General features: G+C 37.5%; 3 protein-coding genes across 9 annotated transcripts; 2 read left to right on the top strand and 1 right to left on the bottom strand.

The window, feature by feature from the left end:
* Positions 1-4,017: 4,017 nt before the first annotated feature.
* Positions 4,018-8,208, top strand: LOC146628748 (cystatin). Its single transcript, XM_085358052.1, has 4 exons — positions 4,018-4,105; positions 7,574-7,725; positions 7,823-7,924; positions 8,113-8,208. The coding sequence occupies exons 1-4, from the start codon at positions 4,018-4,020 to the stop codon at positions 8,206-8,208; spliced, it is 438 nt and encodes a 145-aa protein (XP_085214178.1).
* A 3,658-nt stretch (positions 8,209-11,866) lies between these two features.
* rassf6 (Ras association domain family member 6) lies at positions 11,867-24,389 on the bottom strand. Of its 4 annotated transcripts, none has more exons than XM_085358050.1 (12): positions 24,256-24,389; positions 19,047-19,631; positions 18,687-18,761; positions 18,430-18,508; positions 16,059-16,219; positions 15,529-15,620; positions 15,076-15,275; positions 14,890-14,991; positions 13,192-13,243; positions 12,984-13,102; positions 12,743-12,840; positions 11,867-12,348 (listed from the first exon to the last, which is right to left on the bottom strand). In XM_085358050.1, exons 3-12 carry the CDS (start codon positions 18,743-18,745, stop codon positions 12,273-12,275), a joined length of 1,038 nt encoding a protein of 345 aa, XP_085214176.1. In that variant the 5' UTR covers positions 18,746-18,761; positions 19,047-19,631; positions 24,256-24,389; the 3' UTR covers positions 11,867-12,272. The 4 variants fall into 4 exon arrangements, with proteins under 4 accessions (XP_085214176.1, XP_085214174.1, XP_085214177.1 ...); XM_085358048.1 differs by having other exon boundaries at positions 19,505-19,631; XM_085358051.1 differs by lacking the exon at positions 19,047-19,631.
* A 2,514-nt stretch (positions 24,390-26,903) lies between these two features.
* Positions 26,904-57,990, top strand: musk (muscle, skeletal, receptor tyrosine kinase). Of its 4 annotated transcripts, none has more exons than XM_085359681.1 (16): positions 26,904-27,147; positions 32,774-32,900; positions 33,057-33,208; positions 33,360-33,487; positions 33,791-33,932; positions 34,014-34,138; positions 37,709-37,875; positions 40,125-40,388; positions 43,509-43,702; positions 45,230-45,253; positions 45,409-45,497; positions 49,720-49,894; positions 50,110-50,293; positions 50,390-50,584; positions 52,630-52,778; positions 56,298-57,990. In XM_085359681.1, exons 1-16 carry the CDS (start codon positions 27,033-27,035, stop codon positions 57,002-57,004), a joined length of 2,937 nt encoding a protein of 978 aa, XP_085215807.1. In that variant the 5' UTR covers positions 26,904-27,032; the 3' UTR covers positions 57,005-57,990. The 4 variants fall into 4 exon arrangements, with proteins under 4 accessions (XP_085215807.1, XP_085215806.1, XP_085215809.1 ...); XM_085359680.1 differs by having other exon boundaries at positions 50,107-50,293; XM_085359683.1 differs by lacking the exons at positions 26,904-27,147; positions 32,774-32,900; positions 33,057-33,208; ... (2 more) ...; positions 34,014-34,138; positions 37,709-37,875 and adding an exon at positions 37,896-38,398.
* The last annotated feature ends 4,596 nt before the right edge of the window (positions 57,991-62,586 follow it).

Raw genomic sequence — 62,586 nt, 5'->3', positions numbered from 1 at the left:
CTCTTTTAATTTCTAATGAAATTTTTTCCATGGTTTACCTGTTTATTTCTTATGCACATAGCATAAAATAGGTATAGGTAGTCGGAATAGGTATTGCAATATAAACAATAAAAGCACAACACTTTTCAATGGCAAAGTAATGCTGCATACAGGCAGGTTTTGATTACAGATTTCACCAAACTGACAAAAGATTTTCACTGGATATATTAATTTTATTTAAGGTGATTTATTTTTAAGACATAATATTGTTACGTTAGTTCTGTTTTTATTTTATTTTATTTAGCTAAATGTTTTGTTTAGACATGAATAAGCTCTTATGTGTCAAAGTAATTGAACATGTCTATAACGATGGAAGCAAAACAGCTTTTTACAGGTTTCCAGCTAAAATGTTGATCCCGTCTCATGAAGTGCACCACTGATTTACTTATTTCTTTTTATATTTGGCTTACCTGTTTGTTAATGAGTAAATAACACATTAAACCAATTAATGGTTCCAGTGCTCTGGGCTTCAGCAGCAATAAATGACATAACAGTAACAGCTAATTATTGGAAATAATTCCCTTTTCGCCTCCCCCATGAATGGTAGAGGTGGAAAAACACATCTGTTGGTCTAATGCAGTATATTAAAAAACCACTGCTTGTCACAGGGACAGATTTACCACATGACAAAACAGCTTTCTGACATAACAAATTCTCGTGCAAAGTCTGTTTTACACTCTTTTTTCCTGTAAACTAACTTTGACCTCTCACCTAGATCTCCTCCACAGAGAATAAAACAGCCACTTGTGCAGCTTTTCGTTCAGTTTTATGATTAACAGTCAAGAACAATTAGAGTGCAAACTGTGGCAGTTGGATTCCAGTCCGCTCATCAGGCATACAAGGGTGACATCAATTATTCCATTGAAAAGGGGATTTCCAATTTCCAAAAGCTCAGCCAGCCCCCCTTACTGACCCTGACCTTTTTAGCTGCAGCTTGGAAGAGTTACATTTTAACATCTCATTAGGAGCAGAAGAGCAGTGATTGCCAAGCATGCGTAAAAGAGATATGAAAGAGTCTGGTTGTCCATCTTAATTTATCAGCTTATCCAGTGTTTACATATTTGAAATGAGATTTTTTTTTCTCCTACAGAGTGTACCTGCTTAATGTTTGTCCTAGAACAGTGGTCTCCAACCCCCGGGCCTCGGACCGGTACCGGTCCGTGAGTCTTTTGGTACCGGGCCGCGAGAGTTGAGGCTCTGGTGTGAAATGTATGGTTTTCAGGGTTTTTATCAGTTTTCAGCGTTATTTTGTTATTGTTTTGATCGTTAACTCGGTTTTCCTGGGTCTTTTCACGTGTGTCATGAATAAATCTTATTTTTTTTGGTACAGGTACTAGTTTTATTTTGTTGTATTTATTCGTGACACCTTAAAGGCCGGTCCGTGAAAATATTGTCGGGCATAAACCGGTCCATGGCGCAAAAAAGGTTGGAGACCGCTGTCCTAGAACACTTGTGGAGTGAATTCTCCATCACTACAAGCTTTACAAAAATACCGCTTTCCTGAAAATGAGCATTCACTGTTTGTTTGCTTGTTTAAATTGTGTTTGTTAATTAAAATCTTTCATACTTTTGAAAGAGCAGTTTGTGGCATTGTTGGAGTGTACTACCTTTGCCTTCTGCTGACCTATCCATCTGTGTGGTTTGTATCTTCCAGTCTATTATCTTGCCTGGCATCTGTCTTACTACTGCTGGACGAAATGTACCTGTCACTCTGTTCCCATCTGCCTTATCTTTTGTCTCATTGGTTTGTATGTGTCCGTCCTTCATCTGGGTCTTTTTTCCGTAGCTCATTTAGCCATCTGTTGTGACACTTCTGTATTTTCATGCATCCAAAAACTAGGCTTCAAGTTAGCAATTAAATATCTGTTTCTATGATAAACATATTCAAATTTAGATTGAAATTAAGCTAGTGTCTTCTCTTTAATTTTGTTACAGTAATGCACCTTGTAATACAAACTTTAAAGTAAGTGTAGACTTTAAATCTATTATGCAGGCTATTATTTGTTGACGACGACCAATAATCTATATTCAGTTTCTCAAACTCAAATTCTTACATAGAGCTTACAGTTAAGCACTCAGGACTCATAATGTGAGATAGCACTAGAGCATCTCAATGAAGTGAATGTTAAAGAAAGAAAACTTTACCTTATTTCTCTACAGTTATATAAAAAAAAAAGTCAACCACTTGTTGCTTTATGTTCTGTGGTATTGCTTCCCTCTGCTGGGCCTTTTAACTCATTACAGAGTTCAATAAGTTTAAAATAAGAACAGGATCAGTCCTATAGACTGTGTACATCATCCACATTTTGTATACCACAGTTTACCACACTTTAACACAAATACTCAAGCAAGCCAGTGTAAATCCACCAGTGCTGACCTGCTCGCTGTCTCTCAGTAAGATTACATTAAACCTCAGTTCATATGCAGCCAGTTATTAGATTTTAGCAACACATATTTTACAACCAAGTCTTTACCTCATTGTGTTTTTGAGCTCTACCACCAGTGCACAGTTGTAACTTGTGCATACCACTACCAAAAGTAATCGCAAGATTACTGTCAGTACACCCTATGCTTTTAGGCATTTTAACCTGGTGGTGGTGCAAAAGGAAAAGCAAGACAATCCCTTAGCACAGATGCAATATACCATAGGGGCTCCACACACACCCTTCCAGTTTTCTCTAAGGGTATATTTACTCATCATACTACATGTTTATATATAACACGCTGTCAGAGTGATGAGCTCAGAACTGTAATTATTCTATTGTTGCAATAAATCATTTAAAGTTGTGAGTTGTTTGATTGAACCATCTTAAATATTTGTTAATATTTCAGCCTGGGTCAAGGTTTTTGTCAAACTGAGCCTCCCATAAGTGATGAGGATTATAAATACTGTGATTTCCCATTTGTATAATTAAAATTTAATGCACTTTCTGAATTTTCTCTAATGTCTGACCTGAGGCTGGTAAAAGCAACACTATTTGATATCCAATGAAAATCACTGGATATTGTTTATAATCGTCTTGAACAACAAAACAAGATGTCACTCTTTCCTTCTTTCTTTTACTTTTTTTTTTTTACTTGGTGTTGCTCACTAAGTGAGTAATCTTAGCATATTCCACTTGCTTATATTGGCAAATCTATTCAAAACTTTCAGAACAGTTTGTTCCATGATAAGAGATATTTTGGACCTGCTGTGGTTTTGCTGTGTGCCATGGTTTTCACTGTTACTCACTGTATGCCGACTGATGTCATCATCTGGCTTGTGTTGGATCTCCACAAAGTGGCTTATCCAGTGCTTTAAAACAAGATGAGAAGATGGAAATGTGCAAATCTAAATAGACACAGACTACACACCCACATGATGCATTCAAAGAGAAACAACAGAGCGCGCACATACACACAACAATGCCCGTCAGACACTTATCTGAACTGACTCTTCCACTTGAATATTTCTTTTCTGGCATTCACACCCTAGGTTAAATCTATGCATGCAGTCATATGTGGTATTAGCTGGGTGTGGTCTTCACTGGCTTGTTATACAGGCCACAGCTGAAAGGCTGAATAGTCACAGGCATTCACTGACGCCACCCTCTCCCTCTTTCACTCTCCTGCCTCACATTTCTCTGTTTCACCCTCTGTTGCTCCAGCACTCACCAGTATTCAACTTCTTTAACAAAAAGGTATTTATATTTCCACTTTCTTTGTAGCATAAACTATACGGATGGATAATCTATATGGATTATATATAGTACTTTGTACTTTTTTCCTTTCAGCTATATTATTTAAAGTTTCATTTCTAGAGTAAATCCTCTTTATCTCTGTCCTCATTTAAGTGCTCTCTTTGTGGACTTGGACAGACCAAATCGAGTGGGACATCTGCAAGTTGGTTGACAAGTAAATTATTCTGCTCATCTGAAGTGTTTTTCTGGAAACCAGTCTTTCTCTTGTGAGGAGCACAGCAGAGTTTGGTGTATAAAGATGTCTCTTCCATTGTCACTGCTGATATGCCTATCAGTTATCCAGCTGGGCTTGGGAGATCAGCTTGTGGAGAAAGTCGTCATAGCCGGTAAGTAATTATATCGATAAGAAATATAAGAAGCAAAAGCAAATGTGGAGTAATGTCACAGGCAAGCGAGCCAGAAAAAATAGCTTCTGAAATTTTGGGGGCAATACTGCAGAAATACTATCTAATACACGCACATTATTTCTTTTTAAATGTGAAGTTTCATGACAACTGAAGTGGCTGTATTTATTAATGTGCTTCAAAAGAGCCTTACACTGGATATATAAATTCATGAAAAAATATCACTTTCCAACAGGGACATTTGCAAAAATGTTAAGAAGCTGTGTAAAATTAATATGTGAAATATTTGCAGATCACATAAATATCTAGTTAAAAAATATTTCATTGTTTCCTTATTTTAAAACCAACACCAGCAACATGCTTTGTGAAAGAGCTGGGATCTGCAGATGTTTAACCCTATGTTGTAACATCTGTCCTTTTAACAAAACTGTATGAGATCAGCTGGAATTTTGTTGAAATCATGTTTGTCTATTTTTGTCAGATGATGGATGTCATTTGTCCTGAGTAACAATGGGTTCTGGCCAGTTTAGCAACAGGACTGTTTTATTACACAGTTAGTTATGCTGTTGTAAATCATGCAGTGATTAGTTGAAAAACAAAATCTTGTCTGGTTGGCAGCATCATGTTGCTCCAAAACCAGTTTGTGTTGCCCAGCGTACATAGTGTCAGCATGTACAATCAAGCAACCCAATAAAGATATACTGTCCATGATTTCCAACCATAGGACACATTTCCTTTCAAGTCCATTTTAAATGCACTTGATCCTAGAAAAGGTTGTTTTTCTTTTCCCTGTCTGATCCCAATTCAGTGCCCATTTAGACCCAACAGATCATGCATGCAGTGTTGGCTGGTTGTTGTGATTTGGGGCTATATAAATAAAACTCAGTTGAACAGAACTGAATTAGTCTTGCTCTTTAGATGCAAATCCTACATGGATAAAAACAGCCACCAGTATATTATTATGTTAATTTAAACTTCATCTAAATACATTATGAGAGGCATCCATCTATTTCAACAAATTAGTTTAAATGGGTCGACAGAATCTGTCTCTTGGATTCTGATTAGTACCTCAACATGTGGTGACAGTAAAGTAGAAACAACATTGGGCTTGAAATGGGAGCCATTCTTATAAAGTACAATGGAGGTATATAACAATGACTGCACTGGAGCGTAGACATCTGTGTCAGAACCATGACTAACAGTCTAGAAATGAGTCAGACAAAACATTTGCAATTCAGCTACTTTGACTTTGTGTATTCATATGACATTTAGCCACAATGAAAAACATGTATTAGTAAATTGCCTACTATCGCAGCATTAAAGAAAGGATGAGATGAAATGTGCATATACACATCTGTATTTTTTTATACAAATGATGAAGAAAAAATACAATAACAAAATGCAGATACCAACCCAGGGTAATAACAAGACAAAATACAGAAAAATACGAATGCTAATAGTGAAAAAGATATGATAGTCATTAAATATTTTTTGTGGCATGACGAGAGAGGCTAGATGTGATCTTCTGTTGTGCCCCTTGGATGTCGTGTTTGTTGGAGTTTAAGGGAATTGTGTTTGCTATTATGGTAGCGTAGCTGTTATACGCTTGTTTCTTCCAATGCTACTGTGTTCTTTAATGGCTTACAGTTGTTGTTGTGGAAATGAGATGTTGCACCACGAGTGAAGTTATGCACTGGGCTAACAAAGTGTTAGAATGTGTGCAAATGCTGAATAAAATAGCAGTTGTAGTGACAGCTGAAGCTTCAGTGTCTCTGTGTCAGTTCTTGCATTACAGATTTCTCAGCATGGCATAATATGGTCAGAATAGTTTGGATGGTAATAAATAACATTGTTTAAAACCATTCATACAGTCAGGGAGCTTACATTTTGCCTCTTAGTAAGTCTTTGAATGTCAAAACGGCACCAAAATGGCGCCATATTTGATGACTCTGTACTGCAGTCTGGTTGGCTACAGTGAGTCATGTTTATCTTAGTGAGAACACAGATACGGCCGCTTATCGGGGCCTGGAGCCTGGGGCTCGCTCGGGCCACTTCGGAGGTGGGGTGCCCCCGGCCTCTCGGCCTGGGGCTCGGTCACTCAGGCACAGCTGGCTGCCGGCGGAGCTTTTTTTTTTTTTTTTTTTTCTTCTTCCCCCCCTTCTCACCGTCTCTTCTCCCCTTTGGTTTTCTTTCTCTCCCTCTCTTTCTTTCATTCTTTCTCCCTGTCCTGTCCCCCAGTCATGTCTGTCCCGTTTGTAGCAACTGAAAATAAAATAAATTCATAATTATAATAAAGGTCAATCAAATGGACCAATATGGCAAGGCCATGATGATCCACTTGGTAAAATAAATCCGCTTGGCATCTTTCTTGGCCTTAAGACAACAATTCTGATGGCTAAAGATCCAAACGGGACACAAAAAAAAAAAAAAAAGAAAAAAAAAGAGAACACAGATACAGATGTTCTTGTTCAAGTGCTGTTTAATTTGGCATGGTGGAGTTGTAGCTGCAGAGTGTTAAGGAATAAAAATAATAAACGAGTAATCCATCAGGAAAACTCAGTACCAGTACTTAGTATGTAAGGAAGATTATATATAGTCCAGTAAAATCTGCAGCATGGATGCAATTTACGCAGAATTTGGAATGCAATGTGATTTATCATTTTCATAACTTTGGAGTGTTTGTTTTCAGACATACATCTGACAAAATTGCATTTTTCCTTGCGTATAACTTTAACTTGTGTTTTAAGGGCAACTCCTTGCTAAATCTGTTAAGATGAAAACCATTGTTTTACTCACCGAGTACTCAAATAGATGTACGTTAAGGGGAAAAATAATGGGGGAAGGATTAAAAGAAAGTCAGCCTCGAGAAATTAGTTTCAGGAGTGATTTGAAACAAAACACTGATTCAGCTGATCTGACAGGCCAAAGAAGAATATTCCAAAGTTTAATCTCCACAACATCAGAAGCTCACTTCTTATTTAAAGTAAGAGGGTGGAGCAGTGAAAAGATGAGAAGTCGGCTGCATCTGCATATAATACCTCAGTCGCGCTGATATATATGTAGGCAGGAGCCATGTAGGGCTTTACAGCAGATTCTGATGAGCAATGCTTGGTTTGGCCTAGAAGTCAGTGTAGTTTGGCAGTATAAGACCAGCTCAGTGCAGGGTTTTGTGGTTTCTGGACTAAAATATGGAGTTCGGCATAGTGTATGACTTTGCAAATGAAAGCAGATCCAAGTTAATATTAGGATATAAGAGGATTACTAAGGTAAGCACTTTTAATAATTTCCTAAATTGGCAGATGCATTAAGTGGCACACGGTTTAGTGCAATAAGGAAATGCATCCTCATAATAATATCCATTCATCATTTTTTTAATCATTGATGTGATATCTTGATGAAATTGTGTAAATTAAATGTTTGTGTGTTTTCGTGTGTTTAATTTCATCAAAGAAAACAAGCCTCTTCTGGGTGGCTGGGTTAAAAGGAATCCAGATTCAGCCGAGGTTCAGGAGGCAGCTCAACATGCTGTGAAGATGTTCAATGAAAAGCCCAAGGGCAAGAAAATGTTCAAATTGATTGAAGTGACTGATGCTCAGAGTCAGGTTAGAATCAGCTTTCACAAACAAAATGAATCAGCGTTTTACTATTGCAATCCCACTACAGCGTAAAATATACATTTATGTATGCTGATGTTTGTAGGTGACCAATACAATCGACTATAAGATCGATGCAGTCATGGGAAAAACCAAGTGTCCCAAGTCTGAAAACCAAGACTTGAAGGGCTGCAGTGCTGTGAAAAAGGTGAATGTTTTCTCTGTCTGCATTTGTAAAAGTCTGTAAAGTTTGTAAAGTCTCTCAACAATATTTTTTTCCAAAGCAAAAAAAGTGAAAAGCTGAATATTAATAAATATTAAGTTAAAAACAGAAATCTAGAGAAATGCTCCCTTTTGATTCTCATGTAATGCTCATTGTTGTTTCCTCTTTCACAGCATCTGAAGTGCCGCTTTGTGGTGACGTACAACCCCCGCAACAACAAACACGAGCTGCAGAAACAAAAGTGCAGGAAAGTTAAAGACAATGTTTAAACTTTGAACAGCTTTAATTTGAATTGCTTTTGTAGGCTTATTGCCATGGCAAATTTATGTGTTCTTATTTCCTGTCTCTGTAATTTAGATATATTTTCAATACTATGTAATGCAGCACATTAAACATGGTGGATGTGGAGGATTGTTCAAAATGAACAAATCATAAATTTGAAATAAAGATTAAAAAGGTTTGCCAGAATGCAATTATAATTTGGTTTACCATGGTTGTGGTTCATGGGTTGAAATGCCTTCTTTTTCTATTTTACTTTAGCTTAAAAAAAATATGTGTGTGCCATTTGTGCAAAATGTCAACTTGATTCAGTTATTTAGTTATTACTGTGGGCTATTTAGAATAGACTCAATCATATGCATGCAGGTAAGAGTCAAAATGTTCATGATTTATTCATGTTTATCTAACTGATGGTTTTCGTTGTTGTTGTTGTTGTTGTTGTTTTATAGCTAAATCAGCTGATTAGACATTTTGTCATGAAGTTTTTCACAAGTCAATCTCTCTTCATGCTCTGTCAAATGTCTGAAAAGAAGGATAGGAATTGAGTCATTAGAATGATTTGACATTCAGAAATAACATCTCCTACACCTGTTTCTGTAGAAATATCTTCCAATGAAAAAATACATGAGGAATGAGAAACACATTTCATTATACATTTTAGGAAACAGTGGGTTGTCTCTTCCATGCCTTTTGTACTCACTGCATTTGTACAACTTATTGATCCTTTCTATATCAATCTTAGACATTTTGTCTGTTTGTCCTATTGGCACAGAATGATCGGGAATGGCAGTAATGGTTTCTTCTCCAGGCACTCATGCAAAGTCATTCCTAAGAAATGACTTCACTTAAAATTCATCAACAACTAGGAATAAACCAAAATTCAGTGTATATTTAATTTTTCTCCTGCTAAAGAGTAATGTGATTCAGATGCTGCTACCACAGCGCTATACACACCCAACACCAACATGCAAAGAGATGAAGTCAGAAACTTGCCACGTAGAAAATAATGTAACAGTTAGCAGCTAGGCAAGCTACCATTACACTCATAAACAGAGGTACTTCTTTAAAAAAAAAAAAAAAAAAAAAGAATAGCAAAACCATTTTGCTACTTTTCTGGAAACAGTTATGATACATCACAGAGGAGCAGTCATATAGTGTGTAAGTTGGCAGTATCCCGTTTATGCAAGTTGAATGCATTCTGTATTGAACAAAGAACAGAAACAGTTATCATTGTTCATTTCAGAGATATGAGCTTGTTTTGTCTCAGAGGTATTTTTGGAGACAGTCCTGTTTTCAGTCCAAGATCTCTGTGACCTTTGTATCAGATTTTAACCAAATGTAATATAATGGGATGGTCAGACTTTCTAGGTATTGTTCTGAAATTCGATTTATAAATGAAACTACTAGCAACCTTTTCTTCCTTAGATTCAAGATAAATCTGAATCCATAAAGGGAGGAATCATTAACCTCAAACAAGTTGAAATAAATCTCATCTGAGCAGCCAATATGTATAATAATTAACTTTTAATGCAAAATAACACTGTAGGTTGTAAGCCACTGCCCACAGGCATGGTATGGGCAGTTAAGGATGCAGCTGAAACATTTTGTTTTGAATAAATAAAGATTACCTTTGTTTGCTGCCAGAATTTTAGACATTAAGCCTAAATGTTGAGTGTCCTCAAACTTCACGTCTAAAATTAAATGATTCAGTTATCCACCATGAAGAAGCAAGGAGTCATAAAATGAGTTAAAGACCCATGATAAGAATATTCAATCACCTTTCTTTTGTGGACGCACCTCCAGAGACACAAATGAATCTTAAGCAGTAAAATAAAACATGAATATTGAAGAATTTCATTTTTTTGTTTTCATTTTTATTGTCCCATCTTACTAGCTTTTTAATACAAACTAAGATTCATGTCGTGTTTACTTACTACAAGATCAGTCTAAGAAGAAAGAAGAGGCCCATGTCTCCAAATACACACACACACACACACACACACACACACACACACACACACACACACACACACACACACACACACGTGTGTGTCTGTAATCATTGGTGTGTGTGTCTGTAATCATTGGTGTACATCTATCTGGAATGAGAAACCATTACTTTTCTTCTCAATTCTGATGAACCAGTTTGACCTTGCTATCATGTGAATGGCTGGTTAGACATTTGTGCATGTTTGTTAATGGGCAGTTAAATGAGCTAATAAACCCAACTAATAATCAAATGCTCTCTCTCTCTCTCTCTCTCTCTCTCTCTCTCTCTCTCTCACTCTTTAAACTTGTGGCTTACACCCAGAGTTGTCAGACACTTACATAGATCACATATTTGCTCTGCATGTACAATATCATCTCAGTTAAAACTACAAACTTGTATGATTTTCTTTTAAATAAAAAAGAAAATTAAATGAATGAACTAAATGAAAAGTTGCATTTAGTGGATAAGAATACATTCTTCCTCTTGAGTAAAACCCAATTTTCAAAAACAGAAATGTAAAACCTCTTCTGGGGCTTGCACAGCTAACATCTATGGATCTCCTTCATGATGGAACAGCAAAACTGTGCCACTGGGAACACTCATTTTCCATTTCTTAAAAGTCTACCATTTGGAAACTGGTGCACATGGAAACCCTATCCTACAATAAAACATCTGTTTATTCTCATTTAGTCATTCATCATGGCGGAGGAAAATTGCTTAGTAATATAAGGCTGTCTGGTGGGCTGGCAAGCCATTACAAAGTCTTTGCCTCTAAACTGCAGTGCTCACCTCATTTCACATTCATTATTTAACTATTAAGACAAAGTTTTCCATCTGTAAGCATTTTCCCATCTTTCACACACAGACACAGAGAAGCAAAATGAGAGAGGACTTTTATTTACTGGTTTTATCTCCTGTCATCCAGTTTTCCTATTATCTGTCCCCTAAAGTAGCTTATTATTGCATTCACTCTTTGTCATCTTGTTTGTACCATTGTTGATGATTGCTATATTTAATTAAAGTGGCATTTTCATCATTTTATGATTCATCTTAGACATATTTCCCCCACTTTCAACCTGTCATGTGTGGCATCTTTGGAACGATGTTTGGCTGCACAGAGTGACTAAGTGACAAATTAACCACCAGCCACTTTGAGAGGTTCAGATGAAGGCAAACAAATAAAAAAAAGGGTGGAGGCAGAGAAACAAAATAACAGGGGCCTACAGTAAGTACAAAGTATTATGCAGACTCTCATGGAAGAGATAGAAACACACTGGGAAAACTACGTAGAGAGGAAAATGCAGGAGTCTGAGGAACGTGCAAATGCTAAGCCTCAAGGAAAGTTTTGTCTGGATTAAAATTTGACGAACACCACACACAAGAACTATTTCCATTGAGCCAATCAACACTTTATTACAAACCAGGAAAATAAATACCAGAAATCAGCAATAAAATCCATCCAACTCAACCACATATAAAATAACAAAGTACAAGAAAAAAGAGTAAATAGAATAGAATAGAATAGAATTCAACTTTATTGTCATTGCACATGCACAGGTACGATTAACAATCAATATAGTTTTATCAAAAGTCTATATACACATACATTGATCATTGATAAAAAATAGAAACCTTGAGCAGAGTCCAATTAACCCTTGAAAAGCTCCAGTGGCACACATAACTCAAACATAGCAAACAGAAAGCACAAACAGAAGTGGCCATGCTGGTCCCATATTTATTCACAGACACAGTGAACTACAATTTCTGGCAGCAACTTACATTTGCATCTTTAATTTATTTTACAGTTTAAAATAGAAAAAGACACATAAGACTGGAAGGATGATATATTTTTGTATGGGATATACACCAGCCTCGTGCTTCATATCCCAAATTGTTCATCTTTACTATGTATCAGAGATTCAGAATTCTAACATTAAAGAGTGCGTGAAGAAAAAAAAAACAAGGGAAAAGAATTCCTCATATTTCTGTAGATCTTTCATCGTTGAACATGGAAATGGTGCTGTACTGAATGTTGAATCTTGTTTTAGGAAATCAGGTGAGTTGTTAGACACTGGTCTCAATGGGACGTGACATCTTACAGTTTAACATATTGGACAGGACTCTCTTTTGGTGTTTGTACCTGGCACCCACACACACACACACACACACACACACACACACACACACACACACACACAGACAGATAGATAGATAGATAGATAGATAGATAGATAGATAGATAGATAGATAGATAGATAGATTAGGAGAGAGATACAGACACCATAAGCAAAAAATAAATGAGAAAGTTTAAATATTGGCGCCACCACCTGACCTCAAACGTTACTACAGTTTTTATACTGGTGAATGTTGGTTATGCACATCTTTTTGACTGGTGTAAAGGAAGATGTAGTCATGCATAAGTGGTAAAACACGCACCGTTAGGCTCTTTATTTATATTCTCTATTTTCAAAACTTAATTGCACTCGTGAGAAAGCATTTCAAGAGCGTTTAAGCAAATAAAATTGTATACTAACTTGTTCTCAATCGTTTGTATCTCTCTGTTCTCCTCGTCTTTGAGTTTCTGTAAAACTTTTTCAAGGATTGGAAGCTCTAAGTTCAGATATTGAGCTACCTGCAAAGAAAAATATGTTACCATATAGTTTGCAACAAATAAAAAAGCAGAAAACTCCTTATTAGAAGTAAATGAAGGTACCTTAAAACACTTAAAGGGTAACATTATGTTACCATAAGTTAAGGCATGGCTACTACACTCACATCATCACTAACTTCCTCTTCATCTGCATCCATCAAAAAAATCTTCATGATGTCATCAGAGGGTCCCTGCAGTGTGCGCTCCCATAACGGCTGGTCTGTGTTACTCAGCTTCCTTTTTTCTGGACAAAGCACACAAGTGCCACATTGGTGCAGCATTTTCTTGTGCTATGTCTAATTATTGCATTTCTTGTGGAAAAGATGAACCCACCTCCACTTTGATGAAGACAGTAGAGAGCAAATTCCTGGGGATCGTTCTGTATCTGATGAACATACAGCCAAAGAAATATATAAATATATACATATTTTTTTTTGGATGAAGTTATTATGGTTTGATGAATTCTGACTATACATTATTTACATCCCATGCTTAATCCATGAGGTATAATAAGATATTTGCAACCCTGAGAGCAACCCATTATTTCACAAATGTTTGTAGAAGAACTCTATGTGCCCAGTGACTGGATTTTACCCACCAGAGGCCCTGGAAGTGATTGGACCACCTGGATTCAGTGATTGATATGGGTGACTAAATACATTTGCCAATATAGTGTACCTCCCTCCCTAAACAGTGCTGTGATTTCTTTTTTTTTGACTCCTTCCTAATTTCTTGGATTTTTGCATATTTGTCACACTCATTTATTTCAGATCATCAAGCAAATTTTAATATTCATTTGTGTTCATAATTTTCATTTAAGGGTAACCTGAGCAAATATAAACTACAATTTTTAGATCATGATTTCATTTTTTTAAGGGACAAAAGCTATCCAAACCTCTCCTTCAGGAATTCATGATTCCGTTAATTACAAGAAGTAATCCAGGTCCTAGAGCAGCAAGGACCTGGAGTTGCTCTGTTGCTCTGTGCTCTGTAGTTGCTCTGTGAGTAACTACAGAGCATCGCACTATCACCATTGTCTGTTGGTATAATGTTCTTTTTTGATGTAACAGGATATAAAGCTGGTTCTTTTGTTATGCCCCGAATGAGTTCATGTTGTAAGTTTTGTAGGGCGGCCAGTCCTGGGAAGTTTCCCCAGTGTTCCAAGTTTTCTCCCTTTGTGGATAATGGCTATCACCTTGTTTCACTGGAATCCCAAAGCCTTAGAAATGGCTTTGTAACCCTTTCCATACTGAGATGTCACTGACTTTGTTTCCTATCTGTTCTCAAGTAAGTTAGGTTTAGGCAATGTGTGTCGCTTTCCGAGCTCCTTTAGCCCGTTTAAATTTTCTCAGACAGGTTCTATTTAAGCGATTACCTGATTCAACATGTCTGACAGTAATGAGGCCTGGGTGTGGCTGCTGAAAATGAACATGAGCATTCAAAAAAAATAAATAAAAAATTAATGATTTAACAAGAGGGGACAATGCAGAGATATGTTTGGGTTGCTGTTTTTTCCCTCCTGAATAAATGAAATCATCATTTAAAAACTGCATTTTGTATTTAAAGGTACAGTGTGTAAGTTATTTGTGACCTTTGAATGAAAAGTTATGAGGTGCATTATATGTGTGCCTGGTCTCTAGTCACATGCATAAAAGGATGGACTGGTGATACCCATGTTGGACACTGTATTCAAGATAGCCGCAACATCGCAACATCCACAAATGGTGCTCACAACAAAGTCTTTTTAATGCATTATTTCTACGTTTAATCAGCTTCTTAAAAGATTTAATTACACACTAATCAAGATATATATATATATATATATATATATATATATGTGTGTGTGTGTGTGTGTGTGTGTGTGTGTGTGTGTGTGTGTTCAAAATTGGGGTTTTGTCTATTAAAAACCTCATAGACTTACTGTACCTTTAAAAACTCAAGAAGGTGAAAATCCTTTTTTTCACAGCACTTGCATGTACACAAAATAAATTACAACAATTTTTTGTACCAGCCCTCTGGCACCAAACTTACCTTGAACTTGTGCAGCAGCTGTTCAATGACTTGGTTTGTGGTCATTCTGCTAGAGATACGAACTTTAGTTGGTGTACCAAAGCACGGAGTGAAGATCGAGGTCTGTGGAACAGAGTGAAACAACACTGACCTTAAACTCATGATGAAGAAAACAAGCCCTGAGGGCAGTTTTAAGCAGAAACCCACTTTGTAATTGTAGAAGTGGCCATTGATTGAAAAGCGATGCTGCCTTTCTTTTTCTCTTTGAGCTGCTGACTTTCCTGTGCTCCTCCTTCTTTTAACCAGCGAGGCATCACTCATACAGCGGAACAGGTTGGACTCTGCTTCCTGTTCTGGATTCTTCTGCTTTGGAGGGCGCAGGGTTGAGGTCTCATAAACAGGTGGTCCTTTAGATTGTGCAAACACCCCCAGAGAAAAAAGGTTCACATTCAACATATGGTGTAACTACAATAAACAAGACAGTTTTAAATGTGTGTAAACAAGTAGACATAACATTCAACTAAAGCTAACAATAAGATTTGATGATAATCCATAAGCCAAGATTTTATGTCCAACAATATCTATAATATACTCTAATTTAATGGTTAAGATAGCATTTTTGAGAAATGACAGAGATAGTGAAGAGAAAAAAGCGTTCACCTGGTAAAGGGTTTTTGATTGTTTCCTGTGGTGTCTCAACCATCTCATCTATCTGGTGAAGGTCAACATATTCTCCCCATCGTGACATTCCTCTGAAAGAAAGATTGACTATGAAAACAAAACCTGAAACACTTTAGCTATATAACTACTGTAGTCATGCAGTAGGGTCGCGTGTGAGCTGAAGCCTAGTCCAGCTACCACTGGTTGAGATGCAGGGTACACCTTGGACAGGTTGCCAATCTTAAGCAGAGATAACAGAGAGAGACAGACAACCAGTCGCACTCACTTTCACACCTATGGCCAATTTAGAGTCACCAATTAACTTGACCGCACCAATTGCATGTCTTTGGACTGTGGAAGAAGCTGGAGTACCTCGGGAGAACCCATGCAGACGCAGGGAGCTCATGCAAAGCCCGCGGTCAGATGGTGGAGGCAAACTCAGGATCTTCTTGCTGTGAGGCAATGGTGGCAACCACAGAGCCACTGTTTCCCACCAGTACTAAAAATATTGTACAAAATTTGATTTTAACCTCTTGCTTTCCAGTGGGCTGACTGGACTGGTGGGATCTGGAGAGGTCTTAGGAACAAATGGAAACATTTGCTTGTCATCCTGTATTTTCAGCCTGATTGGTCTCCGTACTCCCCAGCAGATATTCAGCATGCCTTCCACCACCACCGTGCCATCTGCTTCCTGTTACAGAAACACATACACAGACATGTTAAAACAAGCTTCACTATTAGCTATATGGCTAGATACAGTCCCAATCAAAAGTTTAAGACCACATGCCTTTAAAAGGCCAAATCTGTACAAAAATGTGGATTTTCTGTCAGGTAGTCACACTGTCATGTTGTTCTGATGGCAAAGGAAAAAAAACTTTCCCTTTTTGAACATGGTCGGGTTGTTGAACTGCATAAGCAGGGTCTCTTGCAGCGTGCCATCACTGCCGAGTTGGGACGCAGTAAGACAGTCATTTGGAATTTCCTAAGTGATCCTGAGGGTTATGGAACAAAAAACTCAAGTGGAAGACCCCAAAATTTCACCAGCACGGAGTTGGAGAATTCAATTGGCTGTCCGTCAAGACACTGGACGATCCTTGACCCAAATTAAGGCCATTACAGGTGCCGACTGCAGCCCGATAACCATCAGATGGCATCTGAAACTGAAGGGCTTCACAAACAGAAAAGGTCTTCAAAGGTCTCGTCTCCTTGAAAGCCACAGAACTGACTGTTTGGACTTTGCAAAAGAGCACCAAACATGGGACATTGAAAGGTCGAAGAAAGTTTTATTCTCTGATGAGAAAAAGTGTAACCTTGATGGTCTTGATGGTTTCCAACATTAGTGGCATGACAAGCAGATCCCACCTGAGATGTTTTTCTATACGCCATAGTGGAAGGGGCATCGTAACGTCTGGAGTGCTTTTTCCTTCAGTGGAACAATGGAGCTTCAGGAGATGCAGGGGTGTCAAACGGCTGCTGACCATATCCAGATGCTGCAGAGAGCATCCCTCATGGCCCTCGTCTGCGTGGTAACGACTGGACAACGCTACAGTACACAACACCCACAGGACAAGGACTTCTTCCAGGAGAATAACATCACTCTTTGGACCATCCTGTGTGTTTCCCTGATCTAAATCCAGTTGAGAACCTTTGGGGATGGATGGCAAGGGAAGTTTATAAAATTGGACAGCAGTTCCAGACAATAGATGCCCTTCATGCAGCTGTCTTCACCACTTGGAGAAATGTTCCCACTCACCTCAAGGAAATGCTTGCATCAAGCATGCCACAACAATTTTTTGAAGTGATCAACAATAACGGTGGAGCTATTCGATACTGAGTTCGTGTTTGAAACTTTGATTTCTGTTTTGGTGGGGTTTACAGGTTTGTTTTGGGGAGGTTTGGTCCTAAACTTTTGATCAACTCTAAAACAGCCTTTTTCAGTGGGAACCTTGAAACCTAGTTAAGATCCAACTATGCAAAATTTTTCAACTATGCCATTTTTCAAGTGGTCTTAAACTTTTGATCGGGACTGCATATAGCTATAAAGTTGGAGACTGCATGAGACAACAGAATTATCAAAATTACAGCTCTATCATTATGTCATGGGGGAATCTAATGGATTATAATTGGTTATTATTTAATGATCTATGAAACAAACAAGCAAATAATAAATAAATATAAAAAATAGGCTTATTCTACAAGCAAATGCAATACGCAGTAAGAGCAGCAAGTACAAATGGGTGCTTTGTTTTAGGTCTATAAATTAAAGTTTATAGAATAATAACACTGTTTTAAATTTGTTCACTGTGAACAGGAAAACAGAAAACCAAGGAATAAATTTGTGCATAGGAATCTATATTTAATACTGATGCTCAATGGGGAAACACGGAGAAACTACTTGAACTTTAGGCCCACCTGCTTTCTGTGCAAAGAAGTCTGGGAGATCTTCCAGGAATGGTGACGCTATTTTCAGGAAAAACTGGCTAGTAGGTGGTGGTTAAATACCTGTTGATCTATGATGTGGAACATAACCTGCTCCTGAGCAGGTTAGGCTAGCAGTGTAAGCTACAATCTACACCTGTAAGAAGTGATCCACCTTCACAGTACTAAAAACCCAGGATTAACACTGAAGTACAGGCCTCGGGTCTGCAGTCTATTGGCTACCACAGACAAGGACAAACAATCTTTTTCTGTCAGAGTAGTGTGAGAGAACCCACACACATGCAAACTCCACACAGACAGGCCTAAACAGGCAGGTGCATTTGACCCCAGGAAGCCAAAGCACTAACCATTGAATCATGGTGCTTTTGTATATTACCTATTAATTAACTAACTAGCAATGTGAATATCCCAAGAATTGGGAAACAAAAGGGAAACCTATTTCAAATTCTTATTAAATCATACCTGAGCGTAAGTGAGGCGAAGTTGAGTCTGGTCCTTCAGGAAGCAGTTGTAGGTATTAAACAGGGAGAGAAACTCCGCTCTAAAATTAATAAAAAACTAAATGCAAGGTTTTGCACAGCACAGCCCGACAATGTTCAGGTCATATTTATTAGTTTATTATTTTATATGTTGCATTCTTTGTCAGATTATTTGGAACCACTTAAGGGAACATGAAATACAGAATGCATAAATGACATTTAGTATACAAAGTAACTCACCTGGACAGTGTTCGCCCATTCCCTGCCTTGATGACTGGGAGGAGAGCTGCTTCATTCATGTCTGGTCATCTACTGCTGTGAAAACAAACAAACAATTTTATAAAGTTAATGAAAACTTTATAAAAAAAAAACCCTCAAACATATACGTGTAAGCTTGCGTGTAAAATCAGGTGACTAACACCAGATGCTGCCAACTTGTTGAACAGTATTGCGTAGTAGTGCATATGGCTCCATAAAAATAGTTAACCAGCATTATGAGCAACTTGAGCAAGGAAAGACACTGGGAGCTACAGTGCACTTCTACAATCCTCAACCAGCTGTCAGTGTTTCTAAGAACAAATTAAATAAAACGAGTCTTACCTCCTCTAACATGGTGAGTCAGAGCTATCCTCTCTTCTCACTGTCTTTGTGTCTGCCTCTTTCTTCCTTCTGTGCTTTAAATATCTCTTTCCAGTCTCTCTGTCTCTCTCTCTGATGTGTTATATTTATCCCTCTCTCTTTCTCTTGCTCTCTCTCTCTCTCTCTCTAACATGCCTTCACTCTTTTACTTTCTTTTTTGTGCTCGTCTCTAAGAGATTTTATAGCAGCACTCCACCCAGCAACCCGTGATGACAGTGTAGACCTAACCATTTGTTTATTCTTTGGTCAGAGACGCCGAAGTCTGTGACCGACAAAGAGGACTGCTGGAATATTCATGTTGCCTCATTTAAAAAACAAAAAAGCAAAAACTTCTTTCTCCTGTTATTTTCTGGAATCCTGCAAAAACTCCCAGCAGTCTGAAAACAGCAGTCATATATGCCTATTTCTTTCATTCTTACCGGTTTTCTCTGCCTCAGCCTGTTTGCTGGTAAGTAATATCTCAGTTATTCAGCAGCTGTCATACCAGAAGCCACGGCACTCCTCTTTCTGACTGACTGTTTCCTCTTGCACAGGGAGACGTGCCAGCTACAACAATAACAATAACAAAACTTTAAGCACGCAGTTTCTACAGAAAACGTTGGTATTTGTATCTCATGTGCACATGAAGATTTGACTGAATCTGGCAACAAACTTTAATGTAAAACTGCATTTAGGCACTGTAACAGTAAAGCACAATGTACAATCCCTAATATATCAAAGAATCAGTAAAGACTCTTTTTTACTCTTTTCTGATAGAAAACACTATGTTTAAGAATAATAATAATAAGAAGAATAACTTTATTTATCCCGAGGGAAATTCTTTTGTCATGTATATGCTCAAAGCAGCAGGAGAGACAGAGGAACAGATGAATAAGACATGAGATATACAATATATACAATAAGAATAGTAGTGTACAGTAATATACAGTAGGATAGTGCAAGACATAGTATCAGATAACTCTAACAAGTAATATATATAACTATATCCTTGTGTTCTGAGGGCCTCTGGATGTCTGGAGTTTTGATCTCCTCCATACCTGCTTCATGCCCTGGAGGACGGGGCTGTGGCCCCCCCACACCCTCTAGCAGATTATTACATGAAGGAACCTTTTAAAACAAAACAAGCGCGTCCATGCTCACAGGTGTACACACGGGTGATCACACCCACAAACTACACCCTTTTTGGCTCCTACCTCAAAGCACACTGTGTTCTGTTGATCTTATGTGCTGCACAATAATGTTTAATATTTAGTATTTACTGTCATATTCCCATATATCATTGTGATGTTGTTTATTCTATTACTCTTGTTCTCTTCTGCTTGTTTTCTTTTTTCTTTCTCAACAGGTGATCCAGGTGATCGATAGATGCATTTTCTTTTTCTTTTTTTTTCTGCCCGTTCTGTTGTTTTTTGTCTTTTGCCCTTCTCCCCCGTCCCTCTTCTCAGCTGTTTCTCTTTCCCTCTTTCTTTCTCCCCTTCTTTCCTCCAGTCAAGTCTGTCCCGTATTCAGCAAGTGAAAATAAAATAAACAATAAAAGGTGAATCAAATGGACCATTATGGCAAGGCTGGGATGGTCAATTTGGTAAAGTAAATCCGTCGGGCATCTTTCTTTGCCTTTAGACAACAATTCTGATGGCAAAAGAGCCAAACGGGACAGGCAAAAAAACCAAAAAAACAAAACTATATCCTGGTGAATAAATAACTTAACTATCAATGCTGGCGATTCTAGAAAGTGACAGTATTGTGCAATAGAATAAAGGGAGTAGCAGCGTATGATGGGGGGATGAAACAAATATTCAATAAGGTACTGTTGGGTAATATTGCACGGTCTGGAAGGGAACAGAATAACATTGGTAATCGTCTCAGGAAAATCACCTACAGAGTGAGGAAGAGTTATTCTTATTGCCCCGGTACAAAGGATTTACTATGGCGGTCAGTTCTGCATTTCGGGGCAATGAGTCTTTTGCTGCGTTTGCTCCGATGGTCCATCATGGGGGCGTTCAGGGGTGGGAGGGGTTGTCCATGATAGAAACAAGCTTTTTTAGCATTCTCCTTTCAGACACCTCCTCCAGGTTCTCAAGTCTGACACCCAGGACAGAACCAGCCTTTCTAATCAGTTTGTTCAGCCTGTTGGCATCAGCTGTCTTCACCCCACTTCCCCAGCACACAGCTGCAAAGAACACGACGCTCTCCAACACCGAGTGGTAGAACATGGTCAGCATTTTCCTACCAACATTGAAGGACCTGAGTTGCCTCAGTAGGAAAAGCCGACTCTGCCCTTTTTTGAAGATAGCATTGGTGTTCTTGGTCCAGTCCAGTTTACAATCCAAGTGTACCCCCAGGTACCGGTAGTCCTCAACTATCTCCACATCAGCCCCTCTGATGGTGACAGGGTTAGGAGGAGGAGCCTGCTTCCTAAAGTCCATAATCAGTTCCTTTGTCTTTGTGATGTTAAGTAGGTTGTTTATAACCGTGTGCTACTACTACTACAACTCCTCCTCCTACTAATTACAATAATAATGGTTATCATAGTGATAGAAGCTTGGAGTTAGAGTTCATTTGAAAATCCAGGGTCTATGTAACAACTCCCAGGTGGGCATGTTTGTGTGAATGAAGTACTAAAGTACATGGCACAGAGCAAATGTACTTTTATAATAATGTTTGCTGAAATTGTTTTTAAAAAAAGTATTATCACGCTCATCATGCTGACTCCAGCTTACGAGTTTGAGTTAACTCCAGCAGTTTGTATGTTTTCCCTCTTAAACATGCAGAGTTTAGGGTTTCCAACAAATTTTAATCAGCAACTCTTTTTAGAATGTATAAATTGCCTATTAAGATTAATACGTGTTTCATTTTTTAAATCTAATAACGCTCATTTTTGAGAACATCATCTCACCTAAGAGATTTAGCCATTACAAGCATAGTAATTTATTTTTTACTGAGAGTGAAAATCGCAAGAACAAATATAACCGTGTTGAACTATTATAAGCATTAATCATTGTCTTCACTTGTTTCACAAAAAAACATTTATAATTAAATCTTAAAGCAAAAAACAAAAAAACAAAAACTTGCCTATTGCAAACTAGTCTGTGCATTCAAAGCATTGGTAAGTCACGTGCCTTTCTAATCTTATCATCCCACCACCCCACTTATGAGCTCTGTTTTAATCTTAGCTCTCAGTTAGTTTAATCTCAGTTTGCGCGGTATAAAAATATTCTTATTTGTTTATTTTTAGATTTTTTCCTCGCATTGAGGATATTTGTGCTTGTAGTTACACAGCACAAACAAGCACAGGATGTACTTTCATTTATATATAACCTTTCTGTTCTTTGTGACCACTCAAATCACTTTTAGCTACAAGTTTTGTTTTAACCATTTACAATTAATATATATATATCACTTTAGTGCAGCTCAAGCAATATCTCATACAAAAGCCCAATTTAGAATTATCAATTAAACTAACAGGTATGTGTTTGGACTGTGAGAGGAAGCCAGAATAACCCAAGTGCTCTGGAATTGGTCAAACATGCAAACTCCACACAGAAAGGCCTAACTGGGTTTTGGACCTCCATAATCCAACTATATTTCAGACCTTGTATCTGTGCCATGGCAATACTTCTCAAGCCACTCTTCAGGCTAAAAGAATGACATTTAGACATTTTGAAGTATTTTATTTTTATATTTAATCTTGAAATGGTCCAAATTTGTCCTGAACAGTATGCAAAGGTTAAATCATTCCAATGGTATTTGCTTTAAGAAATCACAGCACTAATGTGATCGACAAGAACAGTTTCTAGTCATAAAAACGTGATACGTGGTAGTAAGCTGCAGAGAATTTAAGCTCTAGCATATAATAATGTGAGCTCTTTCACTGACCTCTTATAAGCCTTTGTAATATAAAGGAAACAACTACTGTATATATACTGAAGAATATAAAGAATGCACAGCAATTTATCACCATTTCACACAGCATCCACATTCACAGTATTATAGTGTATTCACAAACATGTAATTATTTTAAATAATTTTGTTTTTTGCATTTTGTTACAATGTAGTTATACATTTTTAGAATTAATTCTTCATTTAAAAATATTTTGCATATTATAATCAAAAGTTGACTCTTAAAGTCTATACAAAGCATGCTTTGAGGGTGGACATCCACTGGAAGACAAGTGACCTTTAAAGTTGTAAATCTTGCTTGCAGAAAAAAAAAAAGAAAAAAAAAGAAGAAAGAAATCGCCAGCATCAAATGTGACGTTTGAATAGAACCATGGCATATATTTATGTTCTCTCAAGAGGCTAGTGGTGAGTAAAAATCCCGCTGTAGGTGAACACTTTACAGCCCTCTCTCTGCTAATCCGCTAAACAAGCCATCAGGAAATAGATTTATTTATTTATTTATATTTTGAGAGGGCATATGTTCTGATAGCATGCGATAATCACTCGGAAACTTTTACAACTCTTTGGCATATACACTTCACACAATTCAGTGCCACAGTTGACTGCTTCACTTTACTTTTAGTACGATGTTATCTGGAGGTTGAACAGATGATTTTGTGTGTGTATGCACTAAAAGCCTTTTTCAGATTGTCAGCTGTGGTTCTATAAAAACGGAATGAGGCCAAAGAAAACAAACACACATCCATGTATTTGTTTTACTTCCTTTACTTTACTTTTTGCTCCTCCCCATTTTGCCACTCCTTTCTGTATCTGACTGTCTTCATACATAGCCCTTGCTCTTTGTTTCTCCCTAGATTTGACCTGATTATGTCATTTTAATATACCTTCTGGTTGTTTCTTGCACCTGGGCTGCAAAACTTGACAAACATTGTGACAAAGCTTTGTTCTACTCCAGCCTACAGATAAACTGTGCTGTATCAGGCTACTGTATGACTCGAGTCACATGAGCTCTAGTCTGTGACATTGGTGTCCACCCCATGTGGCTAACATAGAATGAGTATGCTTTTCATACAAATAATATAAAGAATTCAACTATTACAGTCTTTTATTTTCTTAATGTGACTGGCAAGTGTTGCTCAGCAAGAGGTGTAACGCATTTCATTTCCATTTTGTTAAGCCAGACACTCTTTGGTTCTTTTACAGCTGCAAAGAACACCTTAACAAACCAAAGTATAAAGTGAAGATGTACCAAAAGTAAATTTCCTCTTACCTGACTAGTGTATCTTTTAATCTTCTATCGAATGAAGCAAGTTCACTCCATATTCGAGCTCTCATGTGTGCATAATGTACATGTGTGTTTGTGGTAGGAGGTCCAGAGTACGGTGCATGTGGCAGGAGGTGAGCGTGTGTAGCACCCCACAGCAGCTGGTTAATTATTACAGAACATGTTGAGACAGTGTTTATAGGGAGTGGCTGACTGACACCAGATATGACTCGACTTAACTGTACGTTTGTGCATGCATGCCCGGAGAGAGTGAGAGTGGGGGTTATGCATAACACATTGCATTTGCCTGCTGGGCAATTTTACAAATTACAAATCAACTGAGATTGTAGTGGGATTGGAACACTGTTGATGTTTGTACCATTTGGACTGAACCATCTAGAAAGTCTTCAACATTCTAAATACAGAGTTTATTCACATCCTGCACATTTGTCCTTTTAAAAGTTTAGACCAGGTGTCTTACACTGCCAGGATCAAACATCTACTTTGTTGATGTTCAGGTTACAGCATGTAACACCACAAAATCCTACTAGTCAACATTCAGTATGTTTGCTTTTAAAATAGAACTTGACTCCTTCTTTTTATTAGGTTATAGTTAGGGCTGGATCAGGTGACTCTGAACCTCTTTTAGTTATGCACAGTAGGCCTGGGCTACTGGGGGGTTCCCACGATGCCCTGAGTGTCCTGAGCAGATGACTGCCCCTCCCTGAGCATGCTCCTACTGGAGGTTTCTTCCAGTTAAAACTGAGTTTTTCCTGCCCACTTTCTCCAAGTGCTTGCTCATAGGGGGTCATCTGATTGTTTGGTTTTTGCTGTATTAATGTATGCTCTTTACCTTATAGTACACCTTGAGGTAACTGTTGTTGTGATTTGCCATTATATAAATAAAATTGAATTGACCTGAACTGAAAAATGTGACTTTGGAGTTTAATGTAATTTTTTTATGTTCTCTCAAAAGAAAACAGACGTTTTGTTCAACTGTCATAATCTCAAAAGCCTTAGCAATGATCTTTTCAAATAAGCAATTTGTGTCAAATACACATGCATGTGAGCACCAACAAACACATTAAAACAAATACATACATATGAATACAAAATGTAGGGCAGAAACCTGGTAGTACAGCCTATGTAGAGAAAAAAAAGTTAAAAAGTTTACGGTTGTCAAAACAATGGACATCTTTAAAGTATGTTTGCAAACCTCAGTCTGATGCAAATTGGAGCCACTACTGCGATTCTGTCAGCAGAGGGAGGCAGAGTATTAGTGCAAATATTTAACAGAGACATCTGGTAATACTGAGTCAGAGATTCCAGGCCTATCAGTCTCAGAGGGATCTTGTTATCTTTTTCAGTTTTATCCTGGTTTGATACCAGGTTAAAACCTGATCTCTTTGATGTGTTTGGGTTACTTTGGTGTTGTAACACTTTCATGAAACAATAAAACTGATTAAAAAAAACTGGACTCATTACACTACATACAGCCCAGTTCTGTCAAGCAGCAGTGTAAACTAATAAAATCCTGTGCTTTGGCAGAGCAGCAGTTTATATAACATTTACTGTATACTGTTTACTATATAATAGGCTAATGTACTCTTTGAAATAGCAAAGGGTGAATGGAGCTAGACAATCAACAGATGTGAATTATTTCATCAGACGCAACGTTTACATGGACTGTAAGTTAAAGAATTCTCATATTATAGGCTTTTGCTAATTAGCCAAAAAGCCCATAAGAACAGAATGATAAAACAAAACAAAACAAGAAGGTCACAAACAAGCAATCCTTTGTATTTTACGTTTAATTTAATCCGCTTTATTTATTAATTTTTTGAAACAAACCTCCCTGTGACATCCGTTAGGTCAACAGTTAAACCTACACAGATGACAGACTGAAGCTAACTGTGTGTGCTGATGGAGTACAATAGTAGAGTGTATCTGAAGCAGAATGGATAAGGAGCAAATAAACTGAAATGCCATTCCTTTCCCAAAATAAAACAGGACGTACAGGCTGGCAGGCAACAGGTGGGCACAAAGGCTTCCTTCTGGAGTGTGTGTGTGTGTGTCAATATATAACAGTAAATGCATGTTAAGTAATGTGCTAAAATAAGCCTGTCTATATATTTTTAAAAATACGTATTTGTAAATTTCTTTATATATTAATATTAATGACTTAGTATTAATATTAAAAGAGGATACATCTGCAGATAAAATATACCTTATTTTTCTTTTGATGGTTGACATGAGCTGACTTTAGTGGCTTTTTGGTTATTTTACTTGTGTATTTAAGGATCACACCTCTGACCAGATTTACATGGAGCCATTGGTGCATGAGAAAAAGGGTAGTATGCCAATATAAAGTAATTTGCACTGCATATAAAAAATGTAGAAGTTTCAGAATTTCTGTCTTTATGTATGCCCATACTGACCAAAACCTGTACCTAGTGTCTTATATGAATATGATAAATAAACACTGTTTGTTGATGACTTTAAATGTAGTTAACACACCAGCACTGGAGCCTGTGGAGCTTAGAGCAGAACTACACAACCTGAGTGACTGTACATGAGGACAGCAAGCAGCTGCCGCCGTCAGTTACAAAGTTAAAAGACACACGCGCGCACACACAGATACATACGCAGAGTGATTGAGCTGGTTCTTGCTGAGCGCAGAGCTCATGGCTGTCCCTGGCTAAGACACACGCAGATGCACATAGGAGAGAAACACAACAAGAACATCTCTATATGTACTGGGGGAATCTCACCATAGTCTCATTATGTATCTGCTAGATAATGGTCTGACCAATAATTCTAGAGCAAGGATGACGACTGTGGAACACATTTTGGTCTTTCTGCTGATTTTGATCCCTTCATGTTACAACATGCAGACAGGTAAGTGAGACTCCTACACCAGAGGTCCTTCAAGCATGTCTTTTTAAAGTTTTCTAAAGTGTCTTATTACACTGACGTGGTGAATAATTAGAAGAACATGAAGTTTGAATTAATTATGCATGAAAGCTGCAATGTGCTTGCCAAGTTACAACAGCAATCCTAATAAATGTCACGAAATGTAAACAGAAGAACAAAACGAAAAAAAAAGGATAAACCTTTTAAGACCGTGCCTTTGGATGGGTGCACATGTGTAAGTGAATATAATGTGCAGAAGACAAAGAGAAAGCAGTCTGAGTTTTTCCTGGCACATGTAATCACCTGTTTCCCACTGCACATCCTGCAGGGAAAAGGAGAAGGTGTTTATAGGTCAACATAGTGTAAATGTGATTAAATCTACATCCTTCCTACACTTTGGGATATCCTCTCTGAAGCATATGGTAGGGGTGGTGGGGAACTAGCTATTCCTGCTTCTTCTTCACCACATCTCAGCCTGATTGAGACACCTCCTGCTGAGCCACATTGGGAGGAAACAGCAAACCTGAGCTTGTTGTTGAACCAATAAGGTCAGCTTCAGGGTCATGAGATGCAAGATGTAGATGAAGTCATCGATAATACACTACTACACATTGGAAATTATTTAAAGACTACACACATAAAGCTATACATGCTACAAATCGTCTCATAGAAACAGGTGGTGCAGATGCAGTTTCTCTTTGCCTGGTTGGCTATTGTAACAGTCAAGCTACACGGTGGACTGACATGGTGTAGGGTTAGGTTTGACTGTAGGTTTTTCCTGTGGAAGTCATTGATCAGAAGGTTGAATTGATGTGCATAGCTTCTTCCACGTCATTGCAGATCAACTACAGTCAAATAAGAAAAGAAAAGTATTTCTTGAAGATTTGATTTAAACAATATCTACAACACATTAACATCTTAAACTATTCCACTGGATTTACAATAAGTCTTGAGTCACTCCTCATTTTTTTCTTTTGCTTCCAAGGACCCAGACTTTCTTGTACGTTTTAAAGCGGTCTAAAACAAGTTCTCCAAGCTTTCTGAAGGTCTTTCAAATTTTCTCTTTGGACACTGGCTTCTATTTTCTCTTATATACTGTATTTCTGGGATGTTTGTATATATTTCAATAGATCACTGAACCTATTTCCTAAATATAAAGCTAAATATAAAGAAATAAAGGGTGACTCAAGACTTTTGCACAAAAGCGTACAATATTTGAGTTTAAACATCTGTGAAAATTAAATGATCATGGGTGCACTTTTTAAGATCAAGTGACGAGTTTGGCTTGACCACAGTATAACAAACTGTGATGAATATGTAAATGAATATTTAGCAACTTTGGACAGACAAGTGCTATAAAAGTGTTATTATCTTATTACTATTGGTTGTTTTATTTTGTGTTTTTTCAGGCACTGATTAATTGACCAAAGCCAATATGGCTGGCACAGAAATATTGACTTTCATGTCATGCTACGGGTGATCTGTCTTTATTTTCCTGTGTTTGGTTTAATTTGAAATGACTGCGAACCAACTGTGGTGACACATTGCAGCATTGCCTCACAGTAGAAGGTAACTGGTTTGAGTCTCCTGGTCAGCTGGGGCCTTTCTACATGGAGTTTATATGTTGTGTCTGTTACTGACAGTCGAAAAGTAGACTTGATAGTTGGTGGTTGCACAGGTAGCCAGTCCAGGCTTTTTAGTAGCAGAAATCTACACATTGGATTATGGTTTCAATCTGCATCTGTCAAGTTAACAAAATTAGACTTTCAATATGTACACCTTCAGACTCAATGTATAATTGTTAAGTAATTAACTGTCTATTCTCAGAATCAAGATCACTTATTGATTCAAAAGCAGCCTGATTAGTTAAAGAGGCTTTTTAATGTTGCTCAACATGCCTGTGTAACTGAACTAGAATAAACAATGGAAGAATCCTTTGCAGACATCTGAGCACCAGATACACCATGAGAACAATGCTATTTTTTTTTGTTTTGTTCTCATTTGTCCAAAGTAAAAGTCAAAAGCTTCTATCTGGTCTGCACAACAGCATTGAAGTATGCCTGGTTGTGTGTGTGTGTGGTGTGTGTGTGTGCGTGTGAGAGAAAGAGGATAGTATTTATAATTTATCTCTGAGCATGGAAAAAACCTGGAGGCTAAACTTTTATTCAAGGCAAACTCCAAAGGAACCAAAGGTTATGAGTTACAGGCTGTATGAAAAAAGCACATTTTATGGGATAAAGATTAGGAAAAGATACATTTTATCAGGACATTTCTTGAATTACACACACATTTCTAAAGTGCTGCACACTAGCATAAACAAGCTGGTTGCTACTTCTTCAGCCAATCAAGATCAGCATTAACACAGCAACACTAAAAATAATAAAGGAACTTGCTGTTAGTTTGTAAGAGTTTGTAATGCCTATAGCAAAGGCCAGAAGTGATCACTGTAAGTGGCCTTCTCTATTGCAGGCCTTGACGGCCTTGAGTCATTTCTGGTGTCCAAAAAACATTCAGAGATTTTGGAAAAACAAAATCCTCTGCCGGGGTCAGATCCGCAGAGGTTCTCGTTTGCTTTAAGTGGTGAGTCATTTGGCTTCAGTCTTCAGATGTTACCCATCTGTTCAGACATAATATTGGCAATGGAAAGACATTGCAGACAGAAACAAACAGTCTTCTCCAAATTTGCTGCAACTTTAATACAACATAATACTTGAAAAAAAAAATTAAAGTTCTTAAGAGGAAGTGTTTCCTGATATTCAGCCTAGTCCTTAATCCACAACAAGGGTAACAGCAGTTCAACATGTGGTTAATTTCCTTTAATGAGATGGAAAGTTATTTCACCACAGAATTAATTAGGATTTGTTCTCTTGGGACAATGAATCTCCACACAAATTGACAAGACAATACATAGAATAGTTCATTGATACTGAGTTCATAGACCTCCATCTTACTTTGACTTTAGCTACAAATATATCATTTTTCTAAAGACCAAGACTTTTTCAGTACATGAGTATGCTTTATAATAGGTTTTGTTTTCATCAGTCAGTAGGAAGTCACAGCAGCAGTGACCTTGAATTGAGGGTGGGGATGTGGCTGCTTCTCCCAGCTATGTTATTGTGAAATCTTGGTTTCACCAAAGACAAAACAAGCACAATGCCCTGTAAGCCCTAATCCTATCATTGCTTCTTCTTTCTTCTTCTTCTTCTTCTCTTTCCATGCTCTCACCCTTCCTCTGCTCTCTCCTTTCATCCCTCCGCTGGTTTATATTTTTCCTCTTTCTCTTCTTAGTTCGTGCAAAGTTTAAAGCAACCTAACTCTCTGATCTAAATCCTGTGTTTCCATCTCCTTACTTCTCTTTGTCTTTTAAAAGTGTGCTTTTTGTATCTTTCTTTTAAACCCACTACTAACTCTCTACTTCTCAATATAATAACCTAGAGCAACAAAACAATGTTGAAAATACAAGCTCAAAATTCCTGCAACTCCCTGTCCGTTATTAAGACGGAGTAGCCAAATAAATATTGATCACATCTTTAGTCTGGATGGATTTACATCACAAGAGATGTGTAATATTTTGCATAGTGTTTGTACACACAATTGGTGACTTATTCACCCTAGTTTTGACAAAGACCATGTGCTGAAATCAGATAGTGGAGAACATTGGGTGCTGTGGGGATAAAGGCTTTCCTTGAATGTTAAATTTCTCTGTTGTCTTTGCTTTAACCTCACCCGACTAACAGCAACCCTCTAAACACTAGATAAAGTTCAGCTTCTATACTGGTCTCTCCTTTTGTGCTATCCTCCCTTCCTCGTCTTAATCCTCCAAAACTAACCAAATCCTAAATGTTAATTCTGACAATAAACATGCTTCTTCTTTTTCTTTCGTTATCTCAAGGTCAAATTCTTCTGCTTACTCAGGTCAAAACTGTGACAAAGCACAAAACCTCTGACCCTGTCTCATTAGTCAGCAGTGTTAGCTGGATCCTCACTGACTAAAACAGATGACTCAGTCCAACAGAAGAATGCCAAGAATGTCAAATAATTTAGCTAAAAAGATGCAGCTGTTGAGACCTCCTTATCACTTATTATAATGTGCTTGAATCATTATATTGCATGCTGAAATAAATGTAAAAAAAGAAAAGAAAAGTGTACAGACTGTGAAATGTCCAATATCTATTCTTGTCTATCAACAGGGCTCCTTATAAAATATGAAAGCTTTTGTAATAGTATTTTAGATTTCTAGACATAGTTTACTTATACGGTATCTAATGACTAACTAATAACTGCCAATATAATTCTAAAATTGCAGTCACCTATAAATGAAAAAATAATTAATTCAAGTTTTGTAGCTTCTGCACCCAAAATCACAGCAAATACAATGTACTATCCTTTAGGGCTGCCACGATTTGTCGACTAGTCACGATTACGTCGACTATCAAAATCGTCGACGACTGATTTAATAGTCGACTTGTCGTTTGAAGCTTTGTAAGATCGCAAAAGACGCAGGAATAATAGCAGGATTTAAGAGTGTAATAACGGACTGAAACAGAAGATGGCAGCACAGCATGTACAAGGATGCCAGCTGCCGTTAAACCCCGAAGAAGAAGAAGCAGCTGTGTCCCAGAATTCATAGCGCGGCCCAGCTTAGTTTCCAACAATGGCGGTAGCTAGTTAGTTTTAATATTACTCTTATTATTCTTTCTGGGTCACAAAATAAACGTTTAACATATTTTCAGGCGAGAATGTAGCTGTGTAAACCTCAAATATCGGCTCAGTTTATCAGGACACCACATATTTTCAAAAGCGCTCTGACGTTTTCGGAGACGTCTGTTACCCACTAGCTCGATAGCTAGCCGGGGGCTAGGTCACTAGCGCCGTGAGAACACCGGACTCCCGGCAAATTGTTTTCAAACCCACCGCCGTCTTTCGCGACTCAGGTTAAATATATATGAGTCACTTAGATAAATTAAAAATGTTATTGTTTGGCTTTTTTTTTTTTTTTTTGTATTTTATTTGTTCCTGAGTAAATCGGTTTGGCTGAGATTAAAGTTATAGTTTTTACACAGCTGAATAAACGTCAAGCAGACAGCTGATTATCAGAAGTGTGAGATGCTGGAGAATATACTCCGGTGTCCTGTTATATTTTAGATAGCAAGGAGTTTATTAAACTTTACCGAAACAATCTGCAAATTTCATTAAAATTGAATAAACTATCATCTTGTCTTTATTTTTAGTTAGCACCTTAAAAGCTTAAAGCTGTAAGCTAATGATAGTTATATAAGAGCAGATGCTGCTGGTGCAATAAGCTGTAGTTTTATGTCCAGTGGATGATGATCTGATTAGTCGACTAATCGCATAAATAATCGGTGACTAGTCGACTATCAAAATAATCGTTTGTGGCAGCCCTACTATCCTTACAGTTCTTCATTGAGGCTTTAAGGGTAATAACATATAACCAATAAACATTTAACAGTGTATTATGTAGCATAAAACATAATTCAGCGCACTATGTTTATGTATTAACTCAAACACAAACTGCTGCAACTACAACAATAAATAACTTGCATATATAAAGAAAAATCTTGATTTTTTCCTTTGGATCTTTTTTTCGTAGCACCTCGTATCATCACATTATTAGAGACAGTGGACGTTCTACTGGATCACAATGCCACCTTCATCTGTGAGGTGGAGTCACACCCCCCTGCTGAGATCACCTGGACCAAAAATAATCACCAAATTATGTAAGTTTACAGCTTTATTTAAACTACAACAGTGAACTTAATTTTGATCCAGTTTAGAGTTAGGTTGGGGCTGTAGTCTAACCCAGGAGTATTACATATAGAACACATATCCAGTGATCACTTCTTTGCTTTGCACTGTCCTTTTTGTCCCATTAGGTACTATGACACACGGTACCTTACCAAGGAAAAGGGTCAGATGTTAATCATCCCACATGTAAGAGAGTCAGACAATGGGGAGTATTGTTGCCTTGCCAGTAATGGCATTGGAGAACCTGCCAAGAGCTGTGGAGCGCTTCAGCTAAAGATGAGTATGTTTACTTTTTTCCAAGGATGTATGACTGGAGTTTGAGCGAATCTGATCATTAGTTCACATTTTTGAAAAAAATAACTAATACCAAGGCATCATTAAAAGAACACATTCCAAGCCACTGTTCTATGTCTTGTTGGTTTCGTCATCAGAGCCACAGATCAAAAGGCATCCCACCAATCTAACACTACTGGTAGAATCCAAAGCAGTGTTGCCCTGTGTTACCCTTGGCAACCCTAAACCAGATGTCACGTGGCTCAAAGATGATGAGCTTATCAAGGTACAGTTGCTGCAAGTTTTCTAGGTAAAATACATGCAGTTCACTGACTTATGGAGTTAATAATAACTGTCTGAGAGTACCATATACTCATGAGTAATTCATTTTTTTTCACTATTTGACCAGAACTGCAAATAGCTGGATAGTTTTCAGGTTTTCAAAACTGCAAGACATTACTTGAAAAGGAAAGTTATCCTGTTTTTCAGTTTGCTTTCTTGCGTCTCATAGCCTGTGTTGACAAATAGTTGGTAATAAATAATGCTAATATATCATTTCTATTTTTAAAACAAACAATAACTCTTCCAGGTCAATGACCGTGTTACTATTCTCGACTATGGGGCATTGAAAATTCATAACATACAGAAAGAGGATGCAGGACAGTACCGCTGTGTGGCCAGGAATAGCTTTGGTTTGGCCTTTTCAAAGCCTGTCACCATAGAAGTACAAGGTATGTATTTTAATGTAAGCTGTAGCTTGCAGTAAAACCATGTGTGTTTTCTACGCTATTGTTGTTTGTGTGTGCCCTCAGCTCCAGCACGAATCTTGCGGGTTCCAAAGGACAAAAGGGTGGCGTATGGCAGCCAGATTTCCCTAGAATGTAATGCCACTGGAAATCCAGTCCCAACCATTACCTGGCTGGAAAACGGGAATACTGTGAGTACTCAACTTGTGTGTGTGTGTTTGTGGGTACCTGTACAGCTGCTGATGCTGATATTTTTATAATATATACTGATTTTTTAACAAAAAAAAATAGAATTTAATCAAAATATCCAGCCAGCTATACATATCCATTCCTTGGCCTCTGTGTGATCCTACCAGGAATATGCTTGTCTCCCCCACAGTGGTTGCAACAGTGGTTGAATTTGGCTCAAATGTCAGTCACACACTGCCAACATAAGAGAAATTCTAGCACGTAGCTAAAATAGTGACACATTGTCAGCTGCATAGCTGTACATAATGGGAAAGCGGCAACAATAATTGATTAAATGTCCAAGCTGTCATGTAAGAGAGAGTGATGTTATGATTACAATTTGTATTCATTATAACCCCATATCAAAAGCAAATTAATAGTTTATTTTCTGCTGTAGGCATAGATATAGAACTACACAAATACTTATTGTCTAAATCCAACACATTATCATTACCCACTTTTTTGACTATAGCTAAAGAGATGACAGTTCACTGGGTAAATGCAAATGCTTACAAGGCACTCTTGGAAACAAATCCGTCCATTGGTTTCAGTTCTCCAGTAAGAATTATAGTATCCAAGTGGGCTTGCCACTTGGATACTATAATACATTTTAATACTATAATATTATGGGGCGATCGTGGCTCAAGAGTTGGGAGTTCGCCTTGTAATCGGAAGGTTGCTGGTTCGAGCCCTGGCTTGGACAGTCTTGGTCGTTGTGTCCTTGGGCAAGACACTTCACCCGTTGCCTACTGGTGGTGGTCAGAGGGCCCGGTGGCGCCAGTGTCCGGCAGCCTCGCCTCTGTCAGTGCGCCCCAGGGTGGCTGTGGCTACAATGTAGCTTGCCATCACCAGTGTGTGAATGTATGTGTGAATGGGTGGATGACTGGATGTGTAAAGCGCTTTGGGGTCCTTAGGGACTAGTAAAGCGCTATATAAATACAGGCCATTTTTTTTCTCTTTTTAGACAAGCTTGCTTGTGTGTAGCTCTGCAAAATAGAAGCGGTTTTATTGATATATGTCCATCTGCTAATGACTGAGTAAATGACACAAAAGTAAAAGGAGTACTGTTTAAAGTTTGCAGCTGGGCCTTATTATCACTACACTAGCAAAAAAAACAACAATCCCAAAACCAAACAAAAAAACCCCCTTACACTGGAAAGCTAAAAAAACATGGTACTGCTATATTAAGCAGCTACTTCTGCTACTCCTGTACATAAAACAACGAATGATTTAGTAAGAAACTGAACACAAGCTATACTTTAAAGATCAACACTAAATGTGGGTACCTAAGGGTACCCGCAGGTCTGAATATTTTTGTCTTGGCTGTCATACGCAATATTCTATGGTTATAAAAGCAACTGTCCATTATACAGTTTGAGTGAACATAAGGATTCCTCCTTGTTTTTGGGTTGTTGTTTTTTCTTTATCAGAAATGAAATCAGTTAGAGACTGTGCAAAGTAAAAAAATTAACATTTAACTTACAATTTTTTAACATATACTAAAGTAGCTTCCACCTTTTCTTTGAGCTTTGCCCGAGACCTACTCATACAGGGAAAAATTTATTTGTGCAATCTTTGTACATGTAGCAACAAAATAATTAGTCATGAAGCAGAGTGAGCATTAGCAAATATACAAACCAGACCTTACCTGAGATTGTATGCATATATATGTAAAATTACACATTTAACCTTTGCTGTCTTTATCTGTCTCTTTCACGCACGCACACGCACACACACACACACACACACACACACACACACACACACACACACACACACAGACATTTAATGGCTTTGAGATCACAGCAAAGGAATTATCATCATGGTGACAGAGGATTGAAGAGATGATCTTGCATTTAGCTTATAATACACTCTGTTAATTAAATTTTTCATATTTATTTCCTTTCTTATTCATAGCCTTTTCCTTTTTTGTTTTCTTTAGGTCACGAGCAGTTGTCCAAGCATTTCACTACATATCGTACTGTGTATGACTGTGTACGTGACAAATAAAAAATTTGAATTTGAATTTATTAGTGTTAATTGTTTTGTTTTTTTTTAGTGTGAGAGGGGTATTGAAAGATGGGGTTGTTTTTTAAGGTTTTTAAGGGGTCGGAACCTTAAAATGCATGAAATTCAAATTGGAACAATGCAAACTTGAACGTGTATGTGACCACCTTTAAAACAGGGCTTTTTTTCATCAGGCAGCAGACATTTCTTAAACATGCTGTTGCGGTAATGTCTGGGTATTTAATAGTCTTGGGTGCTAGCTACAAAGTGATTACATGCTCTTAATGCCTGTAAATACTATGTGTGGGCATGTGCTGATTAAAATGACTGTGAGAGTTGTTTTTCTGGCAGCTTGGTATGGTCATTAATTTCAGTGGATGGATGGATGGAGCTTGTCCTAAAAGCAGGCGGTGTCAGACGCAGTTTCAAATATAGACATAGCCGCTTAATAGCACCTCTCACATACACTCACATGCTCACACTTTAGAGGTCCTCACATATCATTTATAAATATATAAGTACATACATGAATCATCTAAAAACAACAGACTGTGCAATAGAGTGCAATAGACTCAATACTTGAAATGTGCAATTCACTTGTATTTTTATTTTTTATTCCTATTTATTCTATTTATCCCCTTTGTATATTTTATTTATATTTGTCTCTGTATTTATATATGTGTGTGTGTGTGTGTGTGTGTATATATATATATAACAGTTCTGTAACTGTAACTTTGGTCGTTGCTGTGCTTTTTTTGGAAGTCGAATTTCCCAGAGGAACCCACCCGAGGGATTAATAAAGTTCTATCTTATCTTATCTTATCTTAGATACATTTTATCTGGCTAGATTTACAATGTGTGAACACTTTGGGAATTTCAAATCTGTTAAAATAATACAAGTGGTTATATCGGTGCCAGACACGTACTGAATGCATTTCATTTTATGAGCTTAACACAAAGGCTATAATGATCAGCGTATGAGGAGTTTACACACAATTATTTTTTTTAACTAACCAGTTTTACTCAGACCACTATCAAATATCAAATGACCAAAGTGTCAATAAGAAAAACATCTTGTAGTAATCTGTTATTACTCTTATTATTAGTAGTTTTATATAAAGTCTAGATTCTAATTTAAGATATATAAGTTTCAGTATTTATCAATATTTTATATAAATGTTTAATAAAATATGTAATATTATATATAAATAAACTGTCATGCAGCACCCTGTATTATATAAATTATTGTTAAAATTCACCTCCCATGCAGCAGTTATGAACAGGAAAGCTAGGCAGACAAAGCAAAACCTGATATTTATGTTTAATTCAGCAGAGGACTCAATTCAGCCTCAAGTGGCCATTCCAGGTAGTGCAGTTATTTTTTCCAGCTCTGTCATTTAAGCTTAGGATGCTCTCACAGAAAGTCTTCATGCATCTCTGCACTGTTATATGCAAATTGCTCATTGCATGTATATGACTGATTTTTACAACTTTGATCTTTTTGTCTCAATTTCATTTTCCTCCAGATCTCCGGAGCCTCAGTAGAGGAGACATTAGTGGGAGAGGTGATACTCTCTGTTCTTAAGGTGACGGTGACTAAGCCAGCCCTATATACGTGCCTGGCTTCCAACAGACACAATGCTGGAGCCAACACTGTCAAAGCAACTGCAAAAGTCACTGTTGCAGGTGGCAAGTTTTGATTTCCAGCTTATACTATGGTGTTACATGTTTCAAATTTGCTGCAGCCTGCTGCTATATTAGAGAAAAAATGTCTGCTTTCTATTTAGCTTCTATCTCGGTGTTTATTGTTACTGTCAGTACTACCTGCTGTTATGCTAGCTGCCAGTTATATTGGTTGTGCTTTGTGTGGTTTCAGCTGTTTGTTGCCTACCCCATTTGGTTACTACTCCTCAAACAAAGCCACTCCTTCACACACACACACACACACACACACACACACACACACACACACACACACACACACCTGTTCCCCAACAGAACACACTGCCCTTCCACCTGGTTGCCCCTCAGTCTCTCCACAGTTAGTGATGACTTGCAGAGAGTAACATCATGGTTGTTTTTCTCATCCTGCTAGGACTATTTTTCCTCTATCAACCATTTCTCATCACTCTGTCTCTCATCTTTTTCCCTCTTCTTCTACTTGCTCCTATTCATCCCGTGTACTCTGGATACTGCCACTTCCCAGTAGAGTGGAGGTAAGAGAAAAGATATGTGCCAGATTTGTGTGAAGTTGTCTAAGCTTTGTTTCTTTTGTTACTTCTGTTTGTATATATTACATTTGAATTGATTATAGAAAATGTTTCAGCTCATTTGACCCATGTTGAATCAGAATAATTTCACAGTACATTGCCTGCCACTATTTTTTTTAAAGTAAGCACCATAAAGGTCTCTGTGTTGCTGCTTCTATTCATTTTCCTGAACATGCCCGTATGCCAAGAAGAGAGTGGGTCTCTCAATCACCCATATGGTGTGAGTTGAATTTGAACTGTTCTGAACCTTAACACAGCTGCTGTTGCCACATCTGGACTATGTAACTGTGAAGATGGAGAGAAAGAGGGAGACAAGATGCACATAGAAGGAAGCAGAAAGAACGAGACTAAAATAGAAATAAAATAAGGAAAATAAAATGTTGGCCTCAGGGTCCTTGATGAAAAATGAAGTACATTAAGGATAGAGGGCTGTAGGTCACAGAAAGGCAGGTTTAATGGCTGCATTTATCTTGATCACTTGTGACCACATCTGGACTAGATGCACAGAGATCTGGTGAGGAAGAAAGAGAAAAAAGAAAGAAAGAAAAGAGTGAATTGATAGATTTACAGGGCACCTTTGAGTTTGATAGTTTGGCTTGAACTCTGCTGAAGCACCAACCTCCCCAAGAGGGAACATCTGGAGTCTGTAAGAGAATGCAGACAGGCCGCAGTGATGCTGGAGTGAAGGTTATCAGAGTACATGCTGTCAGAAACACAGCAGTGTGGAGCAGACAGAGATAAATGTGGATCATAGCAATGCTTGAGGACTAACAGATGAGAAAGCATTAAGAAAAGGAGGCAAACAGGGTGAAAGAGGAATACAGGGACTTTGTCCCACAAACATTCATGTTTATGCAAAATAGGTATGACTGAGCTCCAGCAAGGAAGTTGAACAGACAGGATGCAATCTCACTTAAACTTTCTCCAACCTGTTTCATGATCAACATCTGGATGATGTTAAAGAAGATATTTCAAGTGAAAGATGATTTCTTTTTACTTTTTAGTGGACACTTGCTATAAGCCAAGACAGTAAAAACAGACCACTCTCTGTACTTTTAGTCTGCAACTCTTACTGGTTTTCTTTTCAATGATTTTGTTAAATTAAAATATGCAAATAACAAATACCTAAATTACACAAATAAATATTACTAGAAAACGGTATGGAATATGGTCAAACTCCAGTTTTTGCTGCATGACTGAATCACACAAGGCATCTTTTCTATTAGAAATAACATGCCATCCCAAATACATATTAATGAATTAGGCACTAAAGTTACTTTCGCAAGTCCCTGTTCTTAGTTAGGTTTAGGCTCTTAAATCTGTTTGATGATGTGGTATTCGATGATTAGTAAAGGATCATGGTTATCGTCACTCCCCATAACGGTAGATGTTGAAAAATGGTGATTTGGGAGTGATCTCATGTGTTATAAACCTTTTCATCACATACTGCTAGGAGAGAAGGGGTATCTTAGATATGTAGGAGATTTGAAAAAAGCAAAAAAAAAAAACGCCCCAAAAAAATTTACTCCCCAGGAATTAGTATGGTAGAGATGTGTTAGATAACACGCCTACAGTGGAGCTGTATAGAAATAAAAAAAAAGCATTAGAACTATTTTGTTGTGATTTTGCCTTTAATTTGCCAAATGTTTGTATGTGTGTCTCCTTTAAACAGACTTTATAAGGGGATCGCAGGCTACTGCAGTGCATATCGTGGAGATGTTTGCCGCACAATATTGCACGACGATTTGCTGGTTTTCTTTAACTCGTCCTTCTCAAACCCCGAGGACACGCAGGAGTACTTTCTTCAGAGCTGGTGGGCAGAGGTAGAAGGGCTCAGTGGGGTGTGCAGTCCTGCATTACGCTCATTGCTCTGCCACACTTCCTTTCCTGACTGCAACCCATCAGGGCTAGGACCTGCACCAAAACCTGTCTGCAGGTAGTATTGTTCTCCGAGGTCTACCTTTCTCTTTGTTTTTGCACAGTGTAGAAATAAAACTGAATGGGTTGATATAAGTTGTGCACAACATATGGTTGTATAGAAGGCCAGGAGTGCTGAAAGAAAAACATAAATAAATATTTGATTAAATGTCTCATTAATTAATTAAAATTGGAAATACATGTATACATAAAAAAATCAAATTTAATTATGTAAATATGTCATCAATTGTTGACAACATATTTAATTATTTTATGGTTCCTGTGTTGCAGTGTATCTTATCTGTAACTGTCACTGAAGCTCAACCATAGGCCCTAATATTTGGTGGGTTACCATAGAAAATGAATCTAGACAGACTGATCCCAGATAATGGTGATAATATTAGTTAGGAAGTAGTTAGCTTGATTTGTTTTTGGAAAAAATAGAGACTATCTCTGAAAATGCTCCAATGTTTTCAACCTCCACTGACCCTCTGAGTGAAGGGTAGTAGTGATGGGATTTCCGGCTCTTTTTAGAGAACCGGCTCTTTCGGCTCGGCTCACTAAAAAGAGCCGGCTCTTTCGGCTCCGAACCGCCTCTTCAGGTTGTTTTGTTGCTTTAATTAATTTATTATTAACAATAATATAAAATTATGCACAAAAGGAATTACTAATGTAAAAAAAAAAAGTGGTTTTATTTATATAAATGTATATGGTGGCCCCTAGAGACAAAGCAAGTACAAACTCCAAAAAGCACGTACAAATTCCAAAACACATTTCTAGCATTAACTGAACTTCCAAAACAAAGCTACCTAGATCACTTAAATTACACAATTGAAAGCATATGTGTATTGTTTGTGTATTTATATACAAGCACTCATATATATTCAAATAATAAAAAAAAAAAAAGTTCATTTACCTGTTACTACCACACACCAAATCCGGTCGTTGGTACTTGCTGGCTTGTGTAGCCACTAGGTAACAAAAGCTCAACACTGCGCCTAGCATCCTGGAGCACTTCTGTTGTCTTTTATACGTGTTTTGGAGTTTTTACGTGCTTCTGAGTTTTTACGTGTTTTGGAGTTTTTACGTGTTTTGGAGTTAGTACGTGCTTTGTCTTTAGGGGCCACTGTAAATATACTTTTATTTATTCACTCCACATAAAATGTAATAAATAAATCATATAATACAAAAACCAACTAGTCACAGTTCAACTTTAAACTATTTAAATTTTCAGCTTTTTCCTTTTAAACAAATTTAAAGTGAAACAACACAAAACACTGCAAACCACAACACAATTAAATATAAATTAAAATATGAAAACAAAACAAGATGCATATTCTCTGTCATATGGGCCTGCATAAATAAACTTTCTGAATCCTTTATCATCTGCAACTGAAAATAGCTGTGGATGATTACTATACCTTTCTAATGTGACATTGTGGTCCCTGGCTCTCTTTCTCTCTCTGTCCCTCCCGTTCTGTTCCTGTGCTACTGAGTGTAACTACCGCCCCTCCCCCCTCTGCCTAGCCCAAAGTACAAGGCTCGCGTGCAGAGTGAAGCAGAAAAAAAGTGCGAGAGGGAGAGGGTGAGAGAAAGAAAAAAAACCCCACGGCTTGCTATAAGGAGCCGGATCGTGTGGTTCACGTCAAAGACCCGGCTCTAAGAGCCATTTCGTTCGCGACCGACACGTCACTAACGGGTAGCATAATTCACTTCTAAAGTCTAACAATGCTTGTCTTGTTTTTGGTTTAAATTGGTGTTTTATTTATTTTAAAGCAAATTGGTTAGGCTAACATTAAAATTAAGCTTCATAACTTTATAGTTTTAGTGAACTTTAAATCAAATCAAATCACTTTTATTGTCACATCACATGTGCAGGTACATTGGTACAGCACATGTGAGTGAAATTCTTGTGTGCGAGCTTCACAAGCAACAGAGTTGTGCAAAATACAATAATGTAAACAAGCAAAATACAAGAATTGGCTACATCTGAAACTAATAAATATATGTACAATATATAATAGTATATGCATTTCTGGATGTGTATACTAAATATTTTTCTACACGTGTGTGTGTGTGTGTGTGTGTGTACACATATTTTACAAATTAAATAGAGTAAACAATAAATAAAATATATAAAAATATACAGAGTTGAATATGTGCAAAACAGTGGCATTACTGTACAGTATGGAGTGCATAATGTTAAAGTTCCAGTAGTGAAGGTGAGGTGTCTATGACGTGTTCAGCAGTCTGATGGCCTGGTGGAAGAAGCTGTCTCTCAGTCTGCTGGTACGGGACCGGATGCTGCAGAACCTCCTTCCTGATGGAAGTAGTCTGAACAGTTTATGGCTGGGGTGACTGGAGTCCTTGATGATCCTCCCCGCTTTCCTCAGGCACCGCTTCCTGTAGATGTCTTGGAGGGAGGGAAGCTCACCTCCAATTATCCGTTCAGAGCACCGCACTACTCGCTGGAGAGCTTTGCAGTTGTAGGCGGTTGTAGTTGTAATGTCTCATTTTCAGTATATTTTGAATACTCATTATCTCATTATCTCATCTTTATTTCAAGATGTTCAGATGAGTTGGAACAACTTATTTTTAATTTAAAATAAAAATTTTAATATGAGGACACAAGCATTTTCACCAGGATCTGGACTAGCATAACGGTGACTGATCTCAAGCGAGCTCCAGAAATGATAAATTTTTCTATATTTAATATTTAATCAACTAAATTCCGAACATGAGCTGTCTGTTTTGAAAGTTTTGAAAAAGCCTGCTAGAGTAAAAATAAATAAATTAATAAACTAACATTAACAAGTGATATACATCTTTTTTTCAGTAAGAGTTATACATACATGCATGATGGTTTTAAGAAAGAGCTGCTTAACAGTCTGTTGATTAAACAGTAATATTTAATTTAATTTAATATACTGCTGTACAGTTCTCAATCACTTTTTAAAAAATCAGTTTACTTATTTCAAATTCTCATTACTTAATGATGCATAATTAATTAGTATTATTAGTATAAGTATTTATTTATTTCAGTTTGGCACTTTTGGCCCTCCACAGATTTGGACCCATTCAGATTTATTAAACAAAAGAAAGAATCACTGAATCTGATACACCTTTTCTTCATAAACAGAGAACACTGCCTGGCAGTGAAGGAGCTGTACTGCCATAAGGCGTGGCTGATATTAGAAGGCAGCAGTTCAGTCCAGTCTGGACTCTTCAGCTCTCTCACCGGGTCCCAGGCTCCCGTTTCACTGCTGCCAAAATGTCAGACCTTACCAAGTCTTTACACAGACCCTGATGGTTGTACATATGTTCCTTTTGCAGGTAAGACAACCTGAAGTGAAGTTTAATTAGTTTGTTGAACCACTTTAGTTGTAAAAATTGTTAGTTTGGTAGTTGTAAAATAAGTTGGGCAAAGACTAACGTATTTAAGAGCAAACTGACCTTGTGTTCTCTTGCACAAGTCTGTTAAATTAAAGATTTTTTTGTTTTTGTTTTTTAAAAAGAACATTGACTTCTGCTTTCATTAAACTAAAAAAAAAAAAAAGTAGCTATGAAAAGTAAGTGAAGCATTATGTAAAAGAAAGTTGGCTGGGTACAGCTGTGTGTGCTAAGGGCCAAATAAAGCATGGTCTGCTACACTGCAGGTCATTGATACTGATGAGGTCATTAAGAGGGTTTGTCTGAATTGAGCCAAAATATATAGCTGCAGGTGTGTGTATCTCTGTGTTTGTGTGTTTCAGTGAATCAGTACTGATCTTCTGGTTCAAATGACTTCATAGTAGGGCTGCCACAATTAGTCGACTAGTCACGATTACATCGACTATCAAAATCGTCGACGACTGATTTAATAGTCGACGCGTCGTTTGAAGCTTTGTAAGATCCCAAAAGACGCAGGAATAAGTAGTAGGATTTAAGAGTGTAATAACGGACTGAAACAGAAAATGGCAGCACTGCATGTACAAGGATGCCAGCTGCCGTTAAACCCCGAAGAAGAAGAAGTAGCTCTGTCCCAGAATTCATAGCGCAGCCCAGCTCAGTTTCCAACAATGGCGACAGCTAGTTAGGTTTAATATTACTCTTATTATTCTTTCTGGGTCACAAAATAAACGTTTAACATATTTCCAGGCGAGAATGTAGTTGTGTAAACTTCAAATATCTGCTTGGTTTATCAAGAAACCACATATTTTCAAAAGCACTCTGACGTTTTTGGAGACGTCTGTTACCCACTAGCTCGATAGCTAGCCGGGGGTCAAGGCTCACTAGAGCTGGTGAGAACACCGGACTCCCGGCAAAACGTTTTCAAACCCACCGCCGTCTTTCGCTACTCAGGTTAAATATATATAAGTCACTTAGATAACTTAAACATGTTATTGTTTGGCTTTTTTTAGTATTTTATTTGTTCCTGAGTAAATCGGTTTGGCTGAGATTAAAGTTATCGTTTTTACACAGCTGAGCAGACAACTGATTATCAGAAGTGTGAGATGCTTGAGAATATACTCCGGTGTCCTGTTATATTTTAGATAGCAAGGAGTTTATTAAACTTCACCGAAACAATCTGCAGATTTCATTAAAATTTAATAAACTATCATCTTGTCTTTATTTTTAGTTAGCACATACCTTAAACACTTAAAGCTGTAAGCTAATGATAGTTATATAAGAGCAGATGCTGCTGGTGCAATAAGCTGTACGTTTTACGTCCAACGGATGCATGATCTGATTAGTTGACTAATCGCAAAAATAATCGGTGACAACTTGACTATCAAAATGATCGTTTGTGGCAGCCCTACTTCATAGTTCCTCTTCTTCTCAATATTTAGATTAATTTTTCTTAATCTTTTCTACATTCAGACATCAAGAAAGATCTAATTACAAGTAAGTACAAAATTTTTTCAGTACATCACAATGAATTTGTTTCTAGCTGCCATAATTAGTCCAATGCAAAAATGAATTACTCTATTATTTGAAAAAGTAATTGCTACAGTTAACATTGTTATCTTACGGTAAACTGTTCTGTTTGACATCAACAGGAACATGTTACAATGACCGAGGTTATTTCTACCAGGGTAGTGTGAATGTAACCAGGTCTGGGACACCATGTCAACCATGGAACCAACAGGTATTGTTGTCTTTGGGTACATTTGCGTAAACGTTCCTAGAGCTACAAAACTACTTAGATATTTTATAACTAAAGTATAAAACCAGCAAAAGTATGAAATAACCACATGTAATCAAAAAACAGGACACACTTGAGTGTTTTCAGCTGATTTTAACCAAGAAAAGATGCTTCACTGATATTTTGAGTGTGTGTGTGTTTTAGGTTTTATGTATGTTCAGTTTTATATTAAAACATTCCTTTCCCTTACTCAGAAGCAGAAAAGCATACAAAAATGCTTACATGTGCAAACAACAGCAAATACAGCGTCACACAAATGTGTTAATCACACACACACACACACCCACCCACACACGCACGCACTCTTCCTGTAGCCCAAAAGCCCCTTTATGTTTTTATGGCTTTGCTCAGTGAGAGGGTCTGTTTGGGTGAACTGTTACTACTCTCCCGTGCAGTGTGTGTGTGTGTGTGTGTGTGTGTGCCAGGTCAGCAGAGAGGGAGGGACTCATTATGTCACATCCTGCCTCTGGAAGCAATTAGCTCTCACACGCATATGTTCCACATGCTCCGTCACTAAAACACACGCACACACACACCCACTCCCACTTCAGCATATTGGATTTGCTCACGCACATATACTCTACTATCTGCTAACTGCGAAAAAGCTTGCTTTCTAATGCAGTTCTCAAATGTTAGTACTTACACTTATGTTTACTACTGAACTGTTGTTGTTTTATTCTTCGTAAACACCCCAAACTATGTGTGCACAAGACCACATGAAGAAAACATATGAATACCACATTTAACCGTGTCTGATGTAAACAAGTAAACATAAACACATAGGTTCGGTTTTGTATTCTACAAGAATTATATTCAGTTCAACCATCTTCACTCTTAAAACCAGTGACATGTTTACTGTTCTCAATACTGGATGACATTGGCCAGAGATGCTTGTGTGTCTGTGTGCATGGATTGGTTTGTGCAGAAATATAGTCACTGTATATTACATGTATTTATGGGAAAGTCAAGACTAGTACCACTATACCACTAAATGTGCAGTTATTTTAGCTTCAGAATGTTAACACCCTTTCTCTGCAAAATTGAAATGTATTTTAATTAAAGGCAGGCACTGGAAAAATTACCAAAAAAAGAAAAAAAATCCTTCTCCAGAATCCTATTGTGGTAAAGGGCTCATTTCATAAAACATTCAACAAACAAGTGTCAACTTGTAATATGAGCTCATCTTCTTTCGTGGTAAATTTCAATGTATGTCAAAAACAGAATCACGCCTGAGCTTGGTGAGAGTTATGTAGGAATAATAAGATTACCTGCACTGTATGAAGGGTGATCATTTGTGGGGGGAAAATGCAGACAATCCCGTGGAATTGAATGTTGAATACTGAAAGTAAAAAGGTGGCATTGACTGTTTTATTTTTTTTATTTGAACTGTAAGACTTTACAAATACCCTTTAGTTTGCATCCTATCTGCTAATTTGAATTAAAATTAGCTCACTTTGCACTGTTATAGCATAGTGACAATAACAATGCACACCGTCCTTTCAATTAGAATGTTCTAATCATCTAAGCTCTATGCATGGCACTATGATAAGAACAATAGTCTATTCCACATATATGCTTATCCAGCCTTATTTTTCCTTTTCTAAGATAGTCTTGTTTAAATTCTAGATTCATTCCAGAAGATTTTTTAAAGTCTTATCTCTAAGACATTAGGGAAAATGTTAGCTCCTTTACATAGCCATTTACAACAGATTGGACTAGTGTAATTTTTTGTTTAGACATGATATTGTACAAATGAAGAAGCCTGGATTTTCCGAGTGTGTTTTTTAATACCATAATCTTGAATTGTGAACACAGACTTGTCAAATTACTCATACATTTGAGAGGCAGGTCTGAATTGACATCATAAACTTCGTAAGTGTTACCGGAAAACAGAGGGCTTGGTAAGTGGTAAGTGCAGAAGCACTAAAGGGAGCAGGGCTTAGCAAACCAGTGCTGTGTGTTGTCTGTACTAGGACAATAGGATTGAAGCTATAAAGAAGACAGAGTGACATCAGGAAGTTAGGCTTTAGTCCATGCTGCTTCCAGGAAAAGACTGTTACTTTCTGATATAATGTCCTGGCTGAACATAAGTCAGAAGGTGAGCTGTTAAACATGATGGAATCATTTTGATGATTAAGCTGAAGTTCCTGGCCAGCACCAAAGCTTTCATTTCCTCCTTGTAAGCAGCATATACCACCATTATTGGGGTAATGTCTCTTGTAACAATTCTCCCAAGGCAATGTTAATGTGATTGCACAATTTTGAACTCAACAACCATTTTTTTTCAGTAGATGTTTTCAGATAGACCTTGGTGCTTGGGGATGTGTACTTTACAAGTTCATAAATTTACTTGCATCTCATTGTCATTTTATTATAGAAAATCAGACAAGATTTGTGTTAAATATAAACATCAGAGTGAAATCAGAGGGTGTTAAACTAAGAGTCACACCCAAAGTGTGATACATTATAGGGCAAAGTAGCTGTCCCATAACAAAATGACAGCCACACTGAAGTACAAGACGCAGAGTAAGGAGTTAATAAAAAATATATAGTCTGGTTACAACAGTATGTATGGTCTGACACATCCTTTGTTTAAAGATTGGAAAGTAAGAATGGTAGGCAACTGACCAAACCACTGAGGTACATATGCCAAAGTCCATCCTTCAAAATAAAATTAAAAATTAAAAAAATGTTTTGAATTATTTTTTTAATCAGTAGCTTTCATTGCCCCCAAAATTGGGGCTTTAGCCTTTAGCCCCACCCCTTTGCTTTGTCTTCTATCTTCCACACATCAGAGAGCATATGCTTTACATAAATATTTTCATAATACAAATGATCCCTAATCAGCTCTTTGAGTTTTATAGGAAATGAGCAGAACACTGTAATGCTCCACAACATATGCTATTCTGCTTAGAATGACTTCTGTCTCATAAAAATCACATTTCCGTTCAGCACAAACATGTAAACTGTAAATGTACATGATACATGAATGGAGTAACTTTGGTGCCATTTTGTGCTGAGTCATAGAAATACTGCAGACGATGATTCACAACTTTATTGCAGGGGAAAACATTGCTAACGAACTAAACATACTATACAACACTGTCATTCTCATGGTATATATATGACTCGGCGTAAGAATCATCCATAAAATAATAACACAGTGGCCACTAATTAAACATTAAAAAGGGTCGAGTTCTCTGCAGGAAATGCAACTTGATCCACTGCTGGGGATTACTTACCAGCAGAGATCATTTGTTTATGCTCCAAAACCCCCTTTTCTGCTAGAAATCCTCTCTCTCTATGGATCTAGAGTGTTGCAGAATAGTGTTGCAAAATGCCTGCAGGAAGAAGATTGGGGAGGATGGTTGGTTGTATGAAGTGTTACACTTTGACAATGGAGGCTTGCATCCCATTTCCTGCCAAATGTCAGTGTATTATCTTGAAAGGCGATGACAAATGGCCTAACTTGTCATTCTAGTGCGAAGACCTGTTGTTTTAAGCATTCCTGGCACCAGTTAGGAATCAACCCCATGCTGTTGACTTCACACGTTCAGCTACAGCAACATGTGTTGAACCCAACATTTTCAGTTCATGTCTTCATGTCTCTTGGGATGGAGTTGGCCATTGCTCTTTTTATGATTAAAGCTCATGACATACAAGCCCACCAGATGTTCCATATTTAAGTTGGCAGTCTAGATTCCAGGAACAGTCATGCAACCCCTAATGTCCCTCACAATAGCCCATGGTTATGGAGCTGTAACCTTACTACACAGAACAGAACCTGGAAGAAATATTTGGAAGGTCATCTTAGCTTCACTTTTGATTTGAGACTCACCAGTTTTAAAAACTATCCATCCAAATCAATTCTTTCTTTCACAGAAAACTCACTAGAACTGATCCCTCAGCAAAGGTAGATTTCCTCTTTACCCCCTCGGAATACAGGGTCAGCAACAGAACAGAAAAGAGATCATGCATTACACAGACTCCAGCCCTGTACTCACAGGTTGCAAACCACGTTTATTCACCAATTAATATACTTAACCGTCCTTGTTGCAGTATGTATGTTGGTGATTTTTCTTTTTCTATTTTATTCCTCTTAGTGGGAAAGGCCTGAGAAAGTGTTTCTCTTTTTTGATCCTTACTACTGTGCTTTATCCTGCAGGTTCCCCACCAGCACCATTTATCAGTGGATGTCATTCCAGAGTTGAAGAATTCAGGCAATCACTGCAGGAACCCAGGAGGAATCAGTGACAAGCCCTGGTGTTATACCTTAAATCCGAACATACGCTGGGAGTACTGTGCTGTTCCACAGTGTGGGGAAACAAGCATAGCATCAGGTACTGCCCTCTGCATTCAGAACTTTTTTCCCCACTTCACCTGTTTACAGTTCCTGTTTTCTTTACACTTGAAACCAACACTTCACCTACAGTAGACTAAAAGCTACCCAGTAGCCAAAACTTTGACTGCACAATCTGGATTTTAGACAACAGAGTTCTAGATTTGTCATTTTTCCAAGTTTAGTGACTTTTCCTATATCTGTGCTTTTAAGTAGTGAAGCCAGAGTCTAGAGACCCTCTCCAGACTCCTCGTTTCCCTCCCGTGACCACAACGTCATCTCCAGCTTACTCAATGTCTGTCATCGTCGTTATCCTGACTGCTCTTGCAACTGCAGTATTTCTTGCCATTATCATTCTTGGCTGCCGCAGATGGAAGAAGCAACTGAGGAATCGGAAGAGGTAAAAGAAAGATGATAAAGATGGAATATGTTTCTTTATCTAGTGTCTGTTTTTATCCTTGTAATGCTCACGCTTATATTTATTTATTTTTATTAGAAGAGTAATAGAGACCCCGATGTTGAACGCCCTTCCATCAGAGCTATTGCTCGATCGACTCCACCCTAACCCCATGTACCAGCGCGTTCCTCTGCTGCTGAACTCAAAACTGTTGGCCCTTGAGTATCCCCGAAATAATATTCAATACGTCCGAGATATCGGGGAAGGAGCCTTTGGACGAGTTTTCCAAGCCAGGTGAGAAAGAAGAGAGAACTGGGGAAATACAGCATGGACAAAAGAAGAGATGAACAAATATGATAAAAAGAGAGATTAAGGGGAAGCAAGAGTATTTCTCATCAAATGGTTAGAGATCTAAAAGGATGTTTTCTTCCAGCGCAGCACTGCTTTTGCACACTAATATTTAATATTGCCATGTCATAATCATAATCGCATCCAGGGACTAAGCTGATGATGCTGATATGTCTAAGGCAGAGGGAAAGGGCAAGGGAATGAGACAGGATTGAGAAGGATGACATGGCTAAACAAGGTCACTGGTCATTTTGAGAACTGCTGCGTCATTCACAAAGTCACAAGGCAAGCTGTTACAGGTGTCACTTTCACTGCACCCTGAGCCTGTTTACAGCATGACATGAATGTTGCAAACCTATCTCTTTAATCACACTCAATACCAGAGCTGGGTCATATTTCTAAAAAGTCATAAATCGGTCATGAGCATGAATCTAATTTTTTTAGGCTTGATAGATAGCAGTCGTCAGGAGTTTGTAGCGCTCGTTATCAGTCAGAATGTTGTAATATTGGTGTAATCTGCTTAAATTCAGATGACATACAGTGGCATGACTCCATGAAGCAAACATATAGCAGAGCCACTGAACCTATCAAGCCTCTTTGACAGTTTTTTGTAGTTTACTAAAATAACCCAAATCCAATTATTTTTTGGTTGTATTTTACAAGGTTTACTGAATACAGGATTTCACAATCACAGCTATCTATAATTGTTTGCTGTCACAGCCAAGAATTCAGGACAGCAGAAGTAAATCAGTTTAGATCTTCTCGATATAGGTTTTTCAACTTTGTTAGACTCCCTGTTATTCATGCAACACAGCCTTGTCACCCATATGACGTCCATGACTGTGCTACAAAATAAAGAATGTAAAGCCCAATGCTCAACTGCCTGTTTTGAAAACTAAAAAAAGTATTTGATTAATACAAGAAAAAAGGAATCTCAATTTAAATAGAATTTCTTATTGTGTTGTAAGTAACATGATTATAACAAGTCAACTCAAAGCAACACACGATAGACAACATTTAAGAAGCCACATAAATATAATGCAATAGATAAACGGAGGCAACAAATCACATCATATGATAGCTTGATCACAGAGCAGTACAATAATAGCATGCAGCATTATGACAGTAGCACCTGAGTGCATAGTCAGTCAAATCTGAGAGATGTCCTTAAGGCTAGATGATAATCCCTCGTTGAAAACTAGAAAGATGCAGTATATAGACACCTCTGGGACCATAATGCGCACACTGACTTACATGAACACAAATACATACTCTAACGCACACACTTGTATGATTATACAACTATGATATGAAACCTCCAAAACAGAAGTTTCACAGGAATAAACTCATATGCACATGAAGTACACAGTATGTATGTGCATTCTTTAGTACAATGTAATGTATGCATCTCAATCTAAATCAAAAGCAAACACAAGCTGTTTCCTGTGTGCACATTCACTTAGTAAATACATGACTATAGAGTGCACTTAATCATTTGTGACACACACACACACACACACACACACACACACACACACACACATACACACAGAGCCACGTGAAAGATAGTTACTTAAATAGACCTGAGGAAAAAATAACTTCTTCTCTGACATCAGCGCTTCAGTCTGTTTTTTGTGTGACTCTACAGTATGTGTGTGATATCATTGTTTTTATCAAGATTATTGTCCCAGCTATATCTACTTTAGGAAACATCATTTTGCGCCTGAGCCAACAGAGGAAGTATTTCTCTGTAGACCTATTAGCATAAATATGTGTTCATATATGTGTTTCATTCATATTTCTAACGCTTAAATAGCTGTGTTGTTTACTTAGACACTTTTGGGTAAAGCTAAAATACACATTTGAAACATATGGTAACAAAAGTCTGGTTTATGCATTAGTGACAAAAACATTAACAATACAATAGAAATACTGATAATATAATATTTTCGTGCTCAGTTCATGAATATCTTTGTTTGTGTCTGTTTCAGAGCTCCAGGCCTGCTACCCATGGAGTCTTTCACAATGGTTGCTGTGAAGATGTTGAAGGAGGAAGCTTCAGCTGACATGCAGAATGACTTCCAGAGAGAGGCAGCACTCATGGCCGCATTTGACCATCCAAACATAGTTCGACTCTTAGGTTAGTGTGTGCTTGTGTGCAAACGAGAGAGAAAAAGTGTGCAACGAAAAATCTGATTTCCAAAGAGACAACGGTCACAGATGGAGCTTACATTGAATAATTGCCGAATCCCTGAGTTTACTTCAGGGAGAAGTAAAGTAAAGTGGAAAAACAGAAACATGGAAATGGAGGAAGAAGAAAAAAACTCAAACAAGATTGAAAAGACAGAATTGGACATGTAAAAACTGATAGAAATCGACATTTATTATTTGGTTTCAGAGTTTTGTGGCCTGAAAGTGCATTTAGGTATCTAAAATAAATCAGTTATTTAAAAGAAGCCGGACCAAACAAAGAGCTTTTGAAAAGAATGCTTTTCAACTCATAGAAGAGTCTTTTGGGTCATTTAAAATAATATTTCTATTCAGTTGTTAGTTTTCACCTGCTTATGTTAAGCAACAATTTAACAATAAACTTTCAAAAAACTGTAGAGCTTTCATTAAAAAGAACTAAATAATAAAATTAAAAAGAAAAGATTGCCTCTTAGTATTTCCCTGAGTCTGATTTTCCAAACAGCAATTTTTCGGAAAGAATTCACTCTCTTCAGATGCTTTTTTTTGTTTGTTTCCCGCTGTGGACCTATCAAAGTCCGAGAATAATCCACATAGTGCTGTTTGCCAGTAAACAAGTGCTGACTGACAACTAATGTGCCTTTGTTGGCCAATATAAAACAAATGTGCTCTATTAAAATTCCGTATCTTCACTAATGCAGCTTATCTAATCTAATACAAACAGCTCACATCCAAATATATTTCCAGGAAGACATTTGGAGATACAGCATAGTTGGTGCAGTCAGCGAGTAAACAGAGCTGTTGATCACTGGCTGTGCTCAAAGAAGTTTTCTTTTGCAGCTCCAGTCGTTGTGCAATATATTTCTTCAAAATTAGCATTCAGTCACTCCCTCACTCACTATTTTTTGTTATTTTCTGAGTGGCATTTTAGATGACTCATCTGGAGAGTGATACACTAAGAGCAAAGACTCTGGTGTGCATGAAACTGGAGTTGATTAGATTATTTCCTTAACCTTTAATTATCCTCTAGACTAATAATACAGCCGTAAATCATGTGCAGGAATATATGCATCATCCAAAACACGAATGCGTCAGAATTAGATATACCATAAGTCTACATGTGTCTTGTGCCGTGTGTGGCCTCTGTCTTCTATATATTTAGCAATGAGTGAAACATTTTAATCCAGCTACCGTCCTTTAGCAAAGGTCACTGGCACTAAATTACAACTTGTTTCCCCCACCCTGTACACAGAAGCATATACACCCAGCCACCTTCACACACAAACACACACACACGATAATTGTTCTCTGGTGAGCTGTTCTATCTAGTGACCCACAGGATATGAATTAAGTGAACATGACCTCCAACCTCCTCCTCGCCCCTAAAGTTCATTGGAAGTATGTTGCAATCGCAAAAAAAGTGAACTACAACTAAATACAAATACTTTAGCTTCTGGCTTCAGTTGTTCAGAAAGTTTAATATAGATCAGAATAATTTGGATTTGGATTAAGAAATCTCACATTTCACGATCCAGGATCAGGTATTCAGTCCCACTTTTCTGCCTGTACAATTATCTTAACAAATGAGTGAATACTTTAATTTTTTTTTATTTGTATAAATAAAAAAAGTTCATCACTCAATTAAAGAAAAAAGATTCAGATTTCTTCATTTAACAATTTTTTTCTTTATCTTTACCAGATGAAAATGTCTTCAGTGCACTTTCATCTGCTAAGGAAGAGAAACTGTGCTTGGGATTGTCTCAGTTCATGGTATCATTATAATTAGAACGATGTGATTAATGGATGTTTCATAAATGATGCTACATAAAATAAAACTGGATCCAAGTTTTCTCAATCCTAAATTCCTGAAATAACTGTGTGCTCAAAATAACAGAGAAATAATAATAGTAATGATAAAAGAGTGGATTACATAAGGTTGTCTCATTCCACAATTTTGAAAATTTTGAATCTATTTCAACATTTTTGATCCAATCAGATTTTAAAAAAGATTACATCTGACCAACTGTGCGCTGAAGTACAGTGTTCCAACTCTGTGTTCCACCACTGAGCTGCACCTATATGAGCACTCCCTTACTTGCAGTGGACATCCCTGGAGGGCAGTGCCAAATGCAGTCCAAGGGCTGCCTGTGCAGTGATTTTCCGTCTAGCTAAATAAGGCCCTTCATTGATTTCCCCAGAATTCAGCATGACACATTTCATAATTTGTGTGGCTTTGGAACCTCAACAAGGAGGGGAAATAAATGTTACTGGGTTTGAACAATGTTTAAACTGATTTAAAATGACCAATGGGCCATTGAGCTTCCAGTTTCTTTCATTGAAAAACAGAAGCAATAGTAAATGCAGTCAATCAAAATTATAACTGCGGCCAATAATAAGTTGGTACATTTCAATGCACTAACTGCATAAATTACACTATTCATGCACTAAAGTGAGAAGAAAAGAAGAGTGAACTGAAGGCACTGTTTGAAAGTGGTGTATTTCTGTTCATCTAGCAATATATTTTTAAACTTGTGCTCAAAAGAACTGAAACTTTTTTGTGAACCATACGGATGGCAGACCGGAGGGCTAGTCTTGGCAGTGTGTGCTCACAAGCTGCAACAAGTACTCACAGGAATGGAAGAACAAACAAGCAGACAGACACTCTTTTATAGAGTTGTAGTAAATAAGGAGGAAATAAAGTAGGATGAATTTTGTCACTTTTGTCAAGATCCTGTTTCACCAAAGACCTCATTCATATGCTTGATTTTTGTTTTGTTTTTTAAAGTTGACATCTCACTCCTGCAGTTTAAGTTTTTATCCAATAAGTATGGAAGTTCTGTCAAATAAAGGTTGCATTCCCACTATATTCAGTATAAATTGGCATTTAACAAATAAATCCATGTCGTTTTAAAGATACTGTAGCACTGTTTGTGCTGTCCTCATCAAACATCCAAAGCCCGTGGAAGCCCTTACTGTTAAAAATGTAAACACAACATTTCAAATAACTTGTATTAATCACAAGTGATATTTATAACATGAGCAGCCTCAGTCATTACACTCTCAATTTAATAATCTGCCTTCATTTGCCATCATTTCCCCAAACCCAGCTCAGGAAAAAAAGTCCAAAAAAAGTAGAAACTTAATTTGCCAAAAATAAATATATCATATTTATATCAAAGATCCACTAAAGTAGATGTAAGAACTTATGCATGACTTATTTGTGAGTACATGCCCATCTGTGTTTATGTCTGGGTAATAGTTTTTTTTGGGGTTTTTTGGCATTTTAAGGTAAATGAACTCATTATGTGATACTGTAGAAGAAAAACTGTTAATTTAGTGTTTTCAGTGATGGGACTGATGTGTTTATGGTAAATATTTGTGTTTCTTCTTTAAAAACATCTGTGGTGGGAAAATAAAAGCGCTAATCTATATAATAGGCCATCAAATAGTTTCCTGTGTGCTCTCTCCTCAGGTGTGTGTGCAGTGGGTAAACCAATGTGTCTGATGTTTGAGTATATGGCCCATGGTGACCTCAACGAGTTCCTGCGTCGCAGATCTCCAACCCAGTCAGTGCGCACCCTCAGTCGTGCTAGCTTGTCGGGTCGCAGTTTCTCCTCTGAGCTGGAGACCGGGCTTCTCTCTTGTACAGAGCAGTTATTGATTTCCAAGCAGATTGCTGCAGGAATGGCATACCTGTCTGAGCGCAAGTTTGTCCATCGTGACCTGGCGACACGGAACTGCCTGGTTGGAGAGGAAATGGTGGTAAAGATTGCAGACTTTGGCCTCTCCAGAAACATCTACTCAGCTGATTACTACAAAGCCAATGAAAATGATGCCATCCCCATTCGCTGGATGCCTCCAGAGTCTATATTCTACAATCGCTATACTACAGAGTCAGATGTCTGGGCCTATGGTGTGGTGTTATGGGAGATCTTCTCCCATGGGATGCAGCCATATTATGGTATGGGTCATGAGGAGGTTATTTACTATGTGAGGGATGGTCACATCCTTTCCTGTCCTGAGAACTGTCCTTTGGAGCTCTATAATCTGATGAGGCTCTGTTGGAGTACACACCCATCAGACAGGCCTGGCTTCAGTAGCATACATCGGATACTAGAACGTATGCATCAAAACAGACTAAGCATGAATGCTCACACTGAAGCTGATGCTGACTGTTAACTGGTTTTCCCTGTACAAAAGGCATTGATTTTTAATGATTTAATGAATACTTACATTGGGCCCAAGCACTCAGTGCTGGGGAAAAATTATTTGTCTCCTTCATGATTTCTTATTTTATTTTATTTACTTTATTTAATTTCATTTTTGCATATTTGTTATACTTACATATTTCACTTGATCAACCACATTTTAATTTTAAATAGAAATAGCCAAAGCATGCAGTTTTTAAATGATGCTTTAATTTATTAAGCAGAAAATGCTATCCAAACCTGCATGGCCCTATGTAAAAAAGTAATTGCCCCCTAAACCTAATAACTGGTTGCACCACCTTTGGCTGCAAGAACTTGTACGACACTGTGGAGGAATTTTTTGCCCACTTTTCTTTGCAGAACTTAATTTACTGGAAGGTTTTCTAGTATGAGCAGTCTAAGGCAATCCTATACCACTCCAAAACCTTCGTTCTATGTGCTCTCAGTGGGCTGGCCACTCTTAGTAAGTGTCAGGACAAGTTTTCTTTATTTGTGGATAATGGCTTTAACTGTGATTTGCTGGAGTCCCAAAGCCTTAGAAATCCCTTTTTAACTCTTTCCACTCTTTTCAGTGAATTTGTTCACATTTATTCTTGGGTTTCTTGAGATCAAGGTAGGAATTATTTCATTTTAAGGACTTATAGCCTATTTCATTTAGTCAAACAGGTTCTAGTTAAGTTTTTTTTAATTTTTTTTTTATTTAACATGTCTGGTGTGATCCAGCCAGACCACAACATAAAGGTGACCCATCCTAATCAGACTTCAAGCAGCCACATCACACAGTTGGTACAATTTTACAATGATTTTTAAATGTTTTTAACAATATGTTATTTCTTTAGGATGGAACACTAATAAGGAGCTGAGTGTAACTTCATGGTGGCCTTTATACCAAAACAACAAACAAAAAGAAACAATCTGAAATATTTATCAAACTTACCTAAGCAAAAAAAAAAATAACCAAATTGCAATAACTGACCTCCGTACATAAGATAAGGAGAGAAAACTAAAATAAAAAGGCAGTCCACAGCAGCACTGTACTTTGCATGCTCAGCTGGTTAAGTAATTGCAGTCATTTTCTTTTTGCAGCTTGTCTGTTCAGGAGACTGAACATGGCCACATTGTAGTCATTCAGGATTTCAGTTTCTGACTGTTTACCGGGAGCTGTCCATCTGACAGGTTCACTTTAATTTTGAAAAATGTTAAACCTGAATCAGTTAACTCACCCCAGACCCTAAGTCTCTGAAATACTTGGAAACCAGCCATACAGATATACCATGGTCATTTTTAGCAGTAGTTGCTCTTGTACCTCATTCATCTGTTTTTTTCTTTTTCTCATTGAGAGTTTTTTTTGTAAACGTTGATGAAAATTTAGCAAATGCTCTGAATAGGCTCAATGTGACCCTAAAGTTCACTGGACAGAAAGAGAGAATCTACACTTGAAAGGTTTTTTCTTTAACAGTGTCGTAGAAAGGGATTGATGAAATATTTATTATAAGATTGTACACAACATTTCTCTTCAAGTCAGCTTGCTTATTCCACAGTGGCACACAGTCACTTTAAATCACTGATGATTGTTTTGTAGACAAGTTGGTATTCCACTACGGGGCATTCTGTTTTTATTTGTGTTTCTTTGGTTTTAGTTTTGTTTTATAGATGTGTTTTAGCTTGTTATTGATATTTCTTGAACATATGAACAAATTACAGTAGGCATAAGTTCATTAATTCTCCTCACTTTCATTTACATTTCTCATACAGTTCCTTACTGAAGCACTAAAACTCACATATTATGAATAGAATTATTAATGGGACTCGTTCTACTGACTTAAATAGACTCTTGTAAGTGACAAACTGCCCACATGTCTTTGCATCCTCATTTTGAAAATATAAATCTAGAATGGAAGCTTATTAGGTCAGCTAGGTTAGAGATCATACTTAGTGCTTGTGCTCTTTAACCTTTTTTCTTTGGTAAAAATTCCATTTTGGTTACATTAATAGAATAAAAAAAGCTAAGATATTCATATCTAAAAAAAAACATGTTGATTTTGTCTAAGAATGGCTGACTTAACTGTCTTTCAAAATTTGCCATGTTGTTACATTTTTGCTGTATTTGTTGCATTATATCAGTAATGTTTTGGGCTTTTTCCCTTTTGTTTGTCATACATAATTCACATTAAGTATATTTCTTTGTATTGCTTGCAAATAAACATAATTATTGAACAGTTTGTACGTCAGAACTAAATGTGACTTCTTTTTTTTTTTTTAAGAGTACGATGGATCTTTTTTCACAAGGTCTGCATGCATCTGAATTCAGGCAGTTAGAAAGGGATATTTACACTTGCCATCATACTTAACCCAAAACACCTCTCTAAAGAAGAAAACCCAAAAATGTCCACAATCACTTTTAAAGGTGTGTTGCTCTGGTTCAGGAGCTCCTACTGACATTATCACTGGTAGAGTTTTCTCTCTCTGAGCCCAAACTATATCTTATTTTATTTCATTGCATGTCTCTCTTTATACAAGGCCCTTAGTATCTTATTATGTCTCAGTGCAAGAGGATGCATTAGAGAAATGGTGCTACACAAAGCATTTTTACCATGAATTTCTATGTGACTGCAATAAGCCCTGTTTATTTGCAATTGTACAACTTCTTCAAAATGTCTGCGTTTGCATCTCAGTGCAACAGTGTGTGTGTATACAAGTTAAATGGAGGACATCTGTGTGCGTTGTGGGGGATGCCTATGTGTAAACTGTTTAGACTGTATGGAGTCTGGCCTTGCACTTTCATCCGTCTTTTTCTTGATCTACACTTTGGCTCAGAGTCTTTCAATCCTATCTCCATCACTTCTCCACCAATGAATACAATACAGAGAGAATCATACAATGGTATGTTAGTAGGTTTTAGACCGCATGTGGCGCTATCATGAAAATTATGAGGTGATCACATTCATTATGAACATGCTACTTCCGAATACATAATCATTACTCATTCTTTGTATTTTTATTTTTTAATCCTAATCACCTAGTCATCCTTAAACAGTTTTGTTAGTGAATTGAAATGTTTGTTTTATAAAATGCTAAACAGTCCTTTGTGTCATTTGTGTGTGTGTATAACCACATCAAAAAAACAGAAGCAAAGCATTTTGTTGCTCTTCTTTGGTGTGCTGTCCAAGGATGCAGATTAAAATTATTTCACAGGCAACTCTATCAGCCATAAAAATGCCTCTGCAAAAGATATGTACTCGTTAAACAACACTGGCACTTAATCCTGCAGGTTTATCTATTCTGTCAAAGGTCAACACTTTCAGGATGGTTTGGAACTCTTGAACAAGTATTCACAGGTCAAAGTTCACTGAAGTTGAAATCTATACAAAAGAGCCATGTGAATGTACTTCCTAATTTCCTTCCTATTTTCCTCCAAGAGTGAATCCATGATTGTGGTGTTTTGTTTCTTATCTGCAGCCGTTGCAGTCATTTCCTTGTCCTGTCTCCATCTTCTTTGTTTTGTTAGTGTTTTTGTTTTCAGTGTACTGCAAAGCCATCAGCTGATCCTTACTGGGAGGTAACACTTATTCACAGTAAATTAGTAAAACAGAATTATTTTTGTGGCCTCATGAAAAACAGATCTTCACGTCTGGCAGTCATATGTTATTATAGCTAAGAATCACTTCCTGTTTTGTCAAAACTCTGTGTTAGTGTAACAGAGGAAGCTGGTATTTTCTAAATGTTCTGGATGTGAGCTGTTCAGCAGATTTTTAATGTCTTGTTGACTTTTCCATCTTTCATAAATGTAGCTGGCAACATGATGCTCAACTCTATCCATTAAAGTCATTATCCAAACAGGCAGTAGGACATTTGACTAATGGGACTAATTTTTCACTCAGCAAACCATGGGAGGAACTATGGAAAGTGTCTATATTGACTTTGTGACTAAGATGTTACATCCCCCCTCACTCAGCAACTGTACAGAGAACTTCCTGCGTGGCCACACTGGCCCTGATTGGCCTTTTCGGGCAGCAACAGGACGTGAACAGACGTATATCAGTCAACTGGAGGCTACCACTCCAAAGCTGTGGAACAATAAACATAACAGAGCAAATGCACTCTCACACACAGACACACACACAGAAGGGGAGACAATGTTGTTTTCCATGGAAACATCTCTTTGCTGTTGCAAGGACTGCTGCATACTTTATGTCACACATGACACAGACCCTGACCACTCTTACAGTGTAAGTAAACATACAGAAATACCATATTAGTGGTTCAGCTCCAGTTGTCTCTGCTTTGCACCTGTAACCACGTGCACATGGTGCATTAATTGTGCTACACTAAAGATGCAAATTTGACCTCTTTTCCACCAACGCTGCACCAGTGCTGGTAAAATGCTAGTTCTTTAATGATGTCTTTCTTTCAGAAGTTGTGGCAAATCATGCTGAACAGAATCTGTGGGCTACATCTGGTTAGTTTCTCATATATCATATCTTCTAGCCACTGAGGCAAATTGTTTTTTGGTGGAAACACACAAGAGATGGTTTTAGACTGGGAATTGGCATTGTGTCAGTCGAATATTTTGTCACAAATTAAATAAATTGTTTTCCATATATTCACCAGATAATCACTAACTTTTGTATTCCAAATTAATCAGCCTACAGACACCAAAGGCCAGTATAGACTAGACAGAGCATAAAGTAGTCATAAGAGTTTAATGGTAGTTCTACATCGTTATAACATTATTAAAAATGAGAAAACCTGTTCCATTTATCAATCAATCTATCAATCAGTCAATCGAATCTTTATTTTGAAAATATGAGTAATGATTGTAAATACATATAACAAAAATAAACATGAAATCGCTGAAAGCCATCCTATTAATGAGGAAATAAAGAAAAGCAAAAGTAAAATGTTACCCCAAAAATGTCTTGTTCAAAAAGCAGAAGGAGGAAGCATATGCTTATCAGTCCCTTCCCCTATTCAGCTCGTCCCAAATATATCTTTCATGATTATACAACCTAATGTATACGCATATACTATAAATAAATGTGCCTGTCTAATACACATTTTACATTCCAAAATCATCTAAGATGACTTCAAGTATGGCATCACATGTGTCTAATGAATTGTTGTCAACACTGTCTGCCGAATATGAGCCAAGTCCAGAAACACTGCCTCAGGAGACTGTGTAAGGTTCGGGAACTTATTCATTCAGCATTTTCTCACTATGTAAAACAGTCGCACACAGACAGCATTGAGAGGAAATGTGTTCCTCCTCCAACAATAAATACACAGTCGCACAAAAATTTCTGGTAACAGTTAAGGCTGCCCAAACTATGTTAGCAGGCTCATTTTCCACAAACTATTTAATGGCCTGGGAAAAAAATGACAACAACAACAACAACAACAACAACAATAAAAGCCTGTGTCTTTCTGTGTTCCCCATTCTGTTTGGACAAAAGCACAAATATTGGCATGAAATCAAACAGAACAACCATGACAGAGTCTTTGTTTTGTTTGTGTGTTTTTTACATAGGTCCTTCATTTCATATAGATAACTTT

This window comes from Diplotaxodon limnothrissa, linkage group LG7, assembly GCF_057381915.1.
Source record: "Diplotaxodon limnothrissa isolate DT_005_m linkage group LG7, D_limnothrissa_male_GT1.1, whole genome shotgun sequence".
Classification (NCBI taxonomy): Eukaryota; Metazoa; Chordata; class Actinopteri; order Cichliformes; family Cichlidae; genus Diplotaxodon; species Diplotaxodon limnothrissa.
This window is presented reverse-complemented; position numbering and strand designations above follow the sequence as displayed.

Coding starts and splice junctions, on each gene's coding strand:
- rassf6 (XM_085358050.1), bottom strand. CDS start 18,745: ATGAATGAAGCAGCTCTCCTCCCAGTCATCAAGGCAGGGAATGGGCGA. Junction 16,220..18,429: donor TTCGCCTCACTTACGCTCAG/GTATGATTTAAT, acceptor TTTCTGTAACAG/GAAGCAGATGGCACGGTGGT. Junction 15,276..15,528: donor AATCAAAAACCCTTTACCAG/GTGAACGCTTTT, acceptor CACAATCTAAAG/GACCACCTGTTTATGAGACC.
- musk (XM_085359680.1), top strand. CDS start 27,033: ATGTATCTGCTAGATAATGGTCTGACCAATAATTCTAGAGCAAGGATG. Junction 32,901..33,056: donor AAAAATAATCACCAAATTAT/GTAAGTTTACAG, acceptor TTGTCCCATTAG/GTACTATGACACACGGTACC. Junction 50,585..52,629: donor GGACGAGTTTTCCAAGCCAG/GTGAGAAAGAAG, acceptor TGTCTGTTTCAG/AGCTCCAGGCCTGCTACCCA.
- LOC146628748 (XM_085358052.1), top strand. CDS start 4,018: ATGTCTCTTCCATTGTCACTGCTGATATGCCTATCAGTTATCCAGCTG. Junction 4,106..7,573: donor GGAGAAAGTCGTCATAGCCG/GTAAGTAATTAT, acceptor ATTTCATCAAAG/AAAACAAGCCTCTTCTGGGT. Junction 7,726..7,822: donor TGACTGATGCTCAGAGTCAG/GTTAGAATCAGC, acceptor TGATGTTTGTAG/GTGACCAATACAATCGACTA.